Source organism: Heliconius melpomene, chromosome 17, assembly GCF_056956725.1.
Source record: "Heliconius melpomene rosina isolate 202511_hmr_F chromosome 17, ASM5695672v1, whole genome shotgun sequence".
NCBI classification, from domain to species: Eukaryota; Metazoa; Arthropoda; class Insecta; order Lepidoptera; family Nymphalidae; genus Heliconius; species Heliconius melpomene.
In genome coordinates, this window is record NC_140405.1 from 6,729,985 (window position 1) to 6,802,073 (window position 72,089).

General features: G+C 32.0%; 2 protein-coding genes across 3 annotated transcripts; one reads left to right on the plus strand and one right to left on the minus strand.

Moving 5' to 3' along the window:
• Window positions 1–5,876: 5,876 nt before the first annotated feature.
• LOC146530040 (cilia- and flagella-associated protein 99-like) lies at window positions 5,877–7,625 on the plus strand. The gene has a single exon (XM_085200098.1). The coding sequence runs from the start codon at window positions 5,877–5,879 to the stop codon at window positions 7,623–7,625; it is 1,749 nt and encodes a 582-aa protein (XP_085056224.1).
• Window positions 7,626–13,544: 5,919 nt separating this feature from the next.
• On the minus strand, window positions 13,545–50,592 carry LOC146530041 (paired box protein Pax-6-like). 2 transcript variants are annotated; one of them, XM_085200982.1, is made up of 6 exons: window positions 50,300–50,592; window positions 34,720–34,884; window positions 26,119–26,259; window positions 15,681–15,959; window positions 15,112–15,296; window positions 13,545–14,876 (listed from the first exon to the last, which is right to left on the minus strand). In XM_085200982.1, exons 1-6 carry the CDS (start codon window positions 50,427–50,429, stop codon window positions 14,331–14,333), a joined length of 1,446 nt encoding a protein of 481 aa, XP_085057108.1. In that variant the 5' UTR covers window positions 50,430–50,592; the 3' UTR covers window positions 13,545–14,330. The 2 variants fall into 2 exon arrangements, with proteins under 2 accessions (XP_085057108.1, XP_085057107.1); XM_085200981.1 differs by having other exon boundaries at window positions 34,699–34,884; window positions 50,300–50,591.
• Between the last annotated feature and the right edge of the window lie 21,497 nt (window positions 50,593–72,089).

Here is a 72,089-nt window from a genome sequence, read left to right on the forward strand (position 1 = left end):
GGTAAAACCCGGATAGTTGCCTCGGACGGATACTTCCCTCAGTTTCAAATGCTCTATGTTAGACGTGTTTACCGTGTTTCTTTTTGATCATAATAAGAAGCGTCCCCCGCGTAGGTCTCGGTGCCGCATCAGCTGTCGAAGTAGGTGCACGAGTTTTGTCCATGTGAGTAAAAATTTTATAATTATATTGACTTTGATTAATACTTAATGAAAGATTGTGTTCAATAACAAAAAGTGATTACTTAAATTAATATAAGTTCGTTTTTATTTGAAAAAAAAATAGACAGGCAAGTATCCCCCGAACCATTTATAACGTTAGGCTAGTATCCGCCATAGTAGGCAACTATCCCCTTTTTTAGAGGCCACCTAAAACAGGCTGTACTCAAAATTAATAATATTTATATTTGAAAAAATTGGCTAAGTTAGAAGATTAATATACTATGTTTAAGAACACACATTGAATAGGTGATGTAGTGGTATACATTTCTAACAAAAGACCTTTTTCAAAAAGTGTGGCAACTATCCGGGTTTTACCCTATATTTTTCATAGCAATGCAACTTTATTCAACACAAATTACATAGAACCCAATCAGATTTCGATTTAGTAAAATTGTTAATCCCAAAACAATTAAGTTATGATCATTAATCTAATTATTTTAAATTCGCATTTGCGAGTTTTAATATCTTTTTACGTTCTCTTATCAATGTCCTTTTTCTTGTGGATAGTTGCCCCTGAGGCGACCATCCGCAAAAGTCACTACGGTAACTATTCTTTGCCATATGGATACTTACTCTTTTTATTTGTAAAATAAATAAAATTTAAAAAAGTAAAGCACTATTACCACTGACATCTCATCCTACTGCGGCGACTATCCGGTTTTTACCCTAATATATATATGCTTAATTTGGACCCAATCATTAAAAAATATACTAACGTTCGAACAAATTAAAAATCAAACACAAAATCCTTAAATGGATCTAAAATTATTTAATATTCTTATTATGTGATGTTTTCGTCATTATTTTATCAAATATTCTAAATTACAAAATATGACTTAAAATAGTTATTTACTTTGAATTTCTATTACATTTTATTTATTCTGTTTATGACTTCTGAATTTGTTTATACATTAAATTTTAATAAAGCTAGCTATTTATAATCAACACGTAAGAATGTTTCAAGTAATTGCGTACTTATGGAAATTTATGTAATAAAGCTATATAAGGAGCCGCGAAAAGGCACCGTCTAATCACTCGACGACCATTAAACTGAAGCAATAACTCTCTACATAGTAGCGAGCATAGGTATACAAAGACTCATAATTCTCTGCTAAATTCTTTTGTAGCGAAGAGATTGATGGGCCCTCTCCTTAGGTGGCCTGCTAATAAGCATTCGTTAATTCTACTAAAGCCAGGCTTAAGAAATTAAATTCAATGTTTCGCGTTTACGATGGAAGTGCTGGTAATAAAATATAAAAAAATAATATGTCTTTATAATTAAACCATTTATCTGATCGTACCAGTGCTTAACTGTACTTTTTCTTAATTATAAAAACTTGTTTTTTGACATATAGACGTCGTTGTTTTATGGATAATCTGTAAACATGAATTATTTATGTTTTTATGGAATTTATAAATTGTAGGGAGCGAAAGTGTTTTAATAGGGAGCAGAGTGTTAAGACACTAGGCTCCGACGTTCGCTGATGCTCGCCGGGATATAGCGCGATCTATTTTTTTTAAATGTCACTTCCACAGTGTACATAACAAAATAAAATAAATTTAATATTTGATATTCAAATAATAATAAATTACGCATTTTTCATATGATATAATATCATTTTATGTTAGCAAAAATCTATATAATCTATTTTTATAAAACAAACGACACGATTAATTAAAAAAAAATCGTTTACATATTAACAAGACATGGTTTAATTAGTTAGATGGTAATTCTGTCCATGTTTCAATAGCCATTAAGTAGTAATATAATTTGCATATTTTTTATAAACATAGTAGAGTTTAGTGTAGCAGAAATATGAGGTTCATACTCTACCAGTACTTATCTAGCGCCCAATATATCACATGACTATTTTTATAATTGAAATTTAAGCCCTACCCTAAGTTGCCTTACGTCTTTACTCTCTCACCAGGATAGGCAAAGGATATATAGAGTTAAAACACTCCCGTTCCCACTTTTAACTAATTTTTGAGACCTAAGAATTTAAACTTTAAACTATTGCGTTGACAGTCAACGCTACAATGCGCTACAATGGCCTCGCAAAAATACCGTGAGCATACTACTATAACACAATTAATTTAAAGTGTATTGTAAATGTTTAATAATAAATATTTTATAATTGGGTTATTTTTATTGTGAAGCTAAAATTAAAACAGGACCCACTAAGACTCCACTTTCCGTCCATCTATCTGTCTGTCCGTCTGTCACTAGACTATATATCAAGAATCATTATAGTTAGATAATTAAAATTCTCACATATGAGATAGTTTCTTGACGCTATATTATTTAGGTATATCTATATATATAAAATCGAAAGGTCACTCACTCATCACGAAATCTCAGAAACTACAAGTCCCAGGAATCTGAAATTTTGCATAGGAATTATTTATAGGACCTAGGTGCTCGCTAAGACAGGAATTTGTAATATTCGACTTTTAAGGGGTTGTTTTTGGGGTCGAAAGTTTGTATGAAACTTCGTTACTACAAATACTAGGAGTCTCAAATTTTGCATAGACGTCACTAGGACGTAGTCATGGAGACAGAAATTAATAATAACAGCTCACGCGGGTGTAACCGCGAGCGGGCCGCTAGTCTATATATATAAAAGGACTTGTCCTGACTGACTGAGGTAAGACGCACGCACAGCCGTAACCGCTGTGCGTAGAAACGTGAAATTTGGACAAATGTTTACTTTTGTATTCTGGACATCCACTAAGAAGGGATTTTGAAAAATTTTTACTCTAAAGTGGTGAAACAGGGGTTCAAAGTTTGTATGGAAAAAAATTTAAATCGGCACCGATTTTTATAAAATTTGAAATTTAGATTTTTAAAAGTATTTAATTAAACACGTGTTTCATCATTTTCTAGAATTCTCCCCCTAAGGGTGCAAATAAGGGGTTGAAAGTTTGTATAGGTTTTTTTTTAAATCATCACCAATTTTTATAAAATTTGAAATTTAGACTCTTAAAAATATTTCTTGAACACATGTTTCATGGGTTATTAGAATTCACCCTTAAATACGCAAGCGAAGCTGCGCGCGTTCGCTAGTTTAAAATAAAATAAGTAAGTCATTATCTAAATTAAATCGTTATCACGTGTAGCAAAAATGTACGATAAATACATAAGTATTCCACACTCCATAAAGAACGTCACCTTCTTTACCAAATTTTATTGCATCAAAGCTAATTTAACACCTTCAGATATTTTTGATAAGGGAAAATTATTTTTGTTTAACAAGTTTGTGTTTTTTAAATTAGAAGCCAGCACGGTGCAGCACAAGCATGTGACTGTAAATGCGATAGATTGTGAGTTCGATTCCCATTCGAGAAAATGAAATACATAATATTTTTAACATTTTTGAAGTGTTAATCCACACTTAGGAATGAAAAGTATTAATTTAAGAAAAGAAACATATGAAAATATATATTTAATATTTTCTTTCGTCGCTCTGGTGTTGCGCGTTGAATTCCGCCATTCAACACGCAATGCATCAAAAATACGGGGCAAACTGGGTGGTAGTGCAAAATTTCACCCTTTGACTACCCAGGAAGCAGGAGATATTTATTTCTAAAAAAATATCTTAATGAAAAAAATATCTTGATGAAAAAAATATCTGAATGAAAAAATATCTTAATGAAAAAAATAATCTAAATATCTACTATCTATATAACCGTTTATTGTTATTCTTTTACATATTTCATACCTTCACAACTTTTTTTGAACTTAAGGTAAATACTATTAGCCCTACTGGCTTTTACAGCGACACCGGATGGGTGGAGAAGGGATGAGGGTACTTTGTCTCCGAAAACTTTCAACACCTATCTGTTACTTTCAAATATTTGATTATTTTCGTCCTAAAGATTAGTACAAAAATCGTTTTTTGTTATCTTATAAATCCCTCTAAATGTGTTAGGTACATATAGTTAAAAACCAAATATTTCATGAATAAATATCTAGTAGCACAGTACGACTTAGTAATAAAAGTTTGAATTTAGTATCCCCGTCCTATTATATTCCCGAAAAAAACTTGGCTAATGACATCTTAAATGAAGGTATTACATTATATTTTTCAAATACAAAGCTACAAATTTCACAGAAGACGAGAGCTTACAAAGGATGAAACGTATTCGTATTATATAAAACTAAAAACTAAATACGAGAAAGACGAGCCGTCGTTAATTAATGGTGATAATTTGACATGCTCTGACAGCTAATATTGTATTCAAATTGATTTGTGTTCAAAGTTGAATTGATTTTGACAGAATCAATAAGCCACCGAGTTCTCATGGTGTACGAGTATTATAGAAATGACAGTAATTATAATAGACAGTAAGAGAAAATCTATTTTGTTTTTTTTTATTTTGGTTTTATGAATATGCCTCATTATCTATTGCCTGCTTTTTTCTTTTATATAGAATTTTTAATGGAATTATGATTATGTGCTTATAGTAGAGTATAGACCATAAAAATAATAAAAGTATGAGTGATGAGATGAGATGATGAGAGGTGTTTTACATACCTATAAACAAAAATACCTTAAAAAAAATTAAAATATATTTTTATAACTTATTTTTAAAAATGTATTATTTAAATATAAGTAATATTTAATTAAATATAATATAATGTTTTGATAGTCAAGATAAATTTATAACGAATGCGAAATGCTTGAGTTGAAACAACATTCATAAAAGACTGTGACGTGACCCTTACTCTGCTGCAAGTACAAAGCGCCCATCACTAGTTACCGACAAAACGAAGCAATAGTAATTATAAAGATAATGAAAACGCACAGATCGGACATGACGCGTACCTCACCGACAATAGCGGGCAGATAACAAGACAGGAACCAGTTTAAAATTCCTTCTAATCGAATATGGCCTTTATGGTTGTCTTTAACACGATTATTATATTTTAAGAGGCCTTCTGTGACTTGCATTTTGTTCACAGAGCGCATCTACGAGGTGTCGATATATGTCGAATAAATAGCTTCGCGTCAAGGTGATTGATTAATGACAGCTCCAGCGAAAACAGACCAGCCGCCTAATTAAATAGTTCTGACAGCTATTTACTAGACGGTAATATAATCTATTTTTTTTTAGCTTCACGCTGTATCCCGCACACGGCAGGGTAGGCAGAGAGAGAGAGAGTGTTAAGTCACTCCATTACCCATTTTCCGACAATTTCTGCATTGTCCTGCATTGCGGGTGAAAATCAACGCCTATCCTACTTACTTATATTATAATTGTGAAAACTTGTGAGAAGAGACGTTTCCTCTTATACGTAAAAAATACAGAAAGGACTTAGATGAAACTCTACAATAATATTGCTTATATATCAGAATGACACATAGGCTACACTCTATGTAAAGATTTTGTAAATTTTTGCTGTAATATAAAAATAAGCTTACGGGCACTGGAAAAATATATTAAATTTATATGAAAATTATATATGTGCAATTACTTTTTTTTGTAACAAAAAGTTCCCAAATGATTTATTTAAAAACTCTTATAATATACGTATTTTTCTTATAGTTGTCAAAATAGTGAAATATAATGTCAAAAATTTTATTACATAATTGCTGTATATTATTTTCATGCTGAATCTACGATATATTTAATAAACCAGAAAAACAATAACCATGGTTTATTATTACACTTCAAAAAATGTAAAAACCCTAAGAGAGCTTATTATTGATTACAGAGAATCTGTTGAAAAATCGCCTTATGAGTACTTAAAAGAATTTGTTGAAAATTGTCCGAAATCTATGGATGAAGACAAAATCTGCTGGATTATTGAAGCTTTTGTAAATATTCAAAGACATATACATTTTCTGAATACAGTAAGTTCTAGGGTATCTGAAGAACTTTCTGAAGAAGACTATGATTTTTTCTTAATATTTTTTCATGCCATAATTTTTGAAATAACGCCAAAGTACACGCAGATTGTATATAAATCGCTATTTAACCTAAGCAAGCCTTTGCTACAGGTAATCACTACATTTTTATGTCGAGATGATATTCTTACAATTATTTCACAAGTAGCCCAAGCGGATTATGACACAATTTTTGTATCAGAAAAAATTTTAAGCCCTTTATCTTTATGGCAGCCTTATATAACTGACATGGCTCAAAATTATACTGAATACGTCGAAAACTTGCAGAGACAAAAAGTAAAGCAACCCACAATCCCAATATCACCTAATGTATTAAATAGAAAAATTAGAAAAAACTTCAGTCTTAAGGAAATATTACCAATTACCCCTCAAAATTCATTAAATTCGAAAGGTAAAGTAATGCTAACTAAAGACGTTATTGACAAAAAACTTAAGAAAACTCATGACGACAACAAACGAAAAGCTATGCTGCTCCTAAATAGTGTAAAGAAAAATAATCTACACTTTGCCCCAGTTAATCCTCACTTCTGTCAAAAAACATCTGACATTGATGTTCTTAATGTTCACAAAAGTAGTCTACCTAAATTAATACAAAAACCTGTAATAAAAGAAACGTCGACTACAGTAAAAAGGACAAATAAAAGAATTGAACTGGCAGAACAAGAAGAAATTCAATGGCTTCAAGATTTAATGCATAACTGTCAGGATACGATGAAAGCTGAAATTGTTGAATTTAACGATCGTCAAGAAAGGGAAAAAGAAAGGTTACTCGATATAGAAAGAAAACATTTATTAGGACAAATCTCTTATGAGGAGGCGGTCATCGCAAAAAAGAAACTTTTAGAAGAAAATAAACAAAAATATTTAGATTTTCTAAAAGAGAAACAACAATGGGAAGATGAAATTCAATCGTGGAAAAGGTATGAAATAGAAAAAAATAGAAAACTGGTTGAAAAGCTGTCATTAACAGAATTATATATGCTCCATGCAAAAAGTAATTTACTATTAAGAAAAAAGCAGGCTGCAGATGAATTGAAAAAAGAATCTGAGCAAATTATGGAACGAGTAATAAAAGAAAAACATGAAGAATTAGAACAAAAAATTAAAATAGTAAAAGAAATTAAAATATTACAAGAAATCGCTAAAAAATCTAAAGCTCCAAAGGTAATAGACTTCACAGAATCTTCTGGTGCAGGTTTATTATGCGAAATGTCGATAGCAGAATTACAAGAGAGATTAAATATTATTAAAGTTAATCTAAAAGACGAACTAGAGAATAAAAAGAAATATATAAAAGAACAAAATTCTGCTGCAAAACGTGACCTAGAAGATTCAAAACAGTATATTAAAAATTATATGGCTGAGAAAGAAGATTTGAGAAAACAAAATAATAAATCGAAGTTATCTGTTGATATATCATCTAACAAAGAAATACATGACCTAAAACAGATGTTGAATGAAAAAAGAAAATTTCGAATTCAGTTGACTGCTTAAGTCCAGTAAGGTTTTATAATAAATGTTTATTTTTTTCTGTTTCTTATTCCATATTGTGTTTTGCAAAGATCCCGGTCACTATCAAATAAGCCCATACATTAGCCAGAGGCTTAGTATAGAAGATTGCTTCATTTAAAATCTAGATAATAAATATGTTAGCTATCACAGCCTTAAATGATAATAAATAAATATAATATTAGCACTCGACGTGGCTTTATAAGGAATAATTTCTAAATTTAATTACTTACATAATCGATAAAGTAACAGCCCAAATATATTTGTAATATAAAAAAAAATGCACTACCATTTTATCTCAAAGTCTTTTTGCCCCGGATACAGGTAAACTAAATAAAGTTAGGAATAACTTTATATATAATATTGATAGTAAGTTTAGATATTTATTTAATAAATGCTTAATTGACTGAGACAAGCCCGAGATTATATTCACATATAATTCAGAAGTATAATGGAAAGTGGAGACATGATAGTTGTTAATTAAATTTATTTTTATTTCCTCAGCCTACTATATTTTGCCTCTCTGCCTATACTACTAAATGCTTAAAATCAAATAGATACGATATTCGACAAAAAAGCTTAATAAATAATTAATGTAGCTAACTATTAAGGATTCAATTCAAATTTGTAACATGGAGAATTCAATTAACATAACTACATATTAAAATACATTTTTCTAATTAAATTTACAAATTAAATTCTTTGTAAAACCTATTTTCGTTAAGATTAGTATATTTTTTATCTATCTATATTAAATTATAAAATGAACAAAACAAACAAGTATTAAATTTGCGAAAGGCATAAAGAGAATCAGAAAGAGAGAATAAGGAAACAAGGAGAATTTCAAACTACGACTACTGTAAACGTCAAAGCAAGTCTAATGTAAAACAAATATAAATTACTAAAAAAAATAATAATATAATCCATTTTATTTAACCATTGATAATATTCCTCGTGAAGATATTGCAAATTATTGTATTAAGACGAATGGTGTCTTCAGGCAAGTCCAATCAATGCGCATGCGCAAATTGACCGCAACACTTAATTAGTATCTGGCAAAGTGAATTATTGATAATGGAATCTACAGTGCCATTATAATACACGCTGTAGTACTTCATAACCAATATAGCAAACTATCACTACTTTATTATGTTAATAAAACTAAATTGAGTTATATAAAACAGACATTAATGTCTCAAAATGTTTATATCATCTCTAAATAGAGTCGTTCATTTCGAATGATTGTGTGCTAATAGTCACATATCGATATCAATATAATAGAACAAATCAGGCGACAATTTTCTTGAAATCCGAAAAGACTAGTCGATATAATTTGGATTAAAGCAATAAATATGTCGGGGTCGCCTGTTCATTTGTACCGGTGTATAATTTAAATTCTTTAACGCCAATGTTCAAGATTACGCGGCGAGATAGAGGCGCGGGCGCCCGTGTCGCAGCGACAACCACCAAATAAATTTATATTTCCGACCGATACGGCCGACTTCTCTCTTTGTAGATAATTCGGCCGGTTGCGTTGAACGACTCTATTAACAGCTTCCCTTTTAGGGATAAATGTCAATTTTACTTTTACTCGTGTCTATGTTACCGTATGTGTAGTACGAATTAGGTTCCTTTTTTTATATTTTTGTATGAAATATTAATATTAATATATTTAATAATATTTTAAACAAGGAAAAAAATAATTTTATAACAAAGAATTTATTGCATAATTTTCTACTACAATAAAACTACAATATGGATTTACTTTTTTATACAATAGATACAAAAATACACGTATAATTATATTATTTAATATATCCCACAATGAACTTATTTAGAGAAATCTTAATTCTTAAATTTGTAATATAAATCACAATATATTTAGGGTAGGACTACAAATACGGCACGTCTTTGAAAGATTTAGCTGATAACAGTAAAACGTCAATAACCACCTAATTGGGAGAGAACACTCTGCCCACAATCGCCGAGCCCGACTAAGTGAGAAACAAATAAATATTGGAACATACATCGAGATAATTTCGACGATAACTTAATGTGCTTACATTTTGGATCTGCTCATGGTTTTATGGAACTACCTAAGATATTATCTGATTGTTTTTGGAAATAACTATAAATTTTATATTTATCATTGTGAGGGTAACGGAAAATTTAGTTTACTCTATTACTTGTTAATTAGTTGTAAGTATACAGTATTTATTTAAGATAGGTAAAATAGATTTTATATATTATAGTACTTATGCCATATTATAGAAACAATTACTTCGCATTCACAGAGTAGGCACAGGGAGTGTAGTGATAAGACACTCCGCTCCCCACTTTCCGTTGTTTTTAGAGGTATTGAAATTTTGAGTGTGAAATTTTCATATATTGAAATTCTATAATTTAGAATTTTATTGTAACCTAATAAAAACAATCCTAATACATTTTTTTCAATAACCACAAAACAAAAGCATATAGATATCTTTATAGTAATTTTATGAATGCTAAGGTCTTAATACATTTGTAGCGATTGAGTGTTCACACGGGGCCTTACTGGAGTCCTTGTAAGAGCTATTATCGCGGGAAGCGGGACGGCCAGGACGGCCAGGACGGCCAGGGCTGTCCCTCGGCACTTCAAACGACGTATAAAATTTATTGTTATTGGTTCGAGTCGCGTACATGCATCCACACTTCGCGGCTATCACGACAGTACGACTTTATCTCGGTGTTGCGCTATTCTGAATAAACTGAGTGCCCTCTACGTGTCGCGCTCGACTTTTATGCGACATTTAGGTGACTGTTGAATAACACGGGGGATTTATATGGAGAAAGCATTAAATTGTTTTTTAAAATGTGTAACTAACACTCTACTTATAAGAACCAAAATATTTTTATTACTGAATAGTAATGTTAAGCTGGTTTCTCTACAGTTTTTTTCAGCTTACACTTCTCGTATAGTCAGAGAGAATTTAGTGACAAAAGTAGAATAAGGACATTCGTTCTCCAATTTCCGTGCCACTTCGAGAGTTTGTGAATTAAGTGACTGAACTCAACTTAACGCGTTACTTTGGGAATGTAAATAATTCCTTCTGTAAATACATCATAGACTCTCATAATATTGCATGGAATATTATCTAGATAAAATGTATCTTAAGCAGAAAATATGATTAATTCATTATAAAACTATCAAGATTTTCCACTTTATGTAGAACTTTCATACAAATATATTCTTCCACATAAAAAAATGCCATAAAAATCCCTAAACGATAAAGATTTGTAGTAGGTATACAAACTCCTTTATATGTTTACTAGCGACCCTCTTGCGGCTTCGCCCGCTTTTACTACTGGATTATTCATATAATGTATGTTTGCAAAGCACTTAAGATAATGTGAAAATTAATTAAACCCTAATGCAACCCGCATTTTCGTAGTTTCAATAAGGATTTTCCAATTGTTTTACACAGCAAGGATTTTTTAGTAGGTATCGTAATTTTAAATCTGTGCTACTAATCTTTTCAAGTACTTATTAAAATATATTTAAATGACTATTTTTAGATAGTTAAATGACTGATTTTTAAACGGAAGAAATTATAAACAAAAACCTACCTACTAATATATCGCGCTTAAATAATACATTCAACTCCAATTATCCAATACGTGCAAACGCATCTAACTAAATCTTCGTTGCTATAGAGGCAGCCGGGTTTTTTCTTTTCGAGCTTGTGGTTAATGCTGAAAGGGGTATTCTGTCCCTGATAAAAAGCAAGCACGACGTGGCTGCCTGTGAGGAAAATTAAATAAATTGCATGGGCCGGGAATCGAACCCGGGCCGCCCGCGTGGCAGGCGAGCATTCTACCACTGAACCACCGATGCGTGTAAGGCAAGCGGGCACGGCGGACGCATGGCGAGTGGCGAGCCGTTTCGCAGCAAGGATTTTTTTGATATTGTAACAACTTCTAGAGTACTTATTAAAATGAAAAACAGTAAAAGACAGTTTTGGTCTACATTAAATGGCCAACGTAACTAATGTACTTATTTATATGCTGAGAGTAAGGGGTAAGTGAAACTTGTGTAACATACAGCTGATGTGTCAACGGCGGGATGTGTCAACAATTAAATGCGTTTTTCTGTAAAACTATTCTCAATTTCGAAATATTGTAAAAAGCAAATTTTATCTTCGTTTAACGTAGAAAATTAAAAAAGTATTTTAAAGGATAAGGATTAATACCATTATGGAAAAATATCCCTCACAATAAAAAATATATTGAAATTATTATTTTTAGACAGAAAAATGATCACTACACGTTATTTTTAAAAGATACGAATATGCTGTCGCGGACTTTTTTGTAGATCTTATTAAGAGGAACAATACTCCAGTACATTTTTTTCATGTAGTACTTACCATTAGAGCAGCGCATGCGCGAAAGTGTCTCAACGGGTAGGACTTTATACACATTTATCGTATTTATGTTAATTTACATAAGAATGTACAAATAATAAACTATATATAAACCTTCTACGAAAAACACTCGACTTAATGGTGAAGACCGCATCAAAATCCGTTGGGTGGTTTAGAAGAAGAAGAGTTAGAAACAACAGACAGACACGAAAAGCGACTTTGTTTTATAAGATATAGGATAGGATAAGGAAATAAGAAGTAAAAACAGATATTACGACAGTGACGAAACGAAACGAATCTGTTAATATCAAATGAAGATATATTTGCGGTTTAATGGCCAGAATACCTTAATTTGAATATTTACTATTCTACCCGACGAATTTTATACCTTCTGGCCGCCAATGAACGTCTTATTAGCTGTTAACTTAACCTAATTAAAGATTTTATTAGGACAATGAATTAATGTGACATAAATTATTAAATTCAATTAAATTTTCCCATCAAATCATCGAAAAGCATTTGGAAATATTTTTATAAATAACTCTATAAAAATACAGTGAAAAGCTAGAGCCGTTCTTGAGTTATAAATGATGTTACTAATATAAGTAAAGAACATATAAAACTTATACGAATGTCATCAAAAATAGACAATATATTGCAATTTGTACTTTTAATACAAGTAATATTTTACTTTAGAGTTGTTATTTTTGATATAATCCCACACGGTCAAACAGTTTGACCTAATATTAACCATATTTAATAAATAACTCCTTAAGTAAGTTTAAAAGTAGTTTTTATAAAATATCGGCATGATTATCAATATCCGGGAAGATTGATTCAGCACTTAATGAGTTCGGGAAAAGGGATAATTGCACGTATGATCTGATTGTTATACTTAAGAATTATGAGGCTATTGTTAGGAGGTAAGTGAAAAGAATAATTACAGGATACAATTACCCATTTTTTATTTTTTATAAGACGCACATGTTGGCTCAGAGAGTCTCTTAAGTTTTTTATCATTTAGACGTGTGTCATTTCGAGATTGCTTCCATTGTTGTCGAAACGTGAGTGATTATCGATATCAAAGACTTTATCGTTTGAACAAATAAACTAGTCAATTTTCGCAGTTTAATAGCATTTTCATAAGTAAAATAAAAACAATGGATGTAAATGAAAATAATTCAATTAGATTAAAAGTATAATTTCGATTCCATTTGATGTAATACTTTTATCGTATATTTTTATATGTATTAATAAATATATCTGTATAAATCTTAATAGATTATTAATGGTTTATAATGTTCCATATCTAACGTAACAAACATTACTTTGTTTATGTAAATATATTTTTGAGTATAATTAATTTTAACTTTATATTTTTATAATAAATCCTTTTAAATTAATATTATGACTTTTTACTATTTTTTGTGTAATAATAAAGAAAGTATAATCTTACAGGTTTATATTTTATCTTATCGATATTGTGTTTTAAATAAAATACATGTTATATTTTCAATAAAATTTATTTTATTTTAATATTTGATAGGTACGTATGTAAATTTCCTACTTCATTTCACATTAATATATCTGTCTATAATAAATAGTCCACATTGGCTAAGATAGCTTAACAATACATACATATATATACACAACTAGTTTTCTTTATAAAACTACACATATACAACGATCTTTTACAAACTAAAGGAATGTGGTAGCGAAGATTATGTAGGTGTTCGTTGACAAGAAATTTTATGAATATACCTTAGGCTTAACAAGCTTGATGTTATTCTCATATTAAAACTTTTCAGCAATCCATAATAGGAACTATAAACAAGGTGAGACCGTGGCTTCTAAATATTGATATGTCACTTTGGTATTCTATTTATTTAACGATATATTCCAAAGTTTTAGCACCTGCGACATAAATTAAAGTTAAAATATAATTCTGTCTCGTAAATCCTCACATTTAACTCCTTTGTAAACAGCCAATATAAAAACAGTAAATTTCACTGTGCTCTACTTTATAAATGTAAACAGCACTTTCTATATTTTTTTCATCTCTTAAGGACCTTAAATCTGACATTATACTATTTATAAATAAAACAGTTTCTTTGTGCATACTTAAATTTATAGCCATCTTTCACAAAACTTAACGCCTATATATTTACATGAATTTACAAGCAAATTGGTGAAATAGCACTCTAGTATAATTTACATAATTTATTTATTCGGAACATCATTCGATAGGAATCATATTTCTTACATCAACAAAAGTAAATTAAATATTTAATCAACGATCGTGTTTAGTTAATTGTAAAGGCAAGTCATTGCCGGCCATCCTCTGCCTGGGACTCGGCGATCTGGACCTGATCCTATTCTTTTCCGTTTCGTCATCACTTTCGTGGACATTAATTTCTTCATCTGAATCTGAGTGTGAATCGTATCCTCGTAATTGAATGGATTGCGCTGCTAATAGCGCGGCGGCGTTGGGCACTAACGCTTTAAACGCGCTGTTGTCTAAACTGGGATGGGGTTTAAATGAGCTGTCAAACGTGGATTGAGACAGTTTCAAAGCATTCGCTTGACAAAGAGATTTAATGCTAGAATCGTGATGACCAAGAGCCTTAAAAGCACTGTTTTCACCTCCCATCTGAGGGGCGTGGTACGAAACGGGATTTGGGGAAAGGGAACGGGAACGGGAACGGGATGGTGAGTGAGCTAACGGGAGAGACGGGGAAGGAGAGTTCGGGATGCGGAGTGAGGGAGAGCCACCGCGCTTTAATAGGTTCATGCGCTGGTGGCGCCTCCACTTCGCTCGTCTGTTGGAAAACCAAACCTGTCAGTAACGGTAAACCTGATTAGTATGCCGATCTTGTCTTGTTAACAAATATTCATTTATGCAAATGGCTGTGGTAAAAAAGGTCTGATTTGACTAAATCTATTACAATGTTGACGCGTATGAGATGTTGCATTAATTAGATTACATATTTAAGAGAGATAAATATATTTTATTTTATTACCCAATCAAACTGAATCGGAAGTAAAATTTAAAAAGCTAGATGTATATTTACCTGAACTCGTGCTTCTGAAAGTGAAGTCTTAGAAGCTAATCTTTCTCGTGTTGAAACACAAGGGTAATGAGATTTCTCGAATTCCTTTTCTAATTCTTCAAGTTGATCGGGACTAAACGTCGTACGATTTCTTCTAAACTTCGGTTGTTCTCCATCCAGTGATCCGGAATCATCGCCATCCACATCTAAATTAAATAATTGAGAAAGAATTAACAAATTGAGTAGTCAATGCTTATCTAACGAAGCTAAAATGTACACCGGAAAATAGCAATTATATAAAGTTTCTTTAAAACACCTACCTACTTTTAAATGTGAAAAGAAATAATTATATTTGATGCTATTATGGAGAAGTTGAAAAAATTGTTGGAGTATTTGTTTACATTTTTTTTTTTATTCTCCGGTTTGATTACCTATGGAATTCCAGATCTAGGCATACTAATATCTAGCAATAGAATTTAGTGTACTTATTATGAGAAGTACTTACGTATCAAATAAATAAAAGAAAGAAAATAAATCATAAAACAATTGGCTCTCAGTAACAAAAAACGTTTTTAGTTTTATGAACTTACCGATAAGGCCACGTCCTGATGATCCCAAAAAACCTTGTTTCATAGCATCTGGGTGGGGTAGTCCTACATTAGGAGCTGGCACTCCAGGTGGCAGTGGTAGACTTCCAGGTGGCCATACACCACCACCAGCCCATGGGAACCCTCCATAGGGTGTTGGCGCTGCATATAGACCGTAGCCTGCTGCTCGAGCGAATTCTGCAGCTGCACGTTCTGCCGCTCTGTTGCGCAATATCCGATTGATGGAGGAAACGCTTGGGGCCGTAGCGTTTGTACAAACACCTATAAATAAATAAATTGATTTATTTATTGTTACCATAATCGTACTAAATATACATAAATATATTTATTTTTAAAGCCGAACAATGTGTTTAACAAAAAAATAAAGACATATTTTATTTCTATCAGTACTTAACAAAATACGGCTAATTTCAAATAGTGTATAAACAATATTTTTTATTTTTTTACAGGTCGATTGATAAAATACCTAACTGCATCGACATCGTACCGCAATTTTCTATTTCACATCCTTTTTATATGTGAGCCGTAGTCGTGCACAAGCTGTTACAAGATTATAGTTTTCTATACAACTTCTTGAGCAACGTCCAAGTAATTGCAATATGTACAGTAAATTAGTGACCAGCCAGCAGCACGTTAAAACCGATGCGTCATTGGTCGCGTTTCAAATCGGCAGCCATTATACATTTTAATGCGTGCTGAGGATCGCGTGTCGGCACAACCTTGGCAGAGCCATCCCATGTAATTTTCAGGAAACACTCTGGTTAAGTGGTATAATTTAATCATACCCTGTCCAGTTGTAATTGTCGTAGATTTCGTTGTAGAGCTACTGAGCAGTTGCTCTGTGGACCAGTGTGATATAAAATTCTATTTTTTTGTTTTTTATATATAATTGCTTTATACAATGTTATACAATTATCTTGTTTGGTTGTTATTAAATTATAAATATCTTTATAGTATTAGGTTTTTTTTATTCTGACCATTGAAAATATGCAAAATTTATTGATCATTATTTATTTTATTTCATAGAATAGATTTATTTATTTTTCAACTTGACTGTATCACGGTAGGCAGAGGAAGAGTCTAGTGTTAATGTCTTAACACTAGACTCTTCCTCTCTCTCCATATACCGCCGATTTCTAGAGGTATTGCATGGCGACTGGCGGAACTCGACGCCGCGTTTTACCTCGACGCCATAACCTGTCGCGTTTTCAGTCACACTTGTGCTTCTACGCCACTACTGGCCTCTTAATCAAAACTTTATTTTCATCATTCATTGTCTAATATATCGCAAACAGTTAATTTCACTTAACAGATATGAGTACATTATGAGTAAGTGCATTATATTTGCTCGTATATAACTACTTAGCTATTAATATCTGCGCACGTATTTCCCTTTGCCAATTATCGTTATACAAAGTCATATTCAATTGGAACAATTACACCAAGGAAGCATAATTTTGTCTAATTGCTTAATAGACGCCTGAAGTGTACTGTCAAAGACATTTTCCTGGATCCCTTGTTATAGACAATTACCTATAGAGTTCAATACATAAATAAACCGCCCTACGACTACACTATATTTAATTTCTTTAAATTATAAACTTTGAAATTTCTCAAGCGTAGCAACGCCTATTTATTTAATAAAAATATTAAATATATTTAATATGGTCACGGTCCATAATGAAGCTCTATTGAGGCTCCAGAGAACTTTGGCGCGGTGCTGCCACCATCACCATCATCCTGTTATAATTTACTCAAAACACAAAGCCTTATATAGTATAATACTAATGACCAGTTGCGCACCTCCGGTTATTGTTAACACGTCAAAAGTATAAAAAGCTGCTCAACACAATTTGTTTGCTTCGTAATCGGTGCGTTAAGATGCCTCCTTAGAAGGTATTCTGTTCCAACCCACCGCCAACACCACAGTATTCCTGAGAAGTACGTATTGAAATCATCACCGATGAGACCTTCAATTAAATTGATTTCGATATAGGTCTTACGAAAAAAAAGTATACCGTTGAAAATGTAAGGTTTTGTGATAGTACCGACCGTTGTCACTTTAATCTATTTCCTTGCTCATCGATAATATGAAAAAATGTACATGGGAACTGTTAAAGGCGTTTTTGTCACAAACAACTATTTACTGTGCCGTAAATAGTAGGTACCTACACTTTTTAATTTAGATGGCAGCATTACCAATTTAACTACGGTAGCTTTTTGCAAAAATCTAGTTTTTGGAAATTTATATTAACCGTTTCACAAAGTTAACTTTAACTTATTTTAATAGATTGTCTTGTTGTACTTATTATTAATATTCACTCATATTATATTCACAATTCAATAATTTGCACTTGCATAAGCCTAAATGCAAGTGTCAATTCTGACGTTAGTTCGGGCGTGGCTATAATGAAATGATTATTAAACTCACATGTCATTTCCTTTTTTTTTTTAATCTTCAACAATGACGTAATGACAAAGACCACTGGTTAACTATTTGTTTTGAAAGAGATCATTATCCGTCAACAGGTTGCAGGTGGGAATGCGATATCTATAATTGTTCTTTTAATGATTTGGGATCGAATTCGGGCTATAATGCCTAGTCACGGTCATGCAATTTGTCTACGGTCGTTTAATCATGATTAGTCTCAATGGGGTCCGCTTTTATTAAAGACATAGATATTTAAAAAAAGAAGCTGGTCTCACTTGGTATCTAAATACTCTGTGGACCTATTTGGACTACTGGTAATATCATATTTGTCTAATTACTGAGTAAACGATATATAAATTTGGATGATTTGTGTTGTCAGTTGTAACGACCCATAATAAAAAGCAAATTGATTTAAAAATGTTAATGTTTTCACTCCGGACTGGTGTTATGTTGGTACCTGCCTAAAAGCGAGGCATGTCCAAAGATAAGACAATCCGGCGCCGTCTGCCATGGAGTGTTTAATCGGGTTAATTTATCGATAATTGACGGAAAACCTTTTTGTTTGTATTGCCGGGAAGTAACAGTAATTGTCACGCCTTTGAAGATTTACGTCCGCTTCTAAATTAAGACATTAACAATCGGATCTCGTGCCTAATGGTTTGGAATGAATTTATTTGTTTTACCCGAACCGGCTCTCGATAAATTTGATTACTCCCATTACCGGAGGAGTGGAAATTGAACTCGAAAGAGTCACCTCATAACTGATTACGAAAGCTAATAATCATATTATGGTGAACGTTCCACGAAGTGAAAATAATTAGTTATTTTTATTGCTTGTACACTATTTATACAAAAAGCCTGATTATTTTTATGTCTTCCAAAGACCATTAAGTTGTGCATCAAGATTATCATGACTATAGATAGCAAGAGATTTTAAAATGTTTTATAATTAAAGAATTAAAGGTAAGTCATTAAGAGCTCATTTGAGGGAAGTCACGGACGGTCCCCCTCTCGATCGGGGGTAAACGACACTAATTGTAAACTTTCGTTTTGTTACGTATCGGAATTATACGCGATGCGCGATCCGAAATCACGTCCGCTCCGAACAAGTGGAGCCAGTTAACGAGTGAGTGGCATCACGTCGTCTAAATGAATTATTGTTGGCTTTATGGAGAACATAAAACGATGAGATCGGAGGCAATCAGGCGGCACCCGCGGCGTGGACGGAGGAAAAAGGTGTCCGCGCCGGCGGGGGGCCGCTGCCGGCCGTTGCGCTAAACGCCCACGCGAAGCCGGGTGCCGCTCGCCGCTCCTCTACCACCGTTTCAATTAGCAATCAATAGCTAAATTAACAAATGTGCCAACATTATTAATGACTATCGATGTGCGATAGCGAATTCTTCACGCGTTCATATTATAAGCCACAACGATGTGATTTAAACAAAAAATATAGTAACTTTCAATAAGTATTCGAGTGAACTATATTTTTTAATTACAATAGATTTTATACTGAATATAAAAATCATGACCGTAAACATTGATATGACAGGCAACACTGGCAACACTGGCAACTTTGCTGGGAACCAATTTAATACTGTAACAAATCAATAAATCGGTTTATTGGAACCTATGTGGATATCGATTTGATTTATTTCCAATCGACCAACGAGGCGATACCTTGTTAGTAAATGTCAAAAAACTCGTTATATAAAAACACTTTTCTATTCTTTGACGACAACGAGGGAGTATTCTGACGGTTAGAGTAACTTTGTGCGTTTTTTGTTATTTATCTTAAATAAGATAAAAAAATACTTGAAGCCCATAATAAAAAGAAGAAAGTGACGATTGCGCTACAGTTTTCACTTAATTATATTAATGTTAATTAATACATAAATAATGGACCAAGTTTATTATTTTACACGTTTTCTTTCAATTGTCCATACATTATTTATCTCAAAAAAACAAACTTTCAAATCGAATATCTCATTATAATCGTTATTGCAATCATATTTCAAGCCGAACTATCTCGCCAACTATCTCGATAATTGATTGAAAACAGTGACATAAAAAATAAATATTTTAACGGCCTCTCGTAAAAGTTCTCGTCATTGGCCTTGCTAATTGATCGGCGCCACTAAATAATTAATAATTAAAGCAGCCCCTACGTATCTACAGTGGTTGGAGAACGAAGAGAATGCTATTAATCTAAATTTGGTCAGTAGCTAGAGCCGGCCGTAACGGCTGGTAAAGCGATATCGATTTAGTCGATAAGTTGCGTAAGCTATTGTCGAAAGCTGCGTAGTCATCGCCAACAAAGGCGGTAGTGGGCACCTTATTAAAATTTAGACGATCTCGATGAATCGCTCTGTTTTGATAACCGCTTCCGAAGACTATCGACAATTAACGTAAATGCATGTAGAGGTGAAAGCAGTTTTTTTTAGATTTCTCCTTTAGTTAAATGGAATTTTAATAAAAAGTAAATATTATTAAAAAGTAAATATATTTAAGTAAGTACCGGATAAATTTACGTAATCATTATTCTTTTTTCCTAATTGATATTGACTCTACTTTCAGATTAGTTACATAGCAGCGAATGATACATTGCCACCCCCAACAGGTGGCCCCTGTGATACTAAAAAAATATTTGATTTTCATTTATTATTCTAATAAGATATACACGGAATATAGGTATATAAAAAAAAACATTAGAAAAATAATAACAATATACTTATATGGAAAAACTAATTTTACAAAATTAAGTAAAGTTCAAGAACAAAATTTGTTTTTACGTTTCAATTCAGATTTACTATCTCCTGCCAAAAAATTTATTAAGGACATAAACAAGAAATATCCATCCATCCTAAATATCCATATCCTAAGAGGAACCTTAATGTACCTACTTACTTTTAGGTATGTTATGTTTGTTAAATCTCGTTTTAATAAAAAAAAATACCAGACTAAATTTATATTCGACTAAAAAGATGTTATAAAAATATAACATACATACAAATAATGAAATTAAAATTTAAAGTATTTTTTTTTACTTTAAAACTGTTATTTCCTGTGAGAATTGCTCATTCAATATAATTATATTGAAAATAACACGTTTTATAATCATAAAATATGATTTAATCAGTCACGAAATTCTCAATATACAGTAGATAGATAGTACATTGAAAGTATGCCGCTATTCAGTTATGAAATTTAATCAATTTAGTCAGTTTCATAAGCACGTCTAAAGCTGACCACTCAGCACGCGTTTCTTCATAAAAACCCAAAGCATTGTACGCGATCATTTCGTTATAAATTTGATTAAAATTCTATTAGTTATGTTCCATAGACTTAGCAATCTAATTTAGAAATAAATATTTTTTTCAGCATCACGCTGTATCCCGCACAGAGCAGGATAGGCAGGGTTCCAACTAGATAATGTATGATTTCCATTAACGTAAGCGAGTTACCTAAAAAGTATGTATTTACGTATTAAGTCATACACTTGCGCACCGCTTTTTGCTCTATGTGAATATTCATTATTACCTTTATAGGAATTAATTTATTTAAGCGTAGGTACCATGTAATAAATTGATGCCAGCCGTGGCGCAGGGGCACAAGCACAGGTTGTGGGTTCGATTCCCACTCGAGGATATAAAATATTTAATAATTGTCATTTCCTCGCTCTGGCTCACAATGCCTCCAGAATACGGCTTAAATGGGGAACAGAACCCTCGAGAAAAACGTAGGGTTTTTTAACATTAAGGGCGAAAATTTTGAAATCACTAGCGACCCGCTCGTGATTTCGCTCAACTTAGAAAATTATAATTTTTTGTTCTATTATATTATTAAACGCCATCAATAACATTTTTTCCTTTCCAATTATCTTCCATGTACAGATACCGATCCATAACGATTTTATTATAAGCAAAGGTTAGAAAAACAAATACCTACCTAATATACAAAAACATTGTGACATTTACTATATCTACATTTACAATGATTTATAGTACAATAAAACGTATCTACGAATTAATGTAAAAACGTATAATGTTACTACCATAATGTTAATAATTCACTTCTAATCAATTCTTATTACACTGGATTCCCAAGTAGATAGCGGCTCCTTCATCAGCAGGTGGTCTGCTCCGGTCAACACGCTTTGATACACCGAAGCCATCGCCCGATCTAATAGAATCAATCATAACTACATCTCGACTGTAGACAGCAACTCGTGCAATGAAAACGAACAAAGCCTTTACAATTCCTTTTTTTAACGTCACTCTATATCCCGCATGCAGTAGGGTAGGCAGAGGGAACCTAGTGTTAAGTCATTCTGTTCTCTATTTTCCGAATTCTGAAGGCATTACGTGTTGAATGGCGAACTTCAAGTTCACGTTTCGCCTCGACACCAGATCAAAGAAACTAAAATATTAAATATTTAAATTTGTCGAATGGTAATCGAATCCACAACTGCCGCGTTTACTACGCCCTTACAATTTCACTCACTAAATGCAAATGTAACTGTACAATTTAAACTTCCGAGGCCAAAACTACTGTATTTAACAACAAATATGTGAGCATTTACGCAGAACAGCCGACCGAGTTGCGTGCAATTTTCGAATACACCATAGTCATGAGCGCACCTCGATCGAGCAATTATTTTAAACACATTTCAACAAATGACGATAATGTCAGCCAGAAATGGAGATAAGAAAAACACTACGGTGACACACGTTCCACAATATCCCTTCGACTTCCAATCATAAGATCCACTTCTCTGTATGAAATGCCAAATAATTATCTGTAGTTACTGGCTTACTTCATTTCTCAAAGGAACATATTTTAAATATCATGCTCGAAGCTCTAGGCTATTAGCGTAATAGTTGCACGACTTGCATTTTTAATATATGTATTTTTTTCTCATGGAGTTTATGAAAATTTATATTTTATTTTATTTTTATATTATTTGACACCAGCGTTTCACAGGTGTTATTAATGGCACCTATGCCTTATTAGAGAGTATTTCTATTTATTCTTCAAAAAATTTTATAACATAAAATACTGTCTTTTAATTAAGCCCTCATTATCAAAACAATAGGTAGGTACAAGACGAATTGTTAAGATATTTAAAACTAATATTGTTTTTTTTTAAGTAATGCAAATGTAAATGTGCTCTTTTAGAATATATATAAGAAACTATGCTTCGTCCTATGCCCTATATAACAAATGGTGTTTGTAAGAATTTTGTTTTAATTAGTTATATGTGCCAGTTTCTCGTTTCTCTGTTTACACAATTACATAGGTACTCCTAAGAAAAGACGCCAACTAGAGCTAGATTTAACGATAATTAACCAATTTAACATCTCAGTTTTGCGAGGTGCTCTCATCACGAAGAATATTATCACCATCTAATCCGGTCCCTAGTGATATCATGAACCAGAAATGGTCATGAACGAAACCAGTTTAACAGACTGTTGCATGCTCTCCCTACTGTTTGCTAGAAAACTGCAAATGCATAACTTTTGTAATAGAAGAGAGCAAAAATTACATTTCTTCCATTGCAATTATATACCTTAATAGAATATATTTATGGACTAATTTACAATACATGTTCTTGGCCAATAGAGCTGGTTTTAGTACATACTTTCGTATTACGCATGGACACGAGAGGTGTCGCTCGTGCAATTATCGCAATTGGCTCGTTGGCCTCAAAGTCAAGAACGCCCATCACGTTGGTTTATTAAACTGTTCATATTATCCTAAATAAAAAAAAAATACATTAAATTTACTTTATAATAATAATAATAAATGTTAAATATAGAATGTCTTATATTATAATTTTACTAATATTTCCAATTGTAGAAGCATATTATTTAATATTAATATTTTAATTTTTATTTTTTAAAAAAAAGTTATAAAACATAACATTTTATCGAATATCACTGACGATCTTTAAAAAAAAAGTATTTTTTTCTTATATACCTAATATGTTTTAGTAAAAAATAAGTATATAGGGCTGTTTACAATAGACCCCTAGTTAAATCCATCTATCTATTAACTTCAAAACATCCATATCATATTACATTATATCCGTTGCCTCTTAGCCGCCATTATTGTAACTAATAGGCGATATTCGGGGTTGCATTTAGTTGGCTTTACCACCTGACCTCCCAAAATGTATTGACATATAACTAAATAACTACCTAAAGTTCAAAACCCAAGCCCCTTAATCCCTTAATTGGATATTTAACTATTTAATAACCCACTAGGTGAGCAGAGTGCTTCGATCTTGTTAATTTTGTATTAAGTTACGTGTTCTGAGTTAGGTAAACTTGAGGTAGTAGTAGATAGCTCATATGAGCTTGCATCTCGTATTCTAGGTGGGGAACACTAAAGTTGGAATTAATATCAGCTTCTCGCTGTATCCCGCACACAGCAGTATAGGCAATAGGAACGTAGTGTTAAGACATTTCATTCTCCACTTTCCGCCGAATTCTGGAAGCATTGCGTGTTGGAATTAAATGCAGGAATTATGTGTCAACACGGTGCATGCATAGGTATACCTGGTGTGTTGCTTGGTTGTTTGTTTAACTGTAGTTATTCTAAGAACTAGCGCAGTCTAGGAATTTACTTTGAAATGATTTTAAAAATAGTAGGTACTTAAGCTTCTGAATTAATTAATAAAATAGATTTCTAACAGTTTCGAAGTACGAGCAGTTATTTTTATTATAATAACAGTCAAATAAGCTTTTTTTTTTGCGTATGTTACATACGTGGTGGAGGATTCTATTCCCACTCGAGGCAATGAAATATTTAATATTATCATTTCCTCGCTCTAAAAAGTGGGGAAAGGAAGCTAAATATAATATAATATATGTAATAAAATATGATTATATATATAGGAAGAAGAAAACTTTTATTAAAGAGCATCAACATAATGTTTATATTATAAAGTTACTGAAAGCACGCACGCATGAGCTTTGTAACACGAGAAGCACACTGCATACCGGTAGTCATGCCAATATGAAATAAAATTTAAGCTTCATACTACATTTAAAAATGGATAAAATACAGCATCTTTAACGTCTTTAAACATGAATTACTTTTGAAAAACTGTTCCTTTTTTGTTTTATTTTATTAAGCATGTGGAGTAGTGCGTGATTATTATAAAAATATTAATATAAAATCATAATTAATATACACCATTTTTATAGATAATCGGAATTATTTGTAATTCTAAGTAAAGATATTTTGCAATTATGTACACAGGCATAATATCGCAGTAGATACTTTTACAAACACTTTTTCTTTTTTTTTACAAACCGATAACTAATGCTTAGAAGAATACCTTCTAAGCAATACGCTTTTTTCAATATATATTCAATAACACCACAATATTATATATTTTCAATTTAATAAATTAAAAAAAAAAAAATTGGAAACAGCATAAAGTAAGGTAATCTATATTTTTACCTACACTTACTTTAAATAAGTAAAAATGTCTGTGATTTAAAAATTACCGAAGTCTTTTATCAAGTAATTTATTTAGACGATACTAAAAAACATAAACAAACTAAGTATTTTAAAATATTTGCCTCTATGTCTGTATTTTTGGTTATTTGGGCTAATGTCCGGTAAAGTTGAACTAACTATTACTAAAATATAAAGGGGGTTGTCGAGCACCATTAGGTTACTTTTTATTCCGGAACTCCTGCGAGATCACGATTCATGTGAGAAAAACTGCATTTGTTGTGTGCGCATACCTACCGCCTACTTAGATAGGTAATGATGATGAAATAATTAAATATTTTTATACTTATTAGAATCTCAAAAGATTCAAACCACAGTAAGAATAAGTGTTAAGTTACGTGTAGAACAGTATAGATACCATACTAAAATATAGTAGTTAATTAAAGTAGGTACTATTACATAAAATATCTACATAGGTAAAAAATGTTGGATATCTTGGTAAAATGTTTAATATTTAACACTCACCTTCAGAAATTAATCTTTCGCGGATTTCCCAAGCGAAGATAGTTGGATTTTCTCGTTTATACTGTTCTATCTTGGAGACAACTGCTGGAGTTGCCACTTTAGGTTTGCTGCCGCCGATGAGACCTGGAGGTCGAAGAGTACCTGTAACCAAATTAAGCAGTTTATAAAAATATTAATTATCATAGTAATATACTATTTATACGTATTAATCCGTTTTAAATAGACTGCTTTATGTAAAGTCAATAAACTAAGTAAATAAACGGAACCTTTCAATTTTATTTAAGTTTAACAATAAACTTTTAACAGTGACACCTGAAGATTTGAAACAAAAAAATAAAATCAAATTAAATCCATAATAAAAATACCAATAATAGCGACACGGTAGCGATTGATGCAATTTCATTGAGTGCTAAACGTGAGTAAACGCGTCTACTGCCGCAATACCGTGCGCACTCATCGTTTAAGTCACAGCTGCAATTACCTATACAACATATATCGACGTAATAAGGTTCAAATTTAAAAGTTGAAAAGTATCTTACGTTACCGCTTCAGCCTTCAAAAGGAAGATGGACGTGCTCTCCTAAAAAAATCGATAATCAAAGGCGCGGTACAGAATAATAATGAAAACTGCAAATTAGTATTAATTATAGAAACAATGACATCGACTTAAATGAAGTCGGTGCTGCGAGACAGGAATACCTAACTTGTTTTGGGGTTAGGCAAATTGTTTTTGGTGTATGATGTTTTTGTGGCATTCGTGTCCAACATAGATTTGTAAAATGGACACTACATCATCGAATAAATATTCGATGATATTTGGGAATTTTTGGGAGTTTGCATTTTAAATTATAAAACAGATAATAATTAAATTGTGCGGCTTTATTAAAATATTATTATTGGAAGAAAAAATACTACTTACTGTATAACTATGAATATTGTTTAGGAAAATCCATCAAAAGAGAGAGGGAGAGAATTTATATGTATAGAAACTATTCCATGTCCATAAAACAACTAAAATTTTCTTCTAAATTATATTAAAAACGACATTTTAGTTCTCGTATCTATGTATTATAACTAAATCTAATACTCATATAATCACTGTTTTAAGTTGCTGGGCCCAAACCTAAAATTAACCAATAAACTTTTTAGAAAAACTGAACCATAATAAACGCCTTTTAATATTTTAAATAATTAAGTTATTTTTTAACTAAAATATAATTGGTAATAATTCATGAGAATCATATAAAGGCAGGTACGTTAAGGTTTAACGAATACTTAAATACCAAGTTAGCTGATACTCTTAAACATGAGCTCACACCATCAAGATACCTGTTTATTCTGCATGACTTAAATGAACGCTAGACCCAAAAAAATGTTGAATTCTGTAATTCCTAAATCAGTTAGTAGATAATGGATGAGTGCGTGCTCCGAGACAATTACACAAAAAGGCATCGGAGGCAGCATTCCGGCAGACGGCCGCGCGAACCGTTTTTACCTCTTGGACAACGGCCCTCCATACCGATCACGCTGAATAATTCATCACATTATTTATATTCTCATTTTTGTCAACGCCATTCACGATAAATTCATACGGGTCTTTATGTCTTGATAAAACTAAAGCTTAAACCCCAAAATGGTGACGTACGCAAAAACATGTCCAACTTCACATGTATCCAGACCAACGCACCTTTTTAGGGGTTATTATATTTGTAATTTACACTCAATAACGAAATATTTCTACAATATTCTATTTTGGTGAAATGCTTGATTATGGAGCCATGGTGAATGGGCAAATCATAACAAAAATTAAATTAAATTTCAATTTGGAAAAAGAATTCAAATCGGATAATTAGTTCCCTTGTTACTCTATACTTACTGTTATTTTATGGGATTAAAAGTGTTTTTTTGTTTCTTCTCCTGAAAGCTGTAGATTTTCTTTTAATTTATTTTTTCTATTAAATTACCTTCAAAGTTTTCTAACAGCTTTTATTAAAAAGCTTACTGCAGGCTATTTAGATAACTATATGGTTCAGAAGAATTTAAACATTTTGACATTTAACTTTTTAAAAATTTAGTCAATAATGCGGTCAAGTTAGCTGAAAATATAGTGCTCAATGGATAGTGATAATAGTACTCTATCTCTATCTGTATCTACAATATACATAACATTTAAAAGATTCCTAATTCCTAACTTCTAATCGAGTTGGATCTTCTATTAGCATTTAGCTCAGTTAGGCTTATTGCTATAACTAATAACTAATCTTTCAATTAAAATTTAATAAATCGATCCACAACTCACTATGATCGGGCAAAAATAAAATAAAAGTAGGTATAATTAACTATTATAGAATCTCCTCTTTTTAGAAAAAAGAATTCAATTAAAAATACATATCTACTATACATTATTTAAACAAGCAAAACATTTCCTAATTTCCAATTTCTTCAAGCTATCATCTATTTGTATCAAGCACCTTTCACTGCACTGTACAGTAAATACTTAACTAGTACGATTGAAACCTGGCTATATTCTATATAGGCCTAGCAGACTCCCGCCAAGCAGCCGCTCTCCTTTTGATTGATAGGTAAATTGCGGGAGGCCGGCACACCGTTCATTTTGCGGTAATTAAATCGGCTAGGAACGTAATCGCATGACCGGGGCCAATTACTTGCCGTTGCCTATGCGCGGGCGCAGGCGCAAGCGGTTCGTGTAAGATACCTAAAATTGTTATTATTGCGTAAAACGCGAGTGTAGGTGCTTCATGCGCTTTCCATTGTCGGTTGTTGTTGTTGTTATTAAAGTAATTTGATATTGTTGTCTGATAATTATGATGTTGACGGCAGTCGTGGCGCAGGAGCAGGCCTCTACAGTCACATAAACGTGTAACTGCTACAGGTGACTGTAAACGCTACAGGTTGTTAGTTTGATACCCTCTTGAAGAAATGAAATGAATGGTGTCGAGGTAAAGCGCGGTTTTGAGTTCCGCCATTCGATACCTCCAGAAATGGGCGGAAAGTGGGGAGCAAAGTGTGTTAACGCCCGATTCCATGGTTGACATTGGCTCCCTCTACTTACTTCTTCATATATTTAATCCTTTTACAAAAGCGAAATTATGCATAAAAAAGTGGGATATAAACATTGAGATTTGTATAATTCAATAAATAATACACAAGAGCCTACAGGTACATACAGCTTTCATTATTCATTCAACAACCAAAACGGATAACAATTAATCATTTAACAGTCATGAGGACGTGAGTGGATGAACAGTACAATAAGTACCCAAAACGTCAGTATTTTCCAAACAACAGCCATTTATGAGAGCTTAAAGCCATTACACGGTGCGTCTACAAAGAAGGACAACATGTTTTAAGCGAGCTTAGAATGGGCCGAATTCACTTGATTAAATTTGTATTAAAAAGAGAATCTTTGTATTGGCTGGCGCTAACCGACGGGAAACGCACCGTCATGCACCTAATAGATCAAAATCTTCAACAGCAGTGTTCTGGATAGCCCTGGCTCATACAAGTTAGAGTGAAGTGTGTTAACGCCCGATTCCATGATTGATGGATTTTTTGTGAAAGAATTAACAAGACAGCTTGCTTCTTCAGAAGCCATTAATAAATTCAAAACTAGATTCTGATCGTTCTTTTCTATTAAGTTTTTGCATACAAAACCGTATTGGGTTTGAAAAGACTAACTCGGTGTGTTGTTGTACTAATTTAAAAATAGAATTCCTATTATACAATTAATTACTTAACTGTTCCTGCTAGAAAACTTTACAGAAAATTAAAATCAATTGCATCTTGAAATTAAATTGTTTTCTGTCTACCTACCGCTTTTAAAAATATAAAGTATAGTAGAAGTGTGTCAAAGCAATATTTAAAGCTTATATAAAAAGCATTGTATAGATTTTTATCAATGTTTAATTTTTTTTGTTAATAAGAAAAATAACGTTGTCAAGCAATAAAATGTTGAACCAGTTTAATTTCTTTTTTTCTTGAATGACTCTGATTCTCAATGGTGCAATTGATAAAGGCAAAACATTTCGTGTATTAACACACACACACATGTACACGTAGATGTTTAAATACTATATCTAACGCAATATACAACAACTTTGCAGATTTCTTCGTGTGTTATATTTCTATATTTAATATTGCCTACAGCGAAATAAAATGGCATATAAAAAATTACTTATATAAACATAGGCCTAATGTTTACATATTAAAAAAAATCTTAACCTATATAGGACACGACAGATCCTACAATATTAACAAGAAAAAATAAACTGAATTTACTTAGTTTACTAATAAATATTTAATAATTTTGAACTACATTTAATTAAAATAATATTATTGACACACCTTCATTTATTGTATAGTTTATGTAAATTATTCTATGAACAAATTGATCAACCAATGGAACTAAATTAGAAAGTTTAATTAATTTAAATTGATGTTTTTAAATCGTTAAAGAAATAAATATTCTAATACACGGATCGTAAGTCTATACGTTCCACAGTACGAGTATAGTTATTTTGTGAGTCACTTAAAATTATTTTCACCGGCTATCGACGACGAACATCATTAAATATTCAAATTAAGCTACAGAATTGGAGCGGAAAAAGAAAAAGCATAGTTTGTAAAGCAAGAATGTCAACCCTGGTAATTCAATTTTGATTATAGGACCAATGCCTAAATACGGGTTCATTACCGGCCGCGGCGATCCGCGGACAATTTTCTTGAGTAGATATCATTAACTGCAACGTTTTGGGATTACCAAATAAATTTACTGGTTAAAAATTGATTAAATTGCCTTCTCTATTATTTTAGGCATTGTTAGTATGTTCTTCTTGTGTGTCTATATCTATTTATAGATAAAGTTTTTAATTTGTATTTCTGGTTTCAGTATCTAATGAAAAATACTGAGAATTTTGAATTCCTTGGATTTCAAAAATTGTTCCCTATTAGTTCCCTTACTTCTGTATTAATTCTTAGTTACAAATGAGTAGATGAGATGAATAGGAAAAAAATAATTTTAGAAATAATGAACCCTTCTCCTTTAACCCTAATATTTATGCCTTAAAAGCTCAGCAATGCACCTCGCTGTCACTTAAACTATTTTATTTAAAATATGGCATTGTATCAGTCATTTTTTGTATAAAGATTTAAGTTATACCATATTTCATCATAAAAGTCTATTTTCTGTATGTATACAACATAATAATTCTGTAATTTTTCAAAATAATAACCCTCTCAAACAATCAACATCCACCTTCCATTATGAATTAGATAGTTTGATTGAAAGGTTATTTAGGTGTGCCCATTTCTATATAGCAAAGCTAGATAATAGCATTTTGAGCTAAGGCTAGGTGGCTATGTTAAATACGTAAGTGGTTTTACATGACGGCCCTGGGCGGATCGCAGCCGGGCTTCCGTGGGAACCCGCCACGTGACGTTACGAAATAACCACGGGCTAAAATTGATTGACAATACACTCGCGTCGTTATATTTTATAGTATTAGTGTTGCTGGCAATTTTATTAACGGTTGTTTGTTGTCTGTGATAATTTCCAGTTTGTAGCAAGACAATTCATTAACAATGGTTTTTTTAGCTTCACGCTGTATCCCGCTTGTAGCAGGATAGGCAGAGGAGAGAAACCTAGTGTTAAGACACTCCGTTCACCATTTTCTGCCGAATTCTGGGGGCATCGCGTGTTCAACGCCGGGCTTTGCCTCGACACCAGAAGGAAGAAATGAAAACACAGCTTAATTTGGTAGCCATTTAACATTTTATTCACGTATAATTCAATTAGAAATTCAAATATTTATAAAGGGACTAATCTGAACTCGCGCGGTGCTGCAAGAGTTTTCTAAAACTAGACAATTATTTATGTTTCCATATTATTAGTTAATACACGCAACGTTGCTTTTCAAATCGTTCTTTCACGACTCTTGGGCAAACACAAAGTGAGCATGTGTCCTAATTGCGGGTATAGCACAGATCTTGTGTTGTTCTTCAATAGTTGCGTTGTCTTTAATGACAAGTTGCTACGGTGCTCGAGCAACCAGCCGTGGTATTAAACTAATTGACGTCAGTAATTTCTTTACCTCAATTATAAGTTATTTTGTTAGGAATCCAGAAGTAAAAAATTCTATTATAGTTGGTAAAATGAATGGGTGATTTTATTTGAATAAATAAAATCAGCTTCATGCTGTATACTGCGTATTGCAGAAAGAGCAAATGGAGCCTAGTATCGAGACACTCCGTTCTCCACTTTCCACCGAATTTCGAGGCGTTTCGTGAAATTGAACGCCGCGGTACCAGAGCGAAATTTCGAGTAAAATTGAACCTACAACCGTCGCGTTACAGTCACGCCTACCACGCCACGACAGCCTCAATATTTACATTTCTTTTTAAAAGATGAGAACTGTAATCACACCCACATCCGATTGATATCAATCGCATTGAAAGCATTGATAGTAATTATGGTTTGAATAAAGGATTATTAATGCAAGAAACCATTGATACTAAGATAGGTTTGACAGAGCCCGTATTATTTCGATGCTCGCGGCGTTCGCGGCGTTCATGGCGTCGTTACAGTATTGGCTCGCAGACCAGTGGCTTATAATTAACACTCTGCAAGTTTTATGAATCGATTATGATCTAAGCTTTCGTCAATACCAGTTCGGTTGAAACTTTTCAGATGGCTTATCGTTGATCAATGAGGTTTTTATTGCAACCGTGTTATTAGGATATATTTAAATACCATCCCAACACCGACGTTTCCGACATGATCGAGAATAATATACCTACATGAGAATATCAATTTATTTATGAAATATTGTTTATGAATATGAGAATAAAGTAAGGAAGGAAGAATTATTGGTGATTCTAATATATTATCATCTTTTTATCTTATATCTCTATCGTGATATGTTTTAATATTATCTTAAGATTTTACTTATTAAGCAGGTACAAATACTACTCAATTGAAATGAGATATCCAATAGCCCGTTTCACTATCAAATAATTGCATTCCTTTTTAGGGTTTCTTAACCATAATTTTCGCTGTCCGCCCATATATCTGTCTGGCGTACCTACGTGTCACCAGGCTATATCTCATGAACTGTGATAATTAAACAGTAAAAAATTTCACAGATGATCTATTTCTAATGCCGCCATAACAACAAATGCTATAAGCAGAATAAAATAAATATTTAAACGGGCTTCCATACAGCCAATATTATTTTTTGTCGTTTTCATAAAAAATAGTAAGCAACCATTCTTGTGCGAGTCCGCACTTGCAACCGGCCAAGTGCGAGTGCGAGTCCGCACTCGCACTTGGCCGGTTTTTTATGCATGTAGCCAAGACCTTCGTATTTTCACGTATTTTCAACAATAAAGACATAAATTCTAATCATTAGATTTTATTTCCCAAAAATCAATAAAATTTATAATGAGTTATTCCTATTAAAATTATTGAAAACATATAAAAAATAAAATTGCATAATAATGCAGTCAAATATATCGGTTGTGTTTTTATGAGCACTGTGATATGAATACCGCAATTAAAAACTTTATCGTACACATTATGGTGTTGGTAAAAATAATCACATATAAGTAAATGGATAATAAAAGTTTATTATTTGTATTGAATCACATTTCAATTATACGATTTTTGTTTCGTTAAAATCACCATTGTTGTCTCGATATATATATTTTTTTTTAGGTTCATGCTGTTTTCAAAATAGAGGGAACCTGGGAACTTAATGTTACGATACTCCGTTTCCCATTAAGACATTCCCGTTCTCACTCACTTTTCGCAGAATTGTTGAAGCATTGAGTGTTGTAGCATGTTGAGTGGCGGAACTCAACGTCGCTTTTTGTCTACGTGTTATTTTTATTAATAACTAGCGGCCCGCTCGCGGTTTCACCCGCGTGAAGTATGTTATTATTAATTTCTGTCTCCATGACTACGTCCTAGTGTCGTCTATGCAAAATTTGAGACTCCTAGCATTTGTAGTAACGAAGTTTCATACAAACTTTCGACCCCAAAAACAACCCCTTAGAAGTCGAATATTGCAAATTCCCGTCTTAGCAAGCACCTACATCCTATAAGTTACTCCTATGCAAAATTTCACATTCCTAGCACATGTAGTTTCTGAGATTTCGTGATGAGTGAGTGACCTTTCTATTTTATATATATAGATAAATATCTTATGATATTTTTTCTTTACGTTTTACCTATTTAATGATTGGTGATGAGAATTTAGTGATAAGTAACCCAATGTTACTAATATTGTTACCACTATGGTCAGTTCTTATGAACTACACTAGTATGATATATTCATGTAATATTAATAAAAAAAATCCCCAAATCACATGTTTAATTTCCTCGAATGGGAATCGAATCCACAACCAGTTGCGTTGCTCAATGGTTATACTATGTTGAGATATATGATTTAGGTATCTTTAAGAGCAATTTGAAACAATACAAAAAAGTCAAGAAACCACTATATTAGAATTTATCCCTAGCCTACAGAACACTATTTGTTCTTCCTAATATCTAAATCTTACCAAGTAGTTTAGTAACAGCACCTTGCTGAGACAGCACATGGTGAGCGATGTCGTAGTGCCGCAAGCCAAAACGTGACAGCTCCAGGAGCCTCTGCTGTGACAGCAGAGAAGATAGAGGATGAGATGCTCCGCCAGGGTAAAGCGGTGTGCCTGACCCACCACCGGAGGACGATGGTGATACTGGTACTGGAAACAAAATTTGAATTAAAATATAATACTTATCTAATTAAACACATTTTATTACTCATTAAACACATTTTATGTAAGTTTATTTTATATTATTGACTTAGTTTATTATATATTATATAATAATTAATTATATTTCATAAGATTTGCACTGAGACGTTGTCCCCTTTCTCCTCATTACAATTTTTCCGTAATGTTTCAAAGGTTGTCTGGTGGAGATTGCTTAAAGCAATAAGACCGCCTTTGCATACGTGTTTTTCTTTAAATTTTATTTGTGTTGTTCTTTCTATATATTTCTTTTATGTGTGCAATAAAGTATATTCTATTCTATTCTATTCTATTCTAAATTGACTTTACAAACTTAATGAATTATGTATTTTCTACATGCAATTACTTATAAATATTTTTTATTAAAAATTATTGTAAACAAATCTTTGTATATAGATATGGTATCTATATATATTTTTATTAACGTCAGTGGGCGTCCGAAGGCTGATAATGATAATTTTCAAAATAAAAGTATATTTTTAGGTATAGTACTTTGTAGTTCGGTACAGTTAAGTAAAATTGTGTTGTTTTGTTGAAAAAAAAAATACAAATAAAAGAATAACAACATATGAAATCTTTCCAACTTAAATGAAGACAAAGAACCAAAAGATAACATTATATAAGAAAGCGCGCCCAACAAAATTACTCGAAAATGAGGTAAGAAAATGAGAACTAATAACAATAGTCATTTGAGGCGATGTCGTGCATCGTTGAAAGTGGAATTATTTTTTACACTTCTTTCCTTAATTTGAGTGCTTTCGGTAATAGCTTTTTCGATCCCGGACCATTCAGTTAACTGCGCATATTTGTGTAAATTACTTACATTTAATTTGTGTCAAAAGACTAGCGAGTATTGACTCGATTAATTATTAAAAGACTTAAAATATATATTATATTATATTAACTTATAGATAGATCGTTGAACTATCGTGAGAAAGTTCCCTTTGCACTTTAATATTCATAACAAATTTTAAAACAATACTGAACTTCAATTCACTAAATTACCTAAATATTTTTTCTGGAGAACACAATTACATTTCACATGTCCAAATAAAACCATAATAATAAAACTTTGCCCATAAATTTGTCCATTAAATTGAACCAGAGTACGTATCTTTCGTATAAAATGTCGTTTTCACAACAGTTATAAGTATTGTATACAGCCGGTGCAATTTGTCGCCCAGATATGCTAAAGGCCGATCGTAACAATGCTTTCTTATGAACACGTCGTAACACATTCAATTATAAATTAAGCTATTAACTTAATACACCATAATTTGTTTATCGGGTTAAGCATCGAAATTAATGCATGTGGCATAACTTGTCCATAACTTTACACTTTTTATTAGCGAGCCCATAAGGCGATTTCTTTGAGAAAGGCAAAACGCGATCATGGTTTGATAACATAAAAATAGACTTTATTTTCAAAATAATAAGAGCTTATTTTGTTTGGATTTCCTCATCCGATCGACCACTCGGAATTGGACTTCGACGTATAATTTCTGGTGTAATCGTTTCAATAATGGGAGAAAAAAGTGATATTATCTGCCCACGGTCAATAAATTAACACCGTTTAGAGCAAAAATGTAGAGTCTTAGTGTCGCTAGTGTTATAAATAAGGCGAGTTGGTTCCAAGAGAGGTCTCAGAGGCCGTTCGTGTCGCTGAGTGCGTGTATGTTTTTATTTGGATGCGTGAGTAGTGAGGTCTTATTAAAATATTTCGACTGGAAACTGGAAGGACCACTTAGTGGTGCGCGGGAGTTTCACGCCCGAGCTGATACAACATTAAGTCGACAAGATAGCTTATTTGTGCTCTGGCGAGGATTAGGGCCAATAAATCACTGATTAGAATGTATTGACTGTTAGTGACTCTGGTGTACGGTTCTCGTTCTTTGTAATAATGAGTTTAGTTTTTGAGTTTTTGTGAGTTTTTTAGTCTATTTTTTATTAGTGTAAATGTAGTTATTAGGCCAGTCATGGCGCAGAGGCACGAGTTAGACTTTAATTGCAACTGGTTGTGGGTTCGATCTAGGTACACTCCGGGAAATGAAATATTTATTTAAATTTGCATTTTTATTTCTTCACTCTGGTGTCGTGCCAGCGCGGCGTCGTGTTCCACCACTCAACGCAATGCCTTCAGAATTATTCGGAAAGTGAGGAACGGAGTGTTTTAGCACTAGTTTCCCTCTACCTAGCGTGAAGCTGTATATTATGTAGTTATGTCGTTCACCTAATTAAATACTAATGCAAATGACACATCACTTATCTTTTACACACTCGTCATAAACAAGATGGTGGTTTCATTAATTATGCGAAATCAAAGGTTGATTGACAAGTTTTCGGCGTGCTCAACATGAGTAATTGTATTTATTTAAATAATTTTAATATCCATAAATTTTTTACTTAAGAGAAATTAAAATCTTTTATAGTAATATTATAATGACACTGAATTTACATACAAATACTAGAATGTATAGCTTATAAAAAATATTTTTACGATTTCAGAATTAATTAATTTCTCATATATAATTTACATTTTTCTTGATACTATTAGTCATAAAAACTTTTTTTTTTTTCATTTTATCAATATAATTTAATAAACAAACATGAATGTATTGGAATGCTTGCAACCACGCAAGTGTCCTCGCATTAAATGTAATATGTAGGGGAGCAGTATACCGCGTTCAGCCAAATGAAAACAGTTTATGCGAAAAAACATTGTTTTAGCCAGTTCTGCAACTATTAAAGTCATCACGCACCAGAAAATTACCACCTTTTGTTGTATATTTTAATATAAGATCGAAAGTGTAGGCCATAAATATACATTTATAATAACAAATGACTGCCCGACGACTCAAGTCTACAATTGCTTCAATAAATGAAGTAAAATAAAAAAATATTTATTATTTATGCGTATAGTATATCTGTGTGACTTTCGTATTGCGTATCTGTATTTTTTTTATTATAAAAGTAGAGGTTATATTCATAGATTTTTTTTCCTTCGCACTGTATCCCACTCCCAGTGGGATAGGCAGATGGAACCTAGTGCTAAGACATTGTTTCAATTTTCTCCCGCATTCTGGAGGTATTGTGTGTTGAGTGGTAGAACCCATCTCGACTTTCACCTCTCAACTTTCACCTCGACACCAGAGCCAAGAAATCAAAATATTAAATATTTTATTTCCTCGAATGGAAATCGAACCCCCAACCAGTCGCGCTTACAGTCACACGCTTGTGCCACTGCCACGACTGGCCTGCATATTCAATTATAACGATCATGCCTTAATAGTTAGTTGAGAACTCAGTTACTGAATGGAGGAAGTAAGCTTTTAAATAAGCAAGTCAGATACGAATAAATAATAGCCTGGCTTGTTGTTTTTGTTTTACTTTTATGAATATATTTTGTATTTATTTTACACGAGTAGGTACATGTTGAATAATGATTAAACATAAAGTCAGCTTCACGATGTATCCCCCTACATCAGTGTAGGCAAAAGGAACCTAGTGTTAAGACACTCCGTTGCTCATTTTTCTGGAGGCATTTCGGAACTCAACAAGAGAGAGGAAATGAAAATTACATTTAAATAAATATTTTATTTCCTCGAGTTCCTAATCGAACCCATGAACAGCCGCGTTCACAGTCACACACTTATGCCTCTGCATCACGACTGGTCCTCTTGAATTATGATGTTTGTAGGTAACTGATGATCTAGTTAAATTGTAGTAAAATGTGAGTAATATTACTATCAATATGAGCTTTTACTATCATAATGGATGTAAATATCAAAATGGAATTAATTATAAGTGCGTTTGACCACCGTCGTGCGGCCTTTCTGCGTTTTTATTTTTGAAATGAAAAAGTAAAATGAGTATTTCCATTAATTTTATTTGAAATGATTTAAAATGACGTATATATCTGAAATATTTTTATTTATTTATTTATTTATTAGTTTAGTCAGTATTAACAAATTCACATAAATATTGAGAGACAAATAATGTGTAAATTCGATCGATTTAAAACAAACATGTCGGACGAATCTCAACGCCGCGCTTCGCCATACTTGAGCGAGAAAATTAAAATATTAAATAAATTCACGGCCACATTATCCTACTGAGTAAACAAAATCGGCTTATAAAATTACTTTTAAAATAACAATAGCTATAATTTAGTGGAATTTTATGTAAATTAAACAATTAATAAAGTAATAAGTAGGTAATTGATACGATGAGTTTTTTGTTCCAAATCGGTTCCAAATCTACTCATATAAAAAGAAACAATATTATACATATATAAAAAAATATTGAAAAAAAAACCAATTGCAAATCTATTAGATAAAACGTTATAATTTGTTTATTCGTTACTCACTCGAAAAGCTTACATTAGAATTAGTCCGCCTACTAATTCAAACGTGTTTTTCTATACCTAAAAAGATAATCTATGTTAATAAATTTGGTCTTACTATCAACGTCCGTACATAGAGACGTTGGAAGAATAATAAAATTATCTAGATATGAATAAAACATACGAGAGCTATATAATTATTTATACTCATAAAATTTCGACAGATGAAGTTAATTCATTCAACATTAACGCTATAGTACCTACATATAATATATAACTTCATCTAAATAATTTTATCGTTGTTTTCTCTGTAGGCAGTTTTAAAGATACACTTAAGATTGAAATCAAAAATATAAAAATTAAGAGCAATGTTTTCGCATCGAAGCCGTCGTAGCGCAGTGGCACTAGGGTGTGAGTGTAACGCGACGGTTATGGGTTCGATCCCAACTCTAGGGAATGAATTATTATTTATTAATATTTTCATTCTTTTCCTCTGGCACCAAGGCAAAAAGACGCGATGTCTTTATAAATTCGGCGGAAAGTAGAAAACGAAGTGTCTCAACACTAGGTTCCCTCTGCCTACCCTACTGTGTGTTTGATACAGCGTAAAGCTGATTTAATTTTGCTTTTAAGGTTCATAAACTTCTTAGTAGGTAACTCAATTTCAATATAACATTATGAACAACAAGGTTGCAAATTAAATTATAGAGTTAAAATATGTGAAGTATTCATTTGTGGTACGCAACCACCACCTTAAGAGTATGTACAAGTGTTTCACATTTTATTGAAGAATATGGTGTGTGAATTATAGCTGGTTCTCCACCCTATTAATATATTATGGCATTTGCCTACTAATTAAGCACCATCATTTCAGTTATCAAAGCCAGCTGATTATGCGTGTTCACCATTTAAATGTTAATTAGATTTACTGTAACACCTGAACAAACTCATTTTGTTAAACCTTGACGTACAAAGCGAGCCGACGATGTGTTGTTATAGCTGTGACTATGAAAGTATTATATTTTTTTTGACTCATCAAAAACTAACTAACTAACTGCTTTACTCTACTCCAAATTATGATAAAATAAAAGTGAACTATCTATAAATATATATAATTGACATTAAATATATCTAGATATATAATATATAATATATCTAAATCTAGAAAATATCACTAATACAATATTTAAGTATAGACACCAAGCACTAAATTGTTTTATGTTGTATTACTTTCTTTTAATGACAGTTGTAATCATTTAAATATGATATATGTGTAGTGTGTGACTATTGGCGCAGGGCACAAGTATGTGGCTCTAAACGCGACTGGTTGTGGGTTCAATCCCAACTCGAGGAAATAAAATTTAATTTAAAATTATTAAAATTATTTAAATTTATATAGGTATATTCATTTCTTTGGTCTGGCATCTGGTGTCGAGGCAAAAGGCCTTCAGAATTCGGTGAAAATTGCGAAACGGAATGTCTTTATGTCTTACATTAACACTCCGCCCGTGGTAGCTGATTTTTTTTTTTTATGGAAAAAAGGACAAGGCAAACGAGCGTTTGGGTCACCTGGTGGTGATCACCGCCGCCCACGACCCCGTGCAGCACCAGAGGAGCTACAGGTGCGTTGCCGGCCTTTGAGGTGAAGATAGATGCGCTGTTTATAATCAGCTCATATACCTATATATAATATGTGTATTCCTATATGTTTATTTTTACCCAAATAAGTATAAAAGAAACACGTAAGCAAACATCTAGTTCAGCATAATTTAGTTAGGATGGCATTGTTAATATAAGGTTTCCATTAGATTTGCACTCAGTGAACACAGACGTAATCAGTTACTTAAATATAACGTAAGAATGTAGAAAATTTTTACAATTTTTTAATTAAGTAATAAATTAATAACAAGAAAATTAATTATTATTTCACATGATTTTTTAAAATAATAATTAATGTCCAAATTCGGATATGTATGGCCAAGCGAAATATTATTGGGATTGAAATTCAAATATTTGAATTAAAAATTTCCGTTACCTTAAAACAATCTGTTTAAATAGAAAAAACTTATATGACTACCCCGCAATTTGCGAAATCCAAAATGAATAAATATAAGATAGTAAATAAATGAACAAGATCGTCGTGGTGCACTTGTACAAGCGACTGTCAACGTGACGATTGTTTGTTCGATTTCCACTCGGAAGAATTACATTTTTAATATTTTCATATCTTTGGTCTGGTAACGAGGCAAAGCGCGGCGTTGAGTTCCGCCACGTAATGCCTAAAGAATTCGTAAGAAACTGGAGAACAGAAGTGGCTTAATAGCTGACGGAAGTTTCCAAGTTTCCTCTGCCTACCCTGCTACATGTGGGACACAGCGTAACGCCTTAAAAAAACTCATAATTTTGAATAAAATTTTAAATAATTGATATAAAATAAACAAAATTTTAAAAGTAAATATAGAATTTTTTTTTTTTCAGGAAATCATGAGACCATAGATTTGAGTATATGGTTTGAATTTCAACTTGATATCTCCAAGTGTTCCTAAGATAAAGGCAGAAAGACAGACAGACAGACGGACAACATACTGTAATAAAAGTAAAATTGTTATTTTATAATTAACAACTTTGTACGTACTATAGGTATGCAACTGCAAAAAAATATATAACCCTACTAATATTATAAATGTGAAAATTTATGAGGGTGTATGTTTGTACCACTTTGTCGCAAAAACTACTGAACAGGTTTAGATGAAACTTTGCAGTTATATAGCTTAAACATCACAATAACACATGGGCTGTAATTTATGTAAAAATATTGTATTATTTAGCTAATTATAATATAACAATAGATTAATGCGGGTTCTTAAGCAGACGAAGCCGCGTTTGGGTAGCTAGTTTAATATAATTTCCTCTCGTATTACGCGATTGAACGTCGACTACAGGAAAATTATAATTAACTACGCTAGAATTTCATTACGTGAATTTCCAAACATTCGTTCCTTATAGAACGGTTAAATCGATTTTGATAGTATTTAAAAGAGATATTACTCTTCTGCGAAACTGCTTTTAAGAAGGTGAGCTGTTTTTTTTTAATTGTTTATTCATTCTACTTCGAAATTGAGAATTGTAAATTATAAATAATACAAATTGTTTCCTGTACAAGCGCTAAGTTGCATAAGTTATTAGTTATAATATGTAAGATATTATCTTTTTTTTTGTTTATCAATTAATATAGCCACGTTTTTTTTAATGGAGTTGCAAATAAAAGTTTTCTTCCTCATCTTTTCTTTTGAATGTCTCAAAGTGAGATGACTAAAGTCTAAGCTAAACCAAAGAAAGATCTTCAAGAATATTCATCATAATACCACCAAGAATATTTACTTTTGTGCTTTCTGAGTATGGATGGCCATTTTGAATATCGTCATATTTTTTTAAAGTGACAATATTTAAATTAATATTTATATTACATGAAAAGTTAGTGATCGATTTTTTTATTTTGAAGAATCTTTAAATCAATTACTAATAAGATAAAGTGAACAGTTTTCTCTAAAGTTATAAAGAAAAAAATACCACGAAGCCTATTCATGTCAACTACTACACATAGGCCTCCCCCAGGATGCATAAGAACTCTCGATCCTCCACTTTCGACGCTTATCGAAGCCGGCAACTTTATTCAGGGTTTTGTTATCGGAAAACTTTATTTCTGATTTTATCCTTAAGCAAACTCCAAATATAGCTACATAGATTTTAAATGTGTTGACTATACCAGCTTTTAACTACCACATTTCAGCATCATGACAGGTGAACGCTCGTATGCTAATATTTTTTTCTATAGACAAACAGTGTGAAAGTGAGAAATTATGATAAGAATAAAAATAAATATTATAAGAATAGTTTTTGTAACAAATGAAATTTCTCCCCAAAACAATTTCTCGAAAGCTATTTATCAAATAAATGTTTATAGCATATCTAAAGGTACGAAATTGAGACAAACTATTCTTTCTTATTATGTACCTTAAATGCGTTATTTTACTATAATATAATACATAACTTAGCACCCGCATCCAGCTATAATTTCGTTGCACATGGTGCTCATATGCACCTACACAAAATACCTGTCGAACATTTCAAGAATTTTTCACACTAGCGCCATGCGGGACATTCGACATTACGCATTAAGTATTACAGTAAACATTTTAAGCTATATATACTTATATTTTTTCATTTCGTAATATTTATTGAAATTTATTTATTTAATTTTATTTTAAATCATTAAAACATGGTTCTATTCTTCACGGCCCCATCTATTGCTCATCTTCTGCAAAAAGCGAGAAGTGGGAATTAAAATCATACCTAACCACATAATAAAAAAAATCGGAAATAATTCAGCTCCACACGTTTTCCTTCATAGCAAAGTAATTAGGGAGAACTTCATGTTAAGAATCTCCACTTTCCGTTCAAATTGGAGACATGCCGTGTTGAGTTGCAGAACCCAATGCCACGTTTTGCCCTTCTTTCTAGAAGGGTTCTTTGCTGCTTTGCTGCTTCTGGAGATGAATAAAAAACTTCATTCTAATGAGTGAGGATTGAACCCACAATAATTGCTCTTACAGTCGGAAGCTTAACCACATGACACAATGACCTATCCTCAATGAAATATTTACATGTTATATGATTATCACATAAATAAGGATCATTTAAAATAGTTATCTTGGAAAAGGTTAAGTTTAATATCACAAGACTACCATCGACAAATAATTACGGTAAGACTACATAGAGTCCTTATATTTACCTACTTCTAAAGCAATTTATATAGACTGGTAAGATTACAGTTATTATTATAGGTACATATTTTGCTGACATTGAAGTTTGACCTGAAAATTACTCGAATCAATGTACACGGTACTAAACAGCTCTTGAACTTGTTTAATATTAACCTGCTAAAGAGCGACAATATAATATACCATCAACTAACATAACATATTTAATACTATTTAAAACGTAAAATCCAAAACTACTCTATAAGATCCAAAAGTGACTAAAATTTGATCCTGGTAATCATAATATAGCTAAATAAATAAAGGATTTACCTACGCGAAATATCTTTAAAATGATTTCCTCCTCATTCTTTCAATGCTTAAAATTGTTGTATCTCAGGAATGGTTATTCTTACAAAAGTATTTCGATATTTTTTGTACTTATTTATTCCTCCTTTTGTTCTCTTGTGATTTTGCCATTATATTATTTTCAATTGGGCTGGCTGGCTTTACGAGGAAACTTTAAAAAAATCTATAAAATAACCTTTGACTGTGTATAATTTGATAACAGATATGGAATCAATGAAGACCTATGATATTTTATTCCTAATTTCAGCTGTGTGCTAAATTGACCGCAATATTAACTCGTACAAAATTTAAGCCTTCAACCATTAACTATTACTAAAAAAATCATTATGCATAGTTCAGATTTTGCTTAAAATCAATAGATTAAATGAAGTAATAAAAAACTTATTCCAAGATATATCTAGAGGAGGTTATATATGATTTGAAAAATTTGCTAGAAACATCCCTTCTCTTGTATAACATAATTATTGAAATCCTACATACTCTCCTTCTGTAATTTAAATCTATTAAATATAATTGGCATACTCGTAGCTCAGTAAGAATAGTAGATATAATTGCGACTAGCGTTTATAGGTTTTTAAACAACCTTAACCTATAAAAAAGTAGGTTCTTAGCATCGATCTAGTTTAATTATGTCTGTCTGTTTATATCCTTTTTATTTATAATTTACAATTTACTCCAAACACTATCGATGTCTAATTAGACATAAAGCATTTCTTTTTCGGCTTCACGATGTGTGGAAACCTTACGTTAAAAAACTCCACTTCCCACTTTCCACCGAATTCTGAAAGCATTGCGTGTTGAGTGGCGGGACTCAACGCCACGCTTTGTCTCTACCACCTAGACACCAGAGCGAAGAAATGAAAATATTAAATATTTCATTTCCTCTCGTGGAAATCAAACGCACTACCTGTCGCGTGTAAAGTCGCACGCTAATGCTTCTGCGCCACGACTGGCCTCATAAAAAATAATTTCATAAAATTATGTATTTGGCTTCAAAGAAATATTTTCATTAAATGTTAATAAAATTTAGTACTATCATAATCACTAAGGTTGTTTTAATTAATATACCGCTTTTGGGTCAAATAAATCAATCATTGTTACAATAACTAAATCCTATTAATACTAGTATATAAGTATGTAAATAGCTTAAAGATATTTTATATACACACTAGCGACCCTCTTGCGGCTTCGCCCGCTTTAACTACTGGATTATTCATGTAATGTATGTTTGCAAAGCACTTAAGACAATGTGAAAATTAATTAAACCCTAATGCAACCCGCATTTTCGTAGTTTCAATAAGGATTTTCCAATTGTTTTACACAGCAAGGATTTTTTAGTAGGTACCGTAATTTTAAATCTGTGCTACTCATCTTTTCAAGTACTTATTAAAATATATTTAAATGACTATTTTTAAACGGAAGAAATTATAAACAAAAACCTACCTACTACTAACTACTACAAAAAATGTGAAACCAAATATATCGCGCTTAAATAATACATTCAACTCGAATTATCCAATACGTGCAAACGCTTCTAACTAAATCTTCGTTGCTATAGAGGCAGCCGGTTTTTTTTTTTTCGAGCTTGTGGTTAATGCTGAAGGGGGTATTCTGTCCCTGATGAAAAGCAAGCACGATGTGGCTGCCTGTGAGAAAAATTAAATAGAATGCATGGGCCGGGAATCGAACCCGGGCCGCCCGCGTGGCAGGCGAGCATTCTACCACTGAAACACCGATGCGTATAAGGCAGGCGGGCGCGGCGGATGTATGGCGTGTGGCGAGCCGTTTCGCAGCAAGGATTTTTTTGATATTGTAACAACTTCTAAAGTACTTATTAAAATGAAAAACAGTAAAAGACAGTTTTGGTCTACATTAAATGGCCAACGTAACTAATGTACTTATTTATATGCTGAGAGTAAGGGATAAGTGAAACTTGGGTAACATACAGCTGATGTGTCAACGGCGGGATGTGTCAACAATTAAATGCGTTTTTCTCTAAAACTATTCGCAACTTCGAAATATTGTAAAAAGCAAATTTTATCTTCGTTTAACGTAGAAAATTAATAAAGTATTTTAAAGGATAAGGATTAATACCATTATGGAAAAATATCCCTCACAATAAAAAATATATTGAAATTATTATTTTTAGACAGAAAAATGATCACTACACGTTATTCTTAAAAGATACGAATATGCCGTCGCGGACTTTTTTGTAGATCTTATTAAGAGGAACAATACTCCAGTACATTTTTTTCATGTAGTACTTACCATTAGAGCAGCGCATGCGCGAAAGTGTCTCAACCGGTAGGACTTTATACACATTTATCGTATTTATGTTAATTTACATAAGAATGTACAAATAATAAACTATATATAAACCTTCTACGAAAAACACTCGACTTAATGGTGAAGACCGCATCAAAATCCGTTGGGTGGTTTAGAAGAAGAAGAGTTAGAAACAACAGACAGACACGAAAAGCGACTTTGTTTTATAAGATATAGGATATATAATAAATAGTACATAATAAATATAAATTTTAGTAAAAAATAAATAATTAAGTAAATATTACAAAACCAATAATGTGTTATCCTGTAGTTTGCTAAATAATTCAATGTTCTTAAAATTATAAGTTTATTTTTTTAATTTATCATATGGTGCTTATTACATATAGGATAAAAGCCACGGTAAACGACTATTATTGATTGAATACTTAAAAAAAATAACTTCTGAAAATAAGGAAATTTCCTGTTAAAAGGTAAGTGCGAGGTATTGCTTATTATTTTTTTACCGTCATAGCAATTTTGTTTTATATTATGAATTTCAACAGATTATATAAGAAACTTTGTTATGAAAATATTCGAATATAGCTTATTTTTGTCCAAATAACAAATGTCAATAACCGGTTCCTCTTAACTGCATTTCTTAATTAATTAAAAGATGTCGATAACATTTTTTTAAGTAAGATATTATACTTTTTGTCTGTAATTTAGTTCTATCGAACAAATAACCCAAGAAGAAGAAGCCTTAACATCTAATATTAATAATATTTTAAAATATATTTTTTTATTGTCATTTTAAATCAGCCATAAATATACAATTTTTTTTATTGCAGTACAAGATCATTTGTATTTGACGCCCATATACTCTGTTTGAATTGATAATTAAGTTTCGATTACTGAGGGTTGTTTACTAGGGCCTCAATGGCGATAAATAGAGATTTTACGCTACTTTTTGCTAGTACAAATTTAAAGCATTCGGACTATATACATTTCCGCCAGTGAACAAGAAATACCTCAAAAACTCTTCGAAAATGGTAAAACAGAGTGTTTTAACATTAACTTTCCTGTGCCATCACTGCTATATGCGACTTACAGCGTGCAGCAAAAAAAAATAACTAAAAATTCATATCAAATCCATAAATTGCATTTTTTATGAATGCTAAATTGTTTCATATGTGACTTTTAAATTTCAGAAATAATTTATAAACATAACAAAAATATATATTTCTTACATTATTCCTTTTCAGACATCTATTGCATTTTATGTTGTAGGAAAAACATACACTTGCACTTGCATACGCGGCATATTAAAGAGTAAAACTTAACGGAAAAAAGAATTCATTTTTGTTTTTATTATCATCTCGCTTTTCCTGCGTAGCAAGGTGGGCAGAGGAATATTATCCATGTTGAACCCAGAAGCATTATCTTTGAGAAATTTAATAACATTTATAAATTATTGTATTATTTATAATATTGTCTAAAAACAAATATTATTACCTTTTATTTATGTAAAACGCCATTTACAAGAAAGTTATCACTTCAATTAACTATTAACTACTTCCTGTGACTATGATGTACCTACATTATTTTATATTTACTAATCAATAAATCACTGTGCTTCAATCCGTGCATTTTCTTAACTAAGCATGTTTATATGCACATGCTTATACATGGATGAACTTATATATGTGAACAACAATTTTCAACAAATTAAAAAATTAAATTGGTGTATATTTAAACTTTTAGGGCCTGTCCTTAGCAGGCCTTAATATAGTAATGCCTCTGGAAAGTGCAGGGCGGAGTGTCCTAGCACTAGACCCCTGGTCCAAATGGCCCTATTTCAATTTTTACTTTAAAAACGAATTAAACTCGTATTCGTAATTAAAAAAAATAATTAATTAAATTTGTACGTATCAAAATTTTTCATTAAAAAACTGATTTCTTCACATTTACATCGTCGTTTTTTTGTCAAATACAAAATTATACAATTTTATACAACTAAGACAACAATTATTGTGTAATAAAAAGGACGACTAGGTGAAATTTAAACTGTTAGCTTTAAAAAAAATTGTCAGAGCCTATTTTAAAATAATTCACGTTATGGTAGTCTCCCCTATAATCGTGCAAAAACTCAATAACCGCAAAGAATTTTAACAATATCTTTATTTCTTTAGTATGATAATAGTCTTTGTAATATTTTTTTCTATCAACTATTCTTTTCCTATAACAACCATAACAAACTCTCAAGCGGATAGCCTATCAATTTAGGCAAAAACTAGACACCTAATTTCGAACAAATGCCGATAATTTAAAAGCTAAATCCGGAAAATAAGCGCAACTTTTATCCAAAAAGTAAACAAGAAATTTCATGCTTTAGTAGTTACGAGGAATTCTTACTATTTTAGTCGACAACAAAAAAAAAAAGTTTATAATATACCTACTTTGAAAAGTAATAGTACGTGTGTTACTGTTATCATTAATCATAACGCTTTAGAAGAAGGAGGTAGGTACTTCTGTCTGTAATATCAACATTCACCGGAAATGCTACCGGTATCTAGAAGGCGATCTATCAGTTAATTAGCTCTATTGATATCGATACAATGCTGGCAATGTCCTGTGATCACATTTCGCCCACTCATCGCAGCTGCTTGACAAATACATGACAAACATACAAAACGATTGAACTTTAAAAAAAAAATTATGAATACAGTTCATAATTTACACATCACTAGTACGTTCAATATATCATTGTTTTTATAAAAACACATACTAAAAATGTGGAGATAGGTTGATAATAACGTGGATTGGCATAATATACAACTATAATAACTCGATCAGAAAAAGTACTGGCACGCCCAGAATGCCATACAAGGCACAACAAGGCCTACCCAAACAAATATGAAAAATGACAAGTATGGAAGCAGCCTTAATTGCATTATTGCTGATGAAAAACATAATCTATTTAATATGCAATATTCAATTAACGTGTATGTATATTTATTCTAAAAAACAATGTTTGTAGTGCCAAAAAAGATCGCAAAAAATAGCAAAAAACGTGTGCCGTCGGAAGTAAAAACTTTAGATATAATCATTAAAAGTACATTTAATTTTTGAAATATAATATATGCTCATATGAACTTTTAAGGTATAATTAATACTATGTATTATATATGATATTAGTAATTTACAGAATCTAAATAGATTCTAATAAGAATTTTCATTAGTCTAAAAAATAATAGTTGAAGTAACTAATAAGTACCAAGATTTTTCAATAACGAGCTATTTAGAATCCTTATAGGTTCTTAAAATATAAGGTTTATAAATGAAATGCAAGCATTTGAATGATCATTTTCTAAGCTAAAATTTTTTAATACCTAGATTTTTTTAACTAAGATGATTCGTTACTGTCTGTCTGTCTCATTACTGTCAATTATAATAGATACCTACAACTAAAAACTGAACTAATTTGATGCCTTATTTATATTGACATGAATTATTTAAAATATAATGAACTATAGAACAGAAATAACTTAAATTATTTTAATTATTTACAATTTTTTTTTCTACAAAGTCTGGGACTCATCATTTTTTTTATATTTATCAAAAGAACTAGACTTACCGTTGGGTGAAATATTGAGAGGTTGGGTGATGGACGCGGGCACTGGCGGCGCCGGCTCCATCTTCCAAGAGGCGCAGCACGAGGCGGGCGAGAACTCAGGTGTAGGGCCGCTGCCCGCCGATATCAACATGGTCGAGCCACCGTCGCCAGCATACGCAACAGTATCAACACAACAGTTCACGGTATCAGTTCTAGCAAGGTGCCGAGTCGTCACGGAGAGCACAGTGCCAGCACACGCTCGCTCGAAGCTCAGTCAGAACACTGAAGAGCGCGCTTGCCGCACCGGCGCGCCCACTCGCGCCTACTCCCATTAGCACGCCTCGGAAAAAATCACCGACAAACAATAACAAAAAACTACCTCCGCTACCTCGACGTGCACTGTGTACAACTAGTAGCGCCGTACCTCTCGCTCTAACGCTCCTAATTCGATTTCCGAACGCGTCAAAACTACGGCGGCTCTCGATTTATTTGCAACCTTCCGTCCAGGCTTACGTGTTGGTAGAGCCCAATAGAATAGTATAGAGTTTATAAAGATTGCAATACGGACTAAGATTCTATGAAAAAATATTAAATGCTAAGCCCTTTTGGTTTTAAACATGAATAAAACTACTCCTACTCGCTCTCGTACGATTCAGCTTAAGCTTGAACCGTATGAAAGGGACAGGTGCTCTACCGCTCGGTAGTAGAATTACAGTAGTGAGCACAGGTGATCTTTCAACATTTCTTTATAACGGAGGTGTTAATGTATACCTTTCCCGTTCTGGCTGATAGTAAAATTACAATGGAGACAGAGACAACGATATGATAATAATTACTTCTTAATTAGCAGTAGGTCTAGTTAATCATGCTTAGCATTCTAATAGTTCAGTAACGGGCGCGCTACATTCTAATTAAATGGAAGAGTACCTAGAGTCGTCATATTAAGTTATATTACGTAGGTACTGTGTGCGATGTCATTTATAGGATTCAAATATAAATTACTTATAATATAAATGTATGGGAACGTGCCGGTAGCAGTAATCCTTTAGAGGAATATTGGTGATAATTTTATTAACGGCAAATTTAGTATTTTTAATTATTTAATTATATGATTGTACTTAAAATATTCAATATTTTATGATTACTTAAAAAAATATTTCAACTCTTAAGATAAAAATATTGAATATTTTCTGCAGGAAGTTAAAATTACCTGTTGTGGTTAGATGAATTGTATTCAACCCATTTATTGGCAATTTATTAGTGTATATCAGTGCAATTTTCATTAATTACAGATAAAACAGAATATACAGAGAGACAGATTGACAGAGTATAAAATACAGCTGGTATTAATATTAAACCTTTTATTCCGTTCCTTTGATGGTAAGTAAATATAGCTCTTTGTATTAAGTCTTTAATTCATACCAATCTCGATCGACATTGTGGTTTCCTTATACAGTTTTTCTTTAGCTTCTGTAAGGACGGTAGTAAAATAATTACACTTAATGTGTACATTTGTTTGAAAATAGCTAAGTGTGTTAAAATTTTGTATTATCTATATTTTCTACGTAAAAAATGTGCTTATGGTGTAGGTTTAAAGGGTAAGGGTAGGTTCAATATTCATTAACGGAAATATTTATATTATTTAAATTGTTTTCTTTTTCTCGGCCTAAGAAAATCGTCGTCTTTATATACCGCCGCCTAACCAACGCCGTTGCTATAAAAGCCAAAAACTCGGAAAACCCTTCGTTACTTTAAGCGATTTTCTCTTTGTACTTGATTAATATAGAAAATATGTAAAGATATTTATTATTACAAAGAGTGTATATGTAGGTATATTATAACAAATATTTTTTAGGTTAGACATTTTAAAATATTATTTTAACAAATAATGCCTACTGACTTAATATTTAGAGATATATTCTTAAAATTAAAGTATTTCTTTAATTTCATTCTAAAAAATACAATTATTACAAATTTAATTTAAAAACACTACTATTACACTAATATATCACAAGTAAACGGCTTATATTAAATTTTTTATCATCAAACAATCATAGCACTTCAATTTATTCACTTAGAAAGTGAATAGAGCACTTACCGGTATCGCACCAGTGACAATCACACCCCGCCATTATTCCAGCCCTCATTAGACACTAATGATAGTGAGTGTACATCAAATACCGGGTAAATACACTGATTTGTTTGTATTATATTCATAATTTCTTTTGATATAAGGAATAATGTGAAATAGTAAGTAAAAACTTAGTTAGGGAATATATTTTGTTAACCTAAATAAATGAAGAAAGAAATTGGAAGACTACTTTGATTTTACTTTTTCTAATTAAAATCAGAATAGTCAAAGTTATCATTGAAGATGCTATTTTTTTATATTTAAATTTTTTATAAAAAAATATAATTGTAGCCAAAAAAATATACTACAGTCAAAAAAAAAACAACAATTCCACCATTTTTTCAATTCCAATTAAGACCATTTATCGCGACACAAACAAAACAATTTCCACTATTATTATTTAATGATATTGGTTTCTTATTGGTGTAGTTTTGGTCGTTTTCCCCGAGCCCCGAGCTCCTTGGGACAGGCGCCGACACCAGGATTTACTGGCGAGATAGCGCGTGGGTGTCACCTAATGAATATATTTATTTGTGATGCCGCCCGGCACTTTTATCTGACAACAGCTGAAAGGCCGTATCTAGAGCCCTGCAGGTTAGGTGCTCTATTGCTTGGAATTGTTACTTAAAACTGTTAAAACAATTCTGTTTTATATCAATAAATTATAAGAAATATTAAATTTAAGTATTTTGAATTCGGTAGGTTTATAATTAATATATTCAGCCCCATATAAAAAAAGTAGTTCGATGATTATAGCATAATTAATGCTTATGCAATAATGCTAAATTTAATCATTTAACTAATGAATTATTTATTTAGACGAATATTTAATTATCTGTGAAACGTTAGAAATGTTCTTATTAAGCACAACATATTTTTTATGGATATATTTGCAAATATTTAATGGTATGTTTTGTATTATGTATTATTTTTGACATTGACCTCCAGAAGGCGGAAAATGGGGAGACGGAGTGTCTTAACTCTAAGTTCTCTCTGCATTCCCTATTGTGTGCGAGATATAGTGCAAGATAATTTAATATTATTTTAAGCGCTACAATGTAAACCATTGCATATAAATACCTATAAATATATTATCTGCAACATACAAAACCTAATGGCGTTTACACTACCTCCTCCTCAACAGAAACTTTGTAATAACAATAGAGCGAGGTGTCACCCAACAAACACAATGCGACGCCGTGCCTACAAATGCATTGCAATCGAGATTCAACACGTCGCTCGCGCAGAACTGCACAACCAACATTACCTGACCTCCCTTATATCCCTCTAACATTAACCTAGCTTAGAAGTACTAATATTCTTAGGTATCATCAAATTCTGGTCGTTTGTAGTAAGAGACATACGGCACATTCGTCGTGCTCCGTCGACAAAGCCGCTACCGCCATACATACATCACAAATTTCCATTATAATACGTTCAAAATATTTATTCCATCTATCACGGACCACCCAGAAGACGTTGTGACATACGATCTGATAGCTACCTGCTAGAACAAAACAGTATATTCTTATTTAGATCGCTACACCCTACTCAATTGACCCTTTGATTTTACTTTTTTATAATTAAATCTCTATTGTTAAATAGATTTTCATGTGAAAGAGTATCTTTCTTCTGTTTATAGATTTTTTTTTAATAAAAAAATTGGTTCTGTTCCATTAAATAGTTCAAAACATGGAATGTTGACGGTGGTTTTGCATACCTATAAATTGGAGTTGGTGTTTTTTATATCGAATAGGTAATATATTATGAATATTTATTATAGCCAGTCGTGGCGCAGCGACACAGTGCAGAGCAGGTTGTGGGTTTGATTCTGACTCGAGGAAACGAAAGGATGAGGAGGAAATATTTATTATTTTCATTTCTTCGCTCTGTTATCGAGGCAAACCGTGGCGTTTCGCCAAGTTTCGCCACTCAACACGCAATGCTTCTAGTATTCGGCGGAAAGTGCCATCCCTATGTCTACCCTGCTACATGCGGGATAATGCGTGAAGCCGAAAAAGAAATATTACATTGCATGGATGTCGTAAATTTATTTTTTTTATTTATTTAGACTTTATTGTGCACAATTACACATTAAGAAAAAAAAGAAAAGTATAAAAACGACAAAAATATAACAATTGACATACAAAACATCGCTAATCAGCGATTTCTACCAGACAACCTTTGGGTTAGGAAATCTGTGATAAAATAGAGTGGGTGGTGTAAATAAACTCACATGCCATATTAAATTCTAATTTACATTTTCAGTTAGGTATATTTTTAAGTAATAAACATTTTTTTATAAGCAGATATTTTATAGGTAGGTACCTATATAAAAATAATGAAAGTTTTTATTTTATTATTTGATCTCTTTGGTGATTAACATAATTCAATAACATATTTAAATACATACGGGGTTTTTTTTTGTTAAATTACTTAGGCTAGATGAATAACAGTAACAGAACTATCAATAATAGTCATAAATTTGTATTTTATAATGCTGGTCTAGTTTGAACATATTGTTAAATAAATTTATTTGAAATATTCGTATTTAAAGACGTTGTCTCATAAAATGTGATACTGATCCCACATTATAATTATATTTATTGTATTTAAGTGCACTATTTACGTCTAATTTTTATTATAATTTTATACGGGGAATTTTAATATGGCCTTTACTTATAAACGGATTTTTTTTATGTAAGTATCTAAGAAGTTTAGTGTCTTATTCATGTGGCAGAGAAATTGTACTCCGCTCTCCAGTTTCTATTTAAGCATAATGCTTATAAAATGCAAAATTGTTTCATATTAAATATTGTAATACCATGTTTTTTGTATTGTAATAATTTCCTCAGCCGATAATAAGTATTTTGTTTTTATTTTCATGCATTTTAGTAGAGTACCTAGGTAGCTAGTTAGCTAGTAAAGTTAAGCTATTCCATCATTCCTACATAACATATTGTAATCTAACCTAAAGGAGCTTTACAAATATTATAGATATAGTGAACACTTACCCATATTTATTAAAGAAGACTAATGCAATCACTTTTAAGTTTCAATAATAATGAAAGAAAATTATGTGAAAATAAGTACTTATTGCCTAATTCAGTAATAATGCAATTTTACAATTTCTGTACAGAATTTATGCCATTTAAACATAAAACAATTGCTTTAGGATATATTAGGATATATTGTAAAACAAAATCTTAGCACAACAATATAAAACTAGAGGCACTATAAAATGGTAAAATGGCAAAATAGTATATGAACTGCAATTGCCCTTTGACACAGTACATGGAAAAACCTCACCGGGGACATGTATGAAAAATTATAAAGCGAAAGAAGAATGCAGAGATCGTAGTTGGCGCTCCGTTCTTATTGACTACGCTGCTTATTTGATACCTGTATTTTATACTCTACAAAATTTATACTAAGTAAATACTATACCTATACACAAATAATATTTAAATAGAGGCCGGTTGTGGCTCAGGGGCACTAGTATGAGACTGTAAACGCTGGTTGTGGGTTTGATCCCCACTCGAGAAAATGAAATATTTATTTAAATTTATATTTTCATTTCTCCGCTCTGGTTTTTGACGAGTTTCACCACTCAACGCACAATACCTCCAAAATTCGGCGGAAAGTGGGGAACGGAGTATCTTAACACTAAGTTCCCTCTGCTTATCCTGCTGTTTGCATTATTTACTTCAATCAATATTTTTTATTTAAATAACATGTAGCTTTTTTTTTTTCAAAACTTTACAATATAAATAAGATTATTGCTAACATTTCGACAATATTAAGCTCAGTTATTTCAATGTGTTCGTTGAATTAATTAACTAACTAATCCAGCCTAAAGTTTTAAGCTTTACTAGCATAATAAAAAAGAGTCACTCTATTAAGATGGCGCGAAGTAGCAATTTATTCTTAACCGCAAACCATAGAGCATAGAGCGGTATCAGTGACGTGCTCTATCAGCGACGCCCACCGCGCGCTTGAGGGGCGGCGCTAAGGTGGCCCCTCCCGCTCACGATATTCTAAATTTAAAATAAAAATAAAAAAACATTTTTTCGCCATCTTATGTCACCAAGGAGGTTAGGTATTTGCTTTTTAATCTTTGTTTCAGTACTATAGAGTTATTGTCAGAAATTATATTACAGTTTTATTATTATTTTTTTATTTTTAATCAATAGTTTTAAAAACAAATCAAAATTTAAGGCAATATTTTTTATAGTAATAATATATAATATAAAGGATATTTTTTATAGTAATTAGGTATTATTTATATTTTGTACTATACCTATTGTACCTATCTACATATTATTATTTATATGTATTTCTTTGTGGAAAATGTTAAGAAGAACAAAGAAGATTAATTATGAAGTTATAAAAATTGACTGTAAGTTTCTAGTATTTGCTTTTTAATTTTATAACGTTTGACTAAACTAGTTGAACTAACGATATTCATTTAATACAAACTACTTAATTATAATTACTTGTTTTAATGATTTCTTTATTTTTTTTCTATGCTTACAGGACTTAGAGTATCCAAATATTCTATACCTATGTTTTTCTTCGTTATAATATAAAAAATATCGAACAAGGTCATTATTTCAACTCATCAGTTACCAAGTTACTTTTTTCTTATTAGGTACTTACTACTTCTGTCATTAGATTATAAAATATCTATTAATTAAATAAATATTTAATTTGCAAACTGTTATAAATTATTTCATATAGGTATAATCGTTATTGGGAGTACCTTTTTAATATTATGGTTATTAACTTTACGCTGTAACCCACACATAGGAAAGTAATCACCTCTGCTTGTTCTGCTCTGACCCTGCGAAACTAGTATTAAGGCATTCCCATGAAGAAATTTTGGTGCATCGTTTTTCGCAGAATTCTGCAAGCATTTCGTACTCAATGGCGACCTCAACACCGCCCTTTGCCTTGTTACCAAAGCGAGGAAATGAAGACATTAAAAATCTCCTTTACCTCGAATGGACCTACGCCACGACTGGCCTCAATTCAATGTTTATTAGGTACCGACTGAAAATGAAGAACAACCATTAGAAAAAAAAACAATAAATAATAACTTAAATAATTAAACCGTATTCTAGTACCTACCAGTAAATTTACCGATAGTTGCGTTTGAACCAATTTCGACAGAAAGAAAGTCGAATTTTTCAAAACATATAAGATCAATAACAAATTAACAATAATCTCAGCTTTAAATTATATAAATATTAAAATAATTTAAAATCTCGAATCGAAGAGCTTCTACAAATTTGACGGATTTTGTTCACGAGAATGTTGTGACCAGTTTACCCTATACCCCTTTCAACCTTTTTTTAGTATTGCTAACTCTTTTGATTTTAAGGAGCATTAAAAATAATGGTAAATGCTATTAGTTCTACTTGCGCCAATTTTATAAAATGTAGGTACTGTAATATTGACAGTTCATTATGGGTTCAATAAATTTGTTCACCATTTAAAAAAATCAGATAGGTACTAAGTTCACTTGTTTCTTTTTGTGTGAAAATTTTATTAGTATTGTTTGTTAATTAGTTCGAAGTTTATCATCAAATGTAATATAATGCTTTCAAAACTATAAACAAATATATAAAGATAAGTGTAATGTAACTTACAGAGTGCTACTTATATAAGTAAATAAAACTATACAAACATACATATGCAATAATAATATGCAATCATTATTAACTTTTTAACATTTTATCATAAAAATAATCTATCTGACATATAAATATATTAAACACGAGCTTCTCTAGCCAATTTAATCGTATATCCTTAACCCGCGGCCCGCCCGCCCACTGACATATGGCGTCCAGAGGCATGGGGCGCGAGCACTCGCCTAGACTGCCTACCCCGTGTTTTAACTCGCCTAATTGTTTCCCATTTACATACATTAACAGAAAAAACCCGCACAACTGACGCTCGACCCACTACGAGTATGTAAATATGAGTTTACATAGCCTCACGAACCGCTATTAGGGCGGCAACCCAACTACGCCAAACCGAATTATGAAATTTAATAACGGAAATCAATTGTCGTTGGGTTTTTAATTTCTATGTTTAGTAATGGCATTTTTTTTTAATCTGTCATAATATTTTCAATGTTGGTACCTATTATTTATTTTTAAACTAATTGTATTCTAGACTTAGCTAAAATTGTTTCTAAAAATCCTAAACATAACTAATCTATACAACACATTTTTAATAATTCCTCAAATAAACGCTTTAACAACCATATATTTTAAAAACTTAGAACTCTGTCAAATAAGAGCAATTAAACGTAATTTATTTAAACGGTATCAATCTATTATTAGTGTAGTGTCTGTCATCTTCACAGTACGAGTAGGTATCTTCACCAGCCCCTAATTACGTAACGGTAGGCAATTAATTGGCGGTGAGAACCGAAAACTAACAATAGCACCATGTAATGGCTCACATTATGTTATATTCAAATCTGAAACTTTGATGTGTAACGGACAATTAGTAGGTATAAAATGTAAATTTAAGAAAGCTTTTTAATTTGTTTTCTTTAAAACTAACGACTGTTTTATCAATAGATATGTAATGGTTTGGTGCTCTGAAATTACATGAGTATGAAATATGGATAATGATATTCGAACTTTCAAAGTAAGTTAGGCTTACAAAGCACCTAAAGTCGCTTTCAGACAATTTGGTTTCTCACTTTCCACAGAATTCTTGAGACATTGAAACTTAACACCGCGCTTTGCCTCGTTACCAAGCAAAGAAATGAAAATATTAAAAATTTCATCTTGAGTGGGAATCGAACACATAACCGTTTACAGTCGCTACGTACGCTTGTGTGGTGTGCTCCGCGACAACAGACTCAATTTGAGGCATTTTTGCACATTAATTTTTATATCTAACATTAATATGATACTTAGGTACTAATTTAGATACATTATTTTACTTAATAATTCAGAATATTTTAATCATATTCTCCCCGTTTCCCTCTTTTTTTCTCAACTTAGATTTTTTACCCGACTATAACGAATCCAAAAGGAGAGAGACTGGTATTTGAAAGGATAATATCTACTTAATAAGTATTCCTTAAACAAATTAGTATTATGAAAATAAGTTTAACACGTTTTATTGTTGACCCTATATTAACATACCTGATCCAGTATGAGAATTTCCGTGACTTGGCTAATATTGCATGACATTATAAAAATAAGCAAGGCTGAAACGTTAACTTTTCACATTTATGGTAAATTGTGAATGTAGGTCGAGTCTTTACTGTAGTTATAAAAAAAAGTAGATTACCTACATACAAAAGTAGGCGTTATAGTACCTATTAGTCAGTTACTCTAATAAGTGTTGAATATATAAACTGAAAATATTAGGTATTCGCCTCCGAATTCTGAAGGCATTGGGTGTTGAGTGGCTGAACTCAACGCTGCCTCCCTCAACACCAGAGCGAAGAAATTAAAATATTAAATATTTCATTCCCTGGAGTGGTACTCGAATTTACAACCTTTTGCGTTTTACAGTCACGCTTGTGTCTCTTTAGGATGACTGGCCTCATTCCACCGGGTGGAGAGCGGAGTGTTTTAAAACTAGGCTACCAATGCCTACCCTTATACATGTCTGATACAGCATGAAGCTGAAAAAAAGGAAGAAGAATAAAAAATATATAGAGATAAGAAGTTCCGGGCTAAATTACGCAACTAAGTAAATTTTCTTATAGATAGCAATACCAATTAAAAGATATCTAAAAAACTGATATTTTCACATATCTATAGTAGCATAATAAAGCATAATAATCATTGCATATTGTATCAATCTACCGTTGGTCGCACAAAGGATGTCTTATCGCGGATCGAACAAAGGCTACTTACAACTGTTCTTAATCGTCATTTCACATACGGTTTCCACTGACGAACGTTTGTCTTGGACTATGTGCAAACTGGGTAGATGCTGTTATTAGATAGAGTCCAGGAGCGTCTGCAAATATCATTTTGAATGGACTTTATATTAAACACATTTACTATGCTTAAACTGCTTAAACTCAATATGTTTGCGATAGAAACTACTCTCCGTATTACAATTAAAAGTTGTAGGAAAAAGAACTTGCTAAACGCTATTTAATTTTGCTTAAGATTGTAATTTGCTTACGATTGTATTGTAGTTAGGCTTAAAAAGTTAATAATATAAAATTTAATTTTTTAATTTATTTTAATTATTTAATTTATTTAGAGCGACCACGTGTTTGAAGTTCTCTAATGTAGGTATGTGAATTATTGCCAAATTAACTTAAAATGACCACAAGTGAAACCTCCGAACCTATTAAGACTCTCTGTTCTCATTAAGACACTAAATTTGCCACTTTCCGCCGAATTCTGAAGGCAATGCATATTGAGTGGCAGAACTCAACGCCTCGCCAATGGAGAAATAAGGCAAATATCTTATTTAAGAAGTAGGTATTGTTTAATAGTAACTAGATTAGATGACAAACATCTCATCTATTTTTATACTAATATTATTTATTTACTTCGTTTGTAGTGGCAGATAACAGTAATATTTACTCGAAACCACTAATTTTCATAAGTAAAGTAAGTTCTCTATACTAAATTAATAAATATTTTATATGACTTTTTAGTCTATCGCTTCGCTTTGTAAATAAAGGTGGCGATTTAGCTCACATCGCGGTCTGCCCTAGGCACAATGGGTTTCGGAAAGCGATATGCATAGATATGCACAAACGGCAGTGCATGCAAGTATGCAGATTCCTCGCTCGCGCACACTAATCTCATTCCGTTTTCCAGTTTACTGAAGGATACGTACTTTATTACTGGTAATTTATTTGACGCGTAGTAAATATGTATATTCATTATTCAGGTTTTAAGAAAAAATATACATAAGTGTAATGACATGGCATAAAAAAATGGCGGTACTGTTATAGCTAGATTCATATAGCTTTTTTCGACTAAGGGTATATAAATCTACTCCTTATATATTAGCACGAACGAACATAAAAATCTACATAAACCTATACTGTAGGTACATGTTCATAATTTTCAAATACCTAATTCAGATTTTTTTAAATTGCAAGAACCATATAATTTCTTGCATATTTACGAAGCATCTTGGGTAGTTTGTTTTTTAATTAGTAGCTTCTCATAGGCTGGCTTCAATCAAGATATAATGGGTTCGTGTGAATGGCCTGCGCCGTTACCTCACGCATGGGGACTGGCTCTCCGATTATATGCAAATGAGATGTCATAACAAGTGAATAATTACAGCCAGCCACGAGTCGCCCTTTCGAATGAGGTTTACGTGAAAAGTGAGTTTTGTCGGTGCGACACGAATTTAAGGTTCCCTCCCTTTGGGTGGGTACCCCACTGTCGTGATAGGGAAATGTATGAATTAGTAAACTTAATAGTTAAAGAAAACGATATTTCAAAGAATATGTTAGAAGGTATAAATGTGTACTTGCATACTATATCGTTCTTAATACTTACTATACAATTGACGAATTAAAGACGAATATCTATAGTATATTAATTTTAGCACTCGACGAAACGAAATGTTTAATATTTTTATTTCCTTGCTCTGGTAACGAGGCAAGGCCTCAAATAATACCTCCACGCAATGCCTCCAGAATTTGAGGGAAAATGGTGAACGAAAGTGCCTTTATGGGAATGGAGCGTCTTAACACAGTTCCTAGATTCCGTCAGCCTTTCCCACAAAGCAGGGTGCTTTGTGCAGGATATGGTGTGAAGCATAAAAAAAATAAAGAACAAATATATACCTGTATACCCTACAATACTATATGGCTAGGTATAGCTCGTACTTTCCTAATCTAAAGATAAATAAATTTAATATGTCTCGTGTTTATTTCCCCGCCACTTTCCTTACAGTGTTGTGAAAATTGCGACCAACGTCAGGGGGCAGCGTGACCAAGCATGTTGCGTTAAGTTGCGCCTGGCTCGTTATGCTAATAAACTTCTTACTACAGAATTTTATATATACGAACGTATTACGATATTGCATTTTGAATTGTAATACTATTGATATAAAATATATTTTGTAATGATTATTATTTTATACTTATAGCGTTTGGATTTTAAAAGATATTCTAAGTTTCGTGTTCGCCGCCTGTAGTCGCGATAGCGGGAAAATGAACGGTTGACTACATTTATATCTGAGAGCTGGCGTCTCTTTGGTTGGGTCGGTTCGGGTTTATGGTGGCTACGTGCTCTAGCAAACGGTGTACAAGTATGCGATAAAGACTTAATAAATTTTATTTTGCGCGTACCTACATGCCAACAAATCGTTGTAGGTAAGTTCTGTTTACTCCTTAGATCTTTATGTACACTGAGACTAGAAATAAAAAAAATAAATGGAATATTATCGGTTTATTTCCATTACTTACTGTAATATTTAAATACATACTCCGTTTCTATTAAAACACTTCATAACGAGGAAATAAAAAAAATATTATTCTTAAGTGGGAATCGAACTCACAATCTGTCACGTTTGCAGTCACACATTTGTGCCCCTGCGCTATGACCTCTGGTCTCACGACATACGAACAGAGTGTTTTAACACTATATTATCATATAAATCATAATTTTATTGTAATTTATTAATCTACATCTATGTAAAATTATAAAAATATCCGTAACTCGAAAAAATAGACAATGCAATGTTACCATTTTCGTAGACCAAATAGCCTTAGGCCTCATGTTTTGAATACATGTCATATACTTATATTAGTCTATTTAAGGCAAATCAAAAATATAATGAATATCTTACGCTTGACACGCTGGTGTTTTTGTTCTTTGTATATGGCGCTCCGAGCGTGCCAGTTCAGCACTAATCACCTCGCCAATGTCACGTTGAATGGAGAACACACAAAGGAGTAAGATACGGTAAGAGAGCGTTAATAGATGACAGCTATTATTTGGTATATTTAAATGAAATCATAGCCTTGTATATTTTAACGATATAAATAGAAATAATATTATGTAAGTAAACTTAATGTATAAAATTTTCTTTTTTAAATAAGGCAGAAATATCTAAAAATCAAGACAATCGATTCTATATTGCAATTTGCAATTGGGTCTTACAGCAACAGCGAGATATAAAGTTTTTATATAAAAATTCACTATATTTTGTTTGTATTTGTTTTTTTTTAACATAAATTTTCAATAATGATCCATCAAGGTCAAACCAATCTTTCTATAGAAATAATAATTAGTTATCTCAGCCTTCAACTTCATCTTTAAACCCTCAGAAGTGGCAAAGGAAAACCTTTTTTTTTTAATATAAGTGTAATTGTATAGTACAGAAATCCGTATGTTATTAAGTTTAATGTTCATATAGCTTATTAATAAGCGAGTACGCTAATAAAGTATCTTTTGTCAATAGGAAAAAGAACATGTTCTCAGAAAGATTCTTTCAAATAGAAAGAATTGTATTAAAATACAACAATAAGCGGCATTGGCAACAAAAGGTAATATTGATGAGTATTTATGTTTTCTCTCTTGAAAAGTACAAATAACAATAAAATCACAACAAATATACGGAAGTCGATGCGGTTTTGAGGTTTTACACTTTAAAAAGGAAAGTATGTTTATAAACGACATTAATTTCAGTAGGATTATACCTAAAGACAAATAATGTTACAAGAATAATTTCTTAAAATTATAATATAGTAGATAATATTATTTTATATTAATTTAGATATGAAAAAAAAGTCAATAGAATTTTCTTCAAATTTCATTACATTCAATCATTACGTATCTTATAAACGATTGGCACATAACTACTTGTTAATATTGGTATCTAAAGTAAGAAAAAAAATCTCTATTAATAGATCACAAGCCGACGCCGCGAAGAATAATTACTACTCTTCTATGAACAGCCATATCTTTTCACAGCACAGCGTTAAAAGGACCCAGAAGTAATTTACAAAACCACTAAACTACCGCTCTCACACTGAACGACACAAAAGTTGAAAAGTATTGCGAGACGTTTTGTGGTTGAGACGTTTGATCTGTAATTAGGGTATTTAATAGCATAATAGCTGTAACGGTCCCAATCTGATAGCATTTATATTTAAACACTTAAGAGCTTTTGTGAAAGCGTGAAAGAAAATTAAATGTATGCGTGTCCTTCAAATTGGTTGAATTAAACGATATTTTATCATGATGGTAATATTAATGTTTACCTTCCACGTGATGATGATGATGATGATGATGGTACCTACGACACCTTGAATTTCGGATTGGCGGTTCAAACTTTAAAACATACCTACGGAGAGCGACTACGGTCGCAGCCCGACGACAGCCATGGCGCATTAGCACAAGCTAGTAGGACTTTTATGGATACAATTCCCACTTGAGGAAATGAAACATTCTATATATTCATTTATTCGCTCCGGCGTCGAGGCAAAGCGCGGCGTTGAGATCCGCCACTCAACACGCAAGCCCACTCAACACTCAACACGTGGAAAATGTGGAAAATGAAGAGCGGAATATCCTGGCACTAGGATACAGAATGAAACTGATACAGGTAAATAAATTTGAACCATATACCTAATCATTAAAATATAATAGACTTACAAAACCCATACAACTGCAAGTAAAAGTGAACTATCCACACCATAAATAAACGCCTCAACAAAACGAAGTTTTCGTAACTGCATGTCTCCCCTGAAATGCCGGACATGCTCGCAGGCAGGTGTGGTCGCGGCTCCGACGCTAATGAACACAATGAAGACGTATCCCGGGACGTATCCGGCGTTGATCGATTGATATACTCGGTGCCACCGCGCCCGAGCTTTTTGTATTCGAATGTCGCCTGCCATTTGCATGTCGGTCGCGAGTTGAGGGCGAATTTTAATATAAGAGTAAGGCGGACTGTACGAAATTGAAATTAAATGTTTATTATTTTCATATCATCGTTCTGGTTGTAAAACGCGGCGTTGAGATCTGCCACTCAACACGCGATGACTTTAGAATTCCGCGGAAAATGGGATAGGTATAGTGTCTAAACACTAAGTTTCCTCTGCGTACCCTGCTGTGTGCGGTATACATGATGAAGTTATTTATTTTTTAATTTATTTATTACTTTTTACTTGCTAGACAAAAATATAGCTCATTAAATTACCATGTTAGTAGATATTTGTTTAGTTTTAAGAAAAAAATATTTTTTTCTTCTAAACATGAACTTATAGTTTCACATACGATAAAGTAAAAAAATAACACCAACCACAAAAAAAAATGGTTATTAAAATATGTAAAAACAGTTTGTGATTGCCCTAAGATGTATTATAAAACCTAGAATTGTGCTTGAGGGTTATGATATTTACATTACGATGATAATACTTTTCTAGGGGAAACTCTTAGTCATATATTTATGAACATTTTTGTCACACACCTTCCTATTATCTTCTTGTCTTATTTTATATCAATACCTAGACAATTAAAAGTAAGATACACATAGATATATATGTAAATTCTTTAGAAATCATATAGAGTCAAATAGAGGAAAATGAAAATATCTTAACGTCCTTATATATAAAAAATGTATGCCCACATAAATATAAGCTTAAATGTCCATCACAGAACTGAGCAATAAATAACAGTAATTGAAATCAATTTTACTTATATAAGAATAAAAAACATAGCTAATAATCTACAACTATATCATACATTTAATTATATTTAACCTCCTAGATAAGAGCTATAAGACTACCCTGACATTACCTGTAGAAGTCATGTCAGGCACTCCACGAGTAAGTAATTTAGTACTAGATAAGCGATAATCACACTATCTATTGTATGTCAAACGTGTATTACATATAATTGCTGGTTGTGATGACATTGTGACAACAATGTGCACTTCGGGCAATTGCTTCGCTATCAGATGGCATCACGAACTAGTACGTCAATCTACTGGTTTTTTAGCTTCGTGCTGTATTTGTATCCCGCACATTGTAGGATAGGTTGAGGGAATGTGGTAACGTAGTGTTAAGATACTCTGTTCCCATTAAGACACTTTCGTTAACGACTTTCCGCTTTATTATTTCCGCTTTAATAAATACACGTAATAATAGTTTCATTTCAAATCATTACAATTTGTTAAATTTGGACCCGCCTCATGGAATCCGTCCAAGCGCTCTATCCAATTAAATTATACGTTCTTATCGCACTACGTCAAAATTCTTGTATGGTTGTCGCCACTATATTTCCTATGACTGTCATACTAACTGTTTACATTATATAGAAAAATAATTTAACACTGTAATCTCGCACATAGCAGGTTAGACAGCGCGCTCCCCCACTTTCCGCCGAATTCTGGAGACATAGCGTGTTGAATGGCGAAACTAAACGCCGCACTTTGCCCCAGAACGCAGAAATGAAAATATTACTAAATAAAAATTATACCATATTTATATATACCATATTTACCTAGCCGTATTTTTTCCTGATTTGTTAATTTACTTATATTATTTTTATATAAGTAAATTAACAAATCAGGAAAAAATACGACTAGGCACTTAATCTTAATCTTGATAAAGACTATAATATAACAATTGAATGACAACAATATATTTAGCATATATATTTTCTAATTGAATCACACAAATATTTCGAAACAGAATCGAACCATCGACCTTTCACACGGCAGTCAAAACACTAACCACTAAACCAATAGACCTTATAGCATTAGACCGAAGGCCGTAACTTTCGTTTCCTAATAAGCTTCATGTTCTCTGACGTTTATGGGATTAAAGTAAGAGCAATCTCCTAAACGATCTTGTAAAGATAAGAGTAGATAGATGTTCATTCTATAACACTTGGTTATCTTTGAATTGCCTCTTCGTTTGTCAGCGTCAATAAACGTCTATATTCTTATTAGGTAATACGGTATCATATTAAAAACGAAATTGGTGTATTTGTACTAAGTAATATTGTAAAAACACTTATAGAAAATTTATTTAGAAAAACAAAATAAAAAGACAAGAGCCGACAAGTTGCTATTGCTCTATTTCCATATATATTATGACAACAGCTTAATTCGACATGAAAAATTTTCAACGCCAACTTTAACTTAACAGAATATCAAAATTACAATGGCAGAGACAAGATAAGGATGCAAATGATTATGGAATACAAACCGATATGTTAATTCTCCGTCTGGACGATTTAGCACCCCCCCATATTGGTAGACATTTGTAAGTGGTTTAGCGGAGGGTCGCGTATCTCTTTGCATCTACATATTATTGATACCACTTAGATATTCTTTTCATCACTAAAACATTTAATGACTTGAATATATGTTGAATAAATAAACGTTTAAAGTATTAATTAGGTAGATCAAAAGATATAAGGAACTAATAAGGTCTGTTATAAAAGTAAATAATCTGCATATTATAATTTTTTAAGTAACATACGTAGGTTTTTTTTAATAATTGGCATAAAGACTAAAGTAGATAATTCTTATTTAATCTAAAACAAAAAAATATGTTTTATCTTGTCTTTCTTTCCTTTACTTATTTTTTAAGCCAAATGCCATTGCTTTTATGATTTTTTTAAGTAGCATAAAATAAATTCTAAATAATAAAAGGACTGTTTTGTAAAAATTTATCTGATGAGCAGTTGCATTTTTGATTGGTAATTTATATGTAAGCTGTAGGTAACTATGAAAACTATCGTCATCGCTGGCAAATTATAACTTAAGTAATTAAGAAATATTCCGAAATTTTTATATGAGGGATTGGTTCTTTATGTTGCTGGCCTATATTCAAGAATATTGGGTAACTCTGAAGAGAATCTTAGAATTCATATTCATATTATTGATAAAACTTAATGTACAGTATAGACTAACTAGAATTCAATAAAATTTTTATATGACCTTTTATAGCATTTAAAAAAAATATTAGTACTTTTTGCTGGACACACGTAAACATATGATTCGCAAAATACTCATTTCCTACCTGAAGAAAACACCAAGGAAAGTGCATAAAATTGTACATTATGCACTTTTAAATATAATTGTAAACATCAACTGCACATAAAAATAATAAAAAATCCAAATAAAATAAAAAACAATATTTAACAACAACACAATTCTACCAACCGTATTCTTAAGCAAAGAACAAAAACGGCCATATTAATTATTTATGAAAATATCAGTTTAACCCTTTGATTATTTTTGAATGCATTGTACCCCTAACTCACTTTTGACGAGCTGCTAATCATATTCAAACGCACACCTTGCGATATCACGATGACCGGCATTTAGAATTTTAAAATAGAAGGATTCGAGGGAAGGATCGTTTATAAGAATGGACAAAAAGAGCATGGCGTTAGTAAAGCTGTGACAGGTGTGTGCATGTGCATACTGCATTATTTGATTTGCTTATTACTGTAATTATCATCTTTGTATAAAAACGTGGTAAACGTTTAACTTGGCGAAATATTGCCTTCATTTTAGTTTTAATAAGCAAACACAATCATACTAAACATTGTTTTGAAAATAAAGTCAGAATTTTTAGGATAAGTAATTTTGTTATGGTAGGTACGTAGAAATAAAGGTGACGAGGTGGCTATGTCCTCCCTAGATCTCTTGAAATGAAGTAACAAAAATATCACCATGAAAAATAAAAAAAACCTTTGCACGAACAGATTATTTAAAAACTAAAGCTATGCCAGACGATTTAGAAAATATGTCTAGGTCCGCCCATAGTGTCTCTATCTTTGAAATGCAACGTATTGCAACTCTATCTCTGTGAAATCCTCTTTCAGATATATTTGTTATAACTTCTGTTACTTTAAGTAAGTAAGTGAGAGTTTTATTTATCTCAGTAGGTTTCTAAGCTAACAATAATTATGAATTAAAATAAGAACGGAACTCGTAGAAAACCATATTCTGTACCGGTGGACACAAAAATAGTAGTTACTTTAAAAATAATATAAATTTATTCGTTATATCTCAAAATACCTGAGCAACCAGCGTGACGAAGTAAAATAATATATTCATACTTAGTATTATCAGCAATAATAACATCGAAACGAAATTCACTGAAACGTAAGGGCGGACTGTTTACGTCGCGGCAATTAAAACCCCATCAACCGCGTCTCCTCGAACGAGCGTGCCGTGACCATCTCTATCTCTCTATCTTTACATATATAATATTTATTAATAATTATACAAAAAAATATAAGACATGTGTAGTAAATTAGTCTCTTTTATATTTGAAATAAAAAGATGATATGTATTGATTATTGTTTTATTATCAAGTACTTCTTTCTCGCTTTACGGTAGATAAAAATTTGTTAACTTTATCAGTTTGTTACTGATAGATAATTAATACTTTTTTTACCTAGTGTTAAGACACTTCGTTTCGTTCTTAGTACCAAAACGATGAAATGAAAAAATTAAATATATTATTCCATCAAGTGGCAATTGAACTCACAACCGTCGGGTTTACAAAGGCACATTTGTACCCCTTCGCCGCTACAAACTGTATGTTAAATATTGAACCTATAGGTACCTCTATGTTAACTGTTGAATGTTATAATTTCTATACAGATTTCATTTCATCATCATCATTTTATTGACAATTTAATACTGACAATAATATTCAAAACTGGGATTCCAAAAATCATATTTTACCTTCTATTACTTGTATTGAGTCCCCCTGAAGTGATTTTTTTAGTTTATATTCAATATGCAGATTTTACCCCGTTTACAGTTTTATTATATTTAGATTAAATAAAAAACATATATTAGTACTGATATTTTTAAATTTAAATTTTTTAAAGAATTTATTACATGAAATCCAAGTCACCTTTACATCTAAGTATATTATTCCTTAATATTTAACAGCTTTGAACAAGCACCTACGTATATACAAGTAGGTACATATAGCCGTTTGATAGCAATGAAGATAAATTTACAAAACAACTATCTCCCCATTGTCTTATAAAATGATGAGAAAATTATTCCATTTCCTACTCGATTATAATGTAACGGTACGGATATTTAGTTTAATTAGTTTTATGTATGTACATGTATGAAATTAGCTGTTAAAATAATTTTGTTTTTAATTCTAAAGTAGGTTATAGTTCAATATCTATAATATTGATCTCTATATTACTTTTATTTGTATACCCATTGTAATAATTACATGATTTATTTGCATCATACAGCAGGATAGGGAGAGGGAACTTAGTGTTAAAACACTGCGTTCTCCACTTTCGCCGAATTTTTGAAGCATTGTGTGTAGAGTTGTGGACTCAACGCTGCACTTTTGAATAGCTGTCATTATGTCATTTCCCCACTTGGATTCGAGCCCACAACTGTCACGTTTACAATCTCACACTTGTGGCACTCCGCCTCGACGGCTTTTAAACTATATTACTTTTATTTCTACTTCATAGCAGAAAAAACATGAATAATGATTTAGTTATAATTTATTATACCTACTTACTTATTATATACCTATACTCAGTTTTCAGAACATTAAATCAATATATAAGATAAAACTTATATAAACAACAGTTATTATGTATTTGTTATTATTTAACGAGTGTAGCTCCAATAGGAGCGGCAATAAAAAGCTAATTGTAGGGGAATGCTCGCCAATGAGTGAGCATTAGGGGCCGTGTACATAACGGAAGTGCGAGACGACTGGCGAGTAATACATATAATTAGGTATGTAGAAAGTATATAAATATTATTAATTTATTTGCTTAACATTACACGTACAGTATTTGTATTTGATATAAAACTTACAATAATCTTATTAAGTTAGAATAGAATAAATAATATGAAAATATAGTTTTTTGCACATACGCCTTTTCGTCATAGTTTTGCTGAAGTTTATTTTTCTCAAGATTTGCTTACCATAAAGCTTTAGTATTGGGCTGGGCGATCCACCTGCAGGTTTTCTACATCACCACTATATAAACATACTAACACCTACTAATTCTAATCTTATTAATCCTTATTTGTTTGTATAAAACCAATGGTGGCTGAAAAAGATAAAATATTCCTAATAGGCCTTTTTTATTTTCAGTCTTTGAGTATTACTAAACCTGCGCATATATTTGGCCAGTAGTTTGTATGAGGCGCGCAGCGTTCCGTGAGCAACGGAAGTGTCTTAATGGAGACACTTCCTTAACACTAGGTGGACAGGATCCCTCTGCCTACCTGTAAAATACATCGTGAAGCTAAAGCCAATACCTAGATATAAATTTAAAGTCAAGGCACGCCAGCTTTGAGTCGATTTCCACTCCGATATGAATTATTTTATTTCTTCACTCTAGTAACAAGATAAATCGCGGCGTTGAGTTACACTGAACACGTAATACCCCAGGGAAGGCAGAGGGAACCTAGTGTTCAACGTCAACGTCAACGTGAAAATATTTGAACACGATATCAAGCATATCCGGGTTAATATACAATACCACAAAACTGAATAGTCAAAAGTGTCTAAACCTTTCCAGTGTCGGTAACTTAAGAAGCGGTGATTTTAAATTTATGCTAATTGTTTACCGTAGCATATTTATGTGCACCTCGACACAAATTATGATACTAAAAGACCTACTAGCCTGTAGAGTTTTTTAAATATAATTGTTATATTTGGAAATACTCAACATGGAATGC

Bases quoted from the DNA above. Each gene is read 5' to 3' on its own strand.
- LOC146530040 (XM_085200098.1), top strand. From the start codon at position 5,877: ATGGTTTATTATTACACTTCAAAAAATGTAAAAACCCTAAGAGAGCTT.
- LOC146530041 (XM_085200981.1), bottom strand. From the start codon at position 50,429: ATGTTGATATCGGCGGGCAGCGGCCCTACACCTGAGTTCTCGCCCGCC. The intron at 26,260-34,698 runs GTAAGATTTAGA...ATTTGGTTACAG, and splicing joins TGCTGTTACTAAACTACTTG to GTACTCTTCGACCTCCAGGT. The intron at 15,297-15,680 runs GTAAGTTCATAA...TATTTAATTTAG, and splicing joins ATCAGGACGTGGCCTTATCG to ATGTGGATGGCGATGATTCC.